The 55,000-nt window shown below is 40.0% G+C and overlaps 1 protein-coding gene and 1 long non-coding RNA gene across 6 annotated transcripts; one reads left to right on the top strand and one right to left on the bottom strand.

The window, feature by feature from the left end:
• The first annotated feature begins 2,694 nt into the window (after positions 1-2,694).
• On the top strand, positions 2,695-53,024 carry LOC124381662 (inactive phospholipase D5). 5 transcript variants are annotated; one of them, XM_046843472.1, is made up of 10 exons: positions 2,695-2,884; positions 33,822-33,958; positions 39,945-40,122; positions 45,003-45,111; positions 45,747-45,874; positions 45,960-46,157; positions 49,736-49,872; positions 50,155-50,323; positions 51,464-51,554; positions 52,151-53,024. In XM_046843472.1, exons 1-10 carry the CDS (start codon positions 2,879-2,881, stop codon positions 52,393-52,395), a joined length of 1,398 nt encoding a protein of 465 aa, XP_046699428.1. In that variant the 5' UTR covers positions 2,695-2,878; the 3' UTR covers positions 52,396-53,024. The 5 variants fall into 5 exon arrangements, with proteins under 5 accessions (XP_046699428.1, XP_046699429.1, XP_046699426.1 ...); XM_046843473.1 differs by lacking the exon at positions 2,695-2,884 and adding an exon at positions 3,002-3,070; XM_046843470.1 differs by lacking the exon at positions 2,695-2,884 and adding an exon at positions 32,900-32,918.
• Positions 19,021-29,669, bottom strand: LOC124381664. Its single transcript, XR_006924911.1, has 4 exons — positions 29,284-29,669; positions 28,482-28,655; positions 21,800-21,894; positions 19,021-19,254 (listed from the first exon to the last, which is right to left on the bottom strand). It is a non-coding gene; the product is annotated as an uncharacterized LOC124381664 (long non-coding RNA).
• Positions 53,025-55,000: the final 1,976 nt, after the last annotated feature.

Here is a 55,000-nt window from a genome sequence, read left to right on the forward strand (position 1 = left end):
GGAATGTTTCTGTTCTCAGTCATGTTTACATCGCTGACTCCCTCTGTCTCATCCACCCTAATCCTATACTTCTTTTTGCCTTCTGCGGCGCTTCGTAAACTGGCCTTTGTCTGTGGTGTGTGAGAGCCTGGAAATGATACACCGGTATACTGCCTCTTTGACTTCTATGTCCCCCAAGGTCACACCTCCTCAAATTGCTGGTATTTCCCACGAGGAATTTTCAACTATCATCAATTCCCACAATTGAGATTTCATCTAATTATATATCAATAAAAACAAATCAAATATCTCTAAATAACAAGATTTGTATGTGCCATTTATAAAGTCAGGTACTGATGCAGGTGAGGTGAGGAGGCCTGGGGTGCAGTCAGCTTCCCAATGCAGCTGAAAAACGTTGCTGTTCCTCTTGAAATACTTCTTCAGTAGAGATTTTCCTTACGATCCAGTTCATCCCAGAGCAGTCTAGATCATCTAGATCTTCTGTTAGAGACAAAAACTTGAAATTCCTTCCACTCATTCACCGTCCAATTTATGTGTGGTTTTGCCTTGCATTCTACACTCACCAGCCACTTTATTAGGTACACCTTACTAGTACTGGGTTGGACCCCCTTTTGCCTTCAGAACTGCCTTAATCCTTCGTGACATAGATGCAACAAGGTACTGGAAACATTCCTCAGAGATTTTGGTCCATAATGACATAATAGAATCACGCAGTTGCTGCAGATTGTCGGCTGCACATCCATTATGCAAATCTCCTGTTCCACCACATCCCAAAGGTGCTTTATTGGATTGAGATCTGGTGACTGTGGAGGCCATTTGAGTACAGTGAACTCATTGTCATGTTCAAGAAACCAGTCTGAGATGATTCACGCTTTATGACATGGCGCGTTATACTGCTGGAAGTAGCCATCAGAAGATGGGTACACTGTGGTCATAAAGGGATGGACATGGTCAGCAACAATACTCAGGTAGGCTGTGACGTTGACACGATGCTCAATTGGTACTAATGGGCCCAAAGTGTGCCAAGAAAATATCCCCCACATTATTACACCACCACCACCAGCCTTATACCGTTGATACAAGGCAGGATGGATCCATGCTTTCATGTTGTTGACGCCAAATTCTGACCCTACCGTCCGAATGTCGCAGCAGAAATCGAGACTCATCAGAACAGGCAACGTTTTTCCAATCTTCTATTGTCCAATTTTGGTGAGCCTGTGTGAATTGTAGCCTCAGTTTTCTTAGCTGTCAGGAGTGGCACCCGGTGTGGTCTTATGCTGCTGTAGCCCAACCGCCTCAAGGTTCGACGTGTTCAGAGATGCTCTTCTGAATACCTCGGTTGTAACGAGTGGTTATTTGAGTTACTGTTGCCTTTCTATCAGCTCGAACCAGTCTGGCCATTCTCCTCTGACCTCTGGCATCAACAAGGCATTTGCGCCCACAGAACTGCCGCTCACTGGATATTTTCTCTTTTTCGGACCATTCTCTGTAAACCCTAGGGATGGTTGTGTGTGAAAATCCCAGTAGATCAGCAGTTTCTGAAATACTCAGACCAGCCCGTCTGGCACCAACAACCATGCCACGTTCAAAGTCACTTAAATCACCTTTCTTCCTCATTCTGACGCTCGGTTTGAACTGCAGCAGATCGTCTTGACCATGTCTACATGCCTAAATGCATTGAGTTGCTGCCATGTGATTGGCTGATTAGAAATTTGCGTTAATGAGCAGTTGGACAGGTGTACCCAATAAAGTGGCCGGTGAGTGTATAAATGTGATGTCATTTTGAATATAGATGTATATTGGTTGTTAATTGGTTCTAGATTTTATTCAGAGGTTCTATGTGAAATGTTTTCGGAAGAAGCTCCGGACTACAAACATTTGGGTGTATTCACGAATTTAAATGACTATATTATGTCTATTGAATTGTTAAAAAAAGCACGTTCTCTCAATACAACACTACCGAGAATACAGATTAACATGGCAGAGGTAGAGCTGCATCTTCCTGGAGACAGAAGAGAAAAATAATTTTTAGTTTTAGTGAATTTTCTTTTCTTTTTGCTCTACAAAGGCGTGTTTGTGAAAGGGGTCATGTGTTAGAAGTCAGAAGGCATTTAAGTAAATTAATGATTTGCTGAGCATCATTGAATCGTATTGCATTGAAATCGTAACAGGGGTGAATTGTATCGTATCGCACCGGGGGCTGATTTACAGAGATGCACATCCTTAGTATATACTGTACCTTGGTCGTAGCTTGCACAGCTAACAGGCACTGCTAAAGCTGATGCTCACGCTTGTACAAAGCCTAGTGCATAATACATAGGAGGAAACTAAACTAAACAATAATATCTCACAATTAAATAACTAGTTAGCATAATGTAGCTATTAAGACCCCTAGTGACGAGGCTAATAAACTGAAACCTACGATCTACATGAATGGTCAGCGAGAGTTTATAGACCATGTGACCATTTGCTTCATTTGTCCATTAGGGATCGTCGACATCTGGATTTCTTTAACTCTGTGTGTGTGTGTGTGTGTGTGTGTGTGTGTGAAGGAGGGGCTACATTCAGGAACATGAATGTTCTATGTTGACACATTGGACTGCCCACAATTGTGGGTGTGTCTTTTGCGAAGAAACTGTAGAGTCTCAGTCCCTCTGGGGTTTATTCTCTAAGAGAGGGAGAGAAGGAGAGAGAGAGAGAGAGAGAGAGAGAGAGAGAGAGAGAGAGAGAGAGGGAAATCATGCCAGGGTGTAGCAGCTCTCCGGTGAAAACTGTACACTCTTTTTTGTTTGCACGTCTTCCTGGGCAGTAAGCAGCAGACAAGCAGACAGCAGAAAGTGTGTGAATAGGGAGCAGAGCCTGACAACAGCGTTACATCATGAAGGTAAGCGTTATGACTGCATGGAGTGAGTGTGTGTGTGTGTGTGTGTGTGTGTGTGTGTGTCACGCAGACGCTGGCTCGTGCTTTTCCTGCTGGATTATATGACCAGTGCAGTTCTTCATATCTTCATATCGTCTCATCAGTGGTTCATTTGTGGGATTGGTCTAATGTACAGATGATCATGTGATGGTGTGTTTGTGATTACACACTCACACACACACACACACACACACATTCAAACATCATTCACTCTGGTACAGTATTCACTAGTCTTTTAGGATCTCTCCTTGTCTTTGGATGAAACTTAGCAGCATCTCTGGATGAACAAAGAGCTCCAATCTAAGCTCAGATCATTCTAATAATAAAATAATAATCATCATATTTATATAATGATAATAATGTTATGATGTAACAATATAATTATAATAATGTAATAATATGGTTATAGGAATGTTATAATGTAATAATAATAATAATATTATTATTATGATGATGTAATAATATAATGATAAATATGATTATAGTAATAAAATTATGAAATAATGTAATTTAGCAATCATTGTGAAAAACCTAAATATCTGATTGGACCTGTTCCAAAAAAGATATAATTCACCATTTATAAAAAAATAATAATAAAATAATAATAATAATAATAATAATAATTAAAAAAAAAAAAAAAATATATATATATATATATATATATATATATATATATATATATATATATATATATATATATATATATATAATTTTTGTACAAGCTGTATTTATATATATTTATAAATTTACATGAATTTCAATGTATTTACAAATAACTTTTTTGCAATTAATGAAATCGATCAGATTTTGCAAAAGTACATTTTATGCCAAATTTGAAGAAAAACAAACTGTATACTGTATTAACATTTTATATTTTTGTTGTAAAACACAAAAACAATAAGATGTGAATGCATTCTGTAAATGAAATATGATCATTAATAAATTAATAAATTATTCTAAATAATAATGAATTAATTGTATTCATTCCTATACATATAGCGTATATTAAAATAAAGGCTAACAAGAAAAATACATGGCTAAAATATATATTTATTTGAATTTATTAAAATACAATTTAAATTAAAAAAAATATCAATATAAATTAGTTACAAATTTAAATTTTCTTGTTTTGTATAAAAATTGTCATTTTTAAAACATAATTTTTTTGTAGTATATGAAATGGTTACATATTATTTATTTAACATTAATTTAACTGTAGAATTTACTAACAGTACATGGAATAATACAGAAATGCTAAATTTGAGTGTTAATTAGCAGTGTAAAGTTTAAAATTTGTTTAATATTGATAAAAATACTGACCTAAAAAGTGCCTGAAACTTGTTAAGTGTGTAGAAATATGTTTTAAATATAAAATTTATTCTTTTTTTAAATTGGAAAAAATTAATTTCAAATGAATTCCTTATAGGTGTTTTTGTGTCGGGTATAAAAATAAAATATATCAAAATAAATAAATTGCAAATGTATTTTTTTATTTTTAATAAAAAACATTTTATATGTATTTTATAACCCATTAAAACATGAACATCTGCACACTGATTTTATATATATATATATTTTTTTTTTTTATTATTATATTTAATTGTCTTCTTATTTAATAGCATTAATTTTATCTACTTTATCTATCGCTTCTTGTAATGCTAGCTATCGTATTTACTAGCAAGCTAACGCTAAGCGCTAACGAGATGTAGCTAGCTATAAGGGTTTTTCATACGATAATCTAGAAATATATCGTGATTCATTTCACTCCGCTTGACAAATCGACAAGCTGAAGGATCCCATGTGATCAAATATGGTTAATCCCGTAGCTCATGTTCCACCAAACATCTGATTGGAGAACGATTTCATACACGGTGTTAGAATCCTCGTTTCTTCACTTAGCGAACGGAGAAAAGTGCAAAGTCCGACATTGTTGTGAATCTGGCGGCTGTGAAGTGCCACTCGTGTCTCATGGAGAGATTCATGAGTCTGCAGAATTGGAAATTCACATGGGGTAGAAGGACAGCGCTGAGGCGCTCAAACTGACAGCCAGGGGCCGGGAGTGGAAGAGGAAAAATGGACAGATCTTCAATGTCACTGACTGCAAGGTCTCCTGGGTAGAGCCACTGTTTTTTTTCTCTTTCTTGCTCATCTGTTTTCTCTCTCTCTCTGGGTTTAACTCGCTGCTGGTTTATTTATGAACATGGACGTACAGGAAGCACAGGACATCCCTCAGGAAGACGAGTACAGGGAATCAGTTGGCTGAACCGTTTTTTAGCCGAGTTAGCTTGATTAGCTCGCGTGCTTACGAGGAAAAATAGCTTTAGTCCCACGTAGACGGCAGAATCAACGAGTTAATGACGTTTCAGACACCAATTTACGTATCTAAATGGACAAAACGAGGTTGCAGACCATGAAATGGGTCACAGAATGATGTCACAGACCTGGACATCTTGTAGGAAATAGAGATGTTCACTCTTTAATGATACTTTGATGAAGTGGCCTCAATCATTTCAGCTCTGCACCATTACCAACAAAAAGCTTGAGGACATCTGACCAAATGATTGGTATTCCACAATTAGTCTCCATTTGTTTTTTATAACAAACTTCACTCTTCTGGGTGTTTCATTAGATTTTGTGGAGATCAGTGAAAGTCAGGTTCTGATGTGGGTGAGGTGAGGAATCCTGGAGTGCTGCCAGCTCTATAGCCAGAGATCTTCCACCAAATTCAACCAATGAAAAGCATATCTTCATGATGCTAGATTTGTAAACAGGTTTGGATCTCAGAGTTCAAGTTCTATATATCTCCACACCTAATGAACACCTTCGGAATAAATCACGTCATTTACATCAGGACCTAACATCCTTGTGGCTGAATGAATCTCCACAAATCTCCACAAAATCTAGTGGAACATCATCCGAGAAGAATGAAGCTTGTGATGAAAGCAAATGGGGGCTCATGGGATTTTCAATGAATCCCAGAGGTGTTTAATGGGCTTGGCACTCTATAGCAGGAGATCTTCCACTCCATCCCATGGAAAGCAGATCTTCATGGAGCTGAATTTGTGGCAGGTTTGGATCTCGTACTTAAAGTGCTTTTGAGCTCTGACCTCAACCCTAATAAATGCCTTTAGGCTGCTTTCAGGGCGACCTTCAAACCTACCAGATTTCATTTGATCATCTGGATTGTGAAGCCTTGTCTCAGATGAAGCCTTTACAAGTCATGTGTAAACCCCGAAAAGTACCTGCAGTGACACGTTGTCTTCTGCAGCCGATCCCATGCGGACGTCGACTCAACTTTCAGCAGCGTCAGCGGTCCCCTCCCCCGGTGCATGTTGGGACAGCTGCTCATCAGCTCATCAGCTTCAGGAATCTGTATTGTGTCGAGTCGAGTTTGCGGACGAGTCTGCATTTTTTTCCACTGTCGCAGTGTGGACAATGAAAACAGAGGCTTTCAAAGACGCATTTTTAGGCTACGTCTACTCGAATCGGGACATATTTTGACAAGCCGTTTCCGTCTTAAAAACACTTTTTGTTTTCCATCGTTTCCCAAAAGTTGCTCATTCCCATTGAAAAGTCGGAAAACGCCCAAATCCCTGTACTGCCCATGAGCAGAGCGTAAGATGCTTCGACCGGTGTCATTTCTGGCTCTCGTATTTTTACTTTCTGCCTCTTTGAAACATCGCAGCAATGACTAAAAGCATGTCATCATTTTCGAAAGCCTCCGTCTTCACAGTCCACACTGTAGACTGAAAAACGGGGTTTTCAAATGTATCCACTTCGAGGAGTGTTTTTTCGAAAGGCTACGTTTTCATTTGACAACGAGAAAAATACGAATTATTAGTGTGGACATGGCCTTAATCGTCGCTGTGGCGGTTCGAAGAGCCGAAGGGGAAATAAACTCCAGGCGGAAACTAAACAGGTCGAAGTCTGTGTTGAGGAGCAAATTCAGGGAAACGACTGAAAATGAAAGTGTGGACGTGGAGCGTTTTTAGACGAGAACTTTCAGGATCTTCCGGGCATGCAACGCTCACGCTACCTGCTCTGGTTCCTGCTCCTGCTCCTGATCCTGATGCTCTTCCTGACCCCTGTTTTGCTCTGCTCTGGTTTTGAACTCTGGACTGGTTTTTGGTTTGTGATTCTGCTCTGCCCTTCATTGTTCTGTTTGCCATCTCTGTGATATTGTGGACTGTTTTTTTGGATTTGGTTCTGTCTTCCCTGCATTGCCCTGCTGCCTGTGTTTAGACCCTGGACTGTGTTTTTGCCTTGTCCCATTGCTCAGTTTGTTTTTTTATTAATGTCTGTTTTCTCCTTGACCCTGTCGCAAACTGCATTGGGGTCCTCACTCACCCAGTCATCCCCGACAGAATAATCTAGCCTTGCATCGTGTCCCGTGAGATCACTGACAAAAAACGGTGTGTCCAGATTAGTGTAGACGTAGCCTCAGTTGTATAATTGAGATAACTGTAAGTCGCTCGAGATGAGAGAGTCTGTCGAATGCAGTAAATGTCAGTAACACGATTGATGCTTCATACGTGGGATTTTGGAGAATGCCCCCATCCGGAGTGACTTACGTTTGTCTCATTTATTCAAGAGAGCAGTTCAGGGTTAAGGACCTCTAGTGGCAGCTTGGTAGTGTTGTCATTTGAACTCGCAACCTTCCCGATCAGAAGTCTAAAATCCCAAAAATAGAAGAAAATGCTAACATGTGCTTCCTCTTAAGCAAATATTTTCATTTCAACCTCCCCTCTTCTGCATACACGAGCCAGCGATTGGCTAATGCCGCTGTGATTGACACGTATGTCATCCCTGAGAGTGGACGCAATTTTGCTGCTTTCCATCTTCCTGTTAGATATGATACAAAGACCACATGAAGGTATGATATATTTTTATTAGGTGTGTTTATCATGAATATCTCAATAAGGACTGAAATGATGTATCTGAGCTTGAGGAACCAAGGAGTTCAAGGCAGAATTTATTGATTTCTTTTGTATCTCATTCTATCTTTTATCATTTCTGCTGTCTAGTGTTAAAACACCCCACTTCACAGCAACGTCTACAGATACGTCTAGCGCATCCCTATATATGATGCATGAAAATCACCTTAATGCCCTGTTCGCACATTCATTCTCTCTAAACCACTGCCAAAGCAGTAATGAACACGTCCTTGAGGTGACGCTCCACCGTTCCCTCACTGTCATATTCGCCCCAGCTTGAGTCAGTCAGATTTACCCGAGCCTGCAGACACACTGACCTGTAACATGTGCTGTCCTGCAGGCTGGAAGACCTTGGGCCACTTAGTGTCGAGATATAAATCCACTGCGAATACCATTTCTGCTGTGCTTATTACAATACGGCAGGAGAACAAGGTTTCATTCGTGGTATAGACATCGGATTGTTCGCTGTTCTAAATAATGTGGACAAAACCAGAATATTTAATGTAGAACCGAGTGAGAAGTGAGGCTGGGGATGATTTCTTTCCTACCCAGACTGTAGATTTGTGCAACACATAATGACAATATTAATAATAATGAATAAATATAATAATAATAATAATAATATTAAAATATTTTTTTTTATATAGGCACTTTAAAGTATGTTTTGGTCATTTACACAAAAAAATTAAAAAATTTTTTTTTGAAAAATAAATTTTTATATATATATAATACAATTTACACTTGAAAAAAAAGAAAATATTAAAGAAATAAAGAAAGAAATCTATAAAAAAATATTGTATTAAAATGATTCAATAAAAAAAATGTAAAATCAAAGAAAAAATTATTTAAGAAAATATACTGTGCATATAAGCGATTAAACTGGTATAAATAAAAATTCCGAATCTGTACTAAATGGAAAATTCTGCATACTTTTCCCCCTTTTATAACGTAAACAAAAAAATATAAAGTAAATAGTTTAAGCAGGGACTGGTGTTGTATTGGTTTGAATGAAAAGTTGTTTGCTCTGGCGTTTATATGGTGAAGCGAGTTATTATGTCACTGTCACCTCGTGTTACACTGCATTCATCATTTGTCCTTTTCGCTGTTGTTGTATTGACAGACCTCCGATATTTCCACACTTCCTGTCAGCCTCCGTAAACTTCTCCATGGCGTTTCTATTCTCAGCGTATAGAAACTCCGTCGCACATCGTGCTCCTGAAAGGTTTCTGCGAGTAATCCCTCAGGATCTGAGGTTCTGGGGTCTGGGAGAGGAGACGTGTTTTAACTCCCAGAGGACCGAGTGGCTTTTCTGGCTGCCTGGCTCTTCTGTCGCTCTAATGGAACTCTGATTGTCTTGAAGATCGATACGAGGCCAGCCTGTAATCAATAACGTGCTTCTTCTGAGACTGACGCTGGGCTTCACTTTCTGCAGGACACGGTTACAAGTTAAACAAAGCCTTCACATCGGTCGAATCTGTGTTTTTATAGTTCGGAGCTTTCGGCGTGTCTCAGTCCGCTATTGTGTGGTGTGTAAATGTCAGCACTCGGGCTTTCCGTTCGAAAAGAAAGTACGTGAGCATATAAATTCAATTCCTGGTTCTCAGAAGAAAAAAAGAGTACAGGGACGTGAGCGTTTTCAGACATTTTAGTGTAGATGAGCAACTTTCGGGAAACGATTGAAAACAAAGTGACACGGAACATTTTTAGATGAAAACGGCGTAATCAAATTGTATAAGTGTATAAGCCCCGCCCTCAGCGTTTCATCCTGTACAGTAGTAACTCAGTCGCGTTAAACATGGTTCTTTGGTGCGTTTGCTTTATTTTCGACCTGGAGCGGTTCCATGTGTGAAATGTTATAATTTCGGACTTCATACACATGCGATGTAATTCTGAGAATTCTGAGAATAAGTGAAGTTGAAAATATCGTCGTGTACACATTGAGAATGAGTGAGAAATCCGTCACGATTCTTCATGCCACTTGCAAAATCAAAATTGCTGATTTAGCTACTTTGCTAAGCTACTGGCATGGTTCGGTTCAGGATATCAATCAAATCAAATTTTATTTGTCACGTACACATTCATACGACATGTAATAAAATTTTTTGTACGACTGTCCAACATGTAAATAGAAACAGAATTTAAAAATAAAAGAAATAAAAAAATACATATATAAAGTACTAGAAGTATAATAATAGGGATGAAAAAATTATATATTCATATAAACTATAAAAAAATATATACTATAATATACTATATATTTTCTGGTTTTTAAGTTTACAGATACAAAATGAGTGAGAAATCCATTAATCATATTTAGTTACTTCTCTGTTACAAAAGGAAGTACGTTAGCGTACAAAATCAAATCCTGGCTCTTTAAAGGTTTTAAGGTGTAATCAAGGGGAAAAAAAGAAAAATGTTTTTTGAGCAGCACTTTTTTGTGCAATGAAGAAAATGCTTGGTGGAGTGTATAAGCCCCGCCCCCTGCACGTCATGCTACAGTAATGACTCAATCGCATTAGAGACGGGTCTTTGGTGTGTTGGCTTCATTTCCACCTGGAGCAGTTCCATTCATGGAATGTCGTTACTTTAAACTGCGTGACTTCATGTGAATTTAGCAAAAATGCTTATACACTCAGATTCAGATCTCTGATTTGTTTATTTTGAACGAGTCTTTGATTTGACAAAAAACGTGTTTCAAGATGGCGCCGCGGATGGCAGCCTCGGCACGACTCTCTCTAGTACTCTCTTTCTTTTTGTTTACTGTCTGTGTGTTTAGTTACCCTACCCTAATAACTTACACTAAAGAAGAATTGCTTAACATCGGGGAGTTCACTCCAGACACTTTTTCAACAATTTTTACAAACCCAGAAAGTTATTTGGAGATCTTAGTTGGAGCTGCAGCCACTCTCTATGGCACATGGAGGAGACACCGGCGGGGGAAGCGCGCCGGCGCGCTAGTGAAGCTGCGACAGAGGATGAACTGCGCTCCCGTCGATTCACCTGGCGAACCTCCGCTCACTGCCGAACAAAATGGACGAACTAACTCTTCTTAACGGAACAAACAAAGATTTTGCATGCTCCGCTGCTCTCTGTTTTACTGAAACTTGGCTCAGTCGCTCAATCCCGGACAGCGGATTACTTCTCTCGGGCTTTCACTTACACCGAGCGGATCGCGTAAAGGAGCTATCGGGCAAAACGAAAGGCGGCGGAATCTGCTTCTACATTAACGAACGTTGGTGTACAGATGTCACAGTGCTGGATAAATACTGCAGCCCAAACTTGGAATCACTGGTAATAAACTGTAAACCGCTTTACTCACGCGGAATTTTCCTCATTCATTCTGACCGAGTTTACATCCCACCTCAGGCCAACGTGAATGATGCACTGCAAAACCTGGCAAACCAAATATCCGGCTTGGAGCAAAAACATCCGGATTCTCTTTTTATTATCCTTGGAGACTTTAACAGAGCAAAACTAACAGTAGAACTTCCAAAATACAGGCAACACATTAACTGTCCGACAAGAGGGAAAAACACACTGGATCATTGCTACACCGTTCTTAAGGACTCGTATCGCTCTGTACCGGGCAGCTTTAGGGAACTCTGATCACTGCTTGGTTCATCTTATTCCAACATACAGGCAGAAACTAAAATCTGTTAAGCCTGTAGTCAAAACAGTGAAGAGATGGACCAGTGAGGCAAAGCAGGAACTACAAGACTGCTTTGAGTGCACTGATTGGAGTGTCTTTGAGGCTGGAACTGACAGCCTGGATGAGCTGACTGACACTGTGACATCCTACATCAGTTTTGTGAAGACATGTGTGCCAACCAAAACCTTCTGCAAGTTCAGTAACAACAAGCCATGGTTCACAGCCAAACTGAAAAACTTCGACATGCCAAGGAAGATGCCTACAGAGGGAGGACAAAGCTCTGTACAAGCAGGCCAGGAACCAACTGACAAAGGAGATCAGAATAGCCAAAAGAAGCTACTCTGAAAAGCTGAAAAGCAGGTTTTCAGCTAACGACCCTGCATCAGTGTGGAAAGGCCTGCAAAATATCACAAACTACAGGAGACCACCCTCCCACTGAAGCAAACAAAGACCTGGCTGACGACCTTAACACCTTCTACTGCAGGTTTGAGGACAATATCTTCACACCTCTCATCCAACCCAGCCCAATGTCTGCCCCCATCACACCTCTGGATTTCTCTCTTACAACTCCTTCCAGCACTCAAGTTGCGCTCACGATTTGTGAAAAGGATGTGTATCGGCTCTTTCAGAGACAGAAGACAAGAAAGGCTCCCGGCCCAGACGGTGTCTCCCCATCCTGTCTCAAAGCATGTGCTGACCAACTGGCTCCTATTTTCACCTCTATCTTCAACAGATCACTGGAGTTGTGTGAGGTCCCCTCCTGCTTTAAACTCTCCACAGTCATCCCAGTCCCCAAGAAACCCTCGATTACTGGACTGAATGACTACAGGCCTGTCGCTCTGACATCTGTCGTCATGAAGACCTTTGAAAAGCTGGTATTGGCCCATCTAAAGAAGGTGACAGAACAGCTGCTGGATCCCCTACAGTTTGCATACCGAGCAAACAGATCGGTGGATGACGCAGTCAACATGGGGCTAAACTACATTCTGCAACACCTTGACTGCCCAGGAACATATGCCCGGATTTTGTTTGTTGACTTTAGTTCGGCTTTCAATACAATAATTCCGGGAATCCTCCACTCAAACTCCTAAACCTTACTATACCCCCTGCCATCTGTCAATGGATCACCAGCTTCCTGACAGGCAGGAAACAACAGGTGAGACTGGGAGGTGTTACCTCCAGTATTCAGACAGTCAGCACTGGTGCTCCTCAGGGGTGTGTCCTTTCCCCACTGCTATTCTCCCTTTATACGAATGACTGCATATCAAGTGACCCATCTGTCAAACTCCTGAAATTTGCAGATGACACCACGCTCATTGGACTAATCCAAGATGGTGACGAGTCTGCATATAAGCAGGAGGTGAAGCAGCTGGTGCTATGGTGCAGTCAGAACAACCTTGAGCTAAACACACTCAAAACTGTGGAGATGATAGTGGACTTTAGGAAACATCCTTCAACACTACTCCCCCTCACAATATCCAACATTCCTGTGTCACCTGTGGAGAACTTCAAGTTTCTGGGCACTACCATTTCCCAAGACCTGAAATGGGAATCAAACATAAACTCAATTCTGAAAAAGGCCCAGCAGAGGATGTACTTTCTAAGGCAATTAAGGAAGTACAGTCTGCCACAGGAGCTGTTGATACAGTTCTACACTGCAGTCATTGAATCTGTCCTGTGCTCATCAATCACCATCTGGTTTGGAGCAGCAACAAAACAGGACAGAAACAGACTGCAGAAAACTGTTAAAACAGCTGAAAAAATCATTGGTGCCCCCCTGCCCACCCTCCAGGACTTGTACCATACAAGAACCAGAAACCGGGCAGGAAAAATCATTAATGACCCTTCACACCCTGGACACAACATCTTTCAGCTCCTCCCTTCTGGCAGGCGCTACAGAACTTTGTTCACTAAGACTGCCAGACACAGGAACAGTTTCTTTCCCCAAGCAATCACCCTCACTAACAACTGACCATAATTAAATTCCATGCTCATATCTATGAGTACCACACAAAACTGTCACTCATCACATTATCTGTATATGTTACACACACTATTGCTTCTATATACTGTACAAAGTTTTATAGTAACCTCTCTCGTCATACTGGCACACAATACTGTCATTTGCACTACCATGCACTCCCACACTTTATGTACATTACTGGTCTGTATCCCTATTTATTACCCACACTGTCTATACTGTCTCATATTGTCTGTATTGTCTTGTATAGTCTGTTTTTGTCTTGTTGTGTCTGTCTTGTCATGTATAGGTTTTTATTTATGTATGTACTTTTGAGAGTAACAAACAGCTGGAACCAAATTCCTTGTGTGTGTCAACACACTTGGCCAATAAACCTGATTCTGATTCTGATTCTGATTCTGAAAAGAGTGCGAGTCGTCTCAAAGAGTGATTCGTTTATTTTCTAATTTACACTAGGCTCATTGATGAATGATCCGTTCATTAAGAACGATTCTTTCATTCGACTCAAGTCGTCTCAAAAAGTGAATCCTTCATTTTCTACTGGATGCGCATCAGCAAAGCGTCCTGAAAGCTCCGTAGGTTATGAACAGGAAACAGAATTGGGTAGTTTACCTCTCGAATCTTCTAGCCATCATTCGTTCTTTTGTCACGTGACTCCCATATTGAAAATGTACATTTTATTTTATTTCTGATCAAAGGAACGAATTAAATGGCTCAAAAAAAGATTTGTTTGTTTTGATTCGAATAAACGTCACCGAAATGATCCGATCTTCCCATCACTTCTGGTGACCATCAGACCTCGCTCTCGGCTCAAACACATACCGCGTAATATTAAAAACACGTGACCTCCAGGATATCATGTGATTTAAAGTGAACAGATTGAGAATGTGTGAGAAATCCTTCGCAACTCGCACTCAGTCAGCATATTTATACTTTGCTAAGCTACTGTCATGTTTTGGCAGTTTCTCACCCCACTAATATACGATGTGTAAATGTCATCACTGCCTTCCTGTTGCAAAAGGAATTACATTAGCGTACAAAATCAAATCCTGGCTCTCTAAAGGTTTTAGGAGTGTTCCAACTTTCTGTCTGGAATCATCCAAATCAATCTGAAATGAATTTGTCTCATTTGTTCCCAGTTGTCTCCCAGGTCCGGATTCGAGATTAGACTGATGAAAAATGTCCATGTGAAAGTAATTCTGAAAAAAATGTGCTGTGGGAAAAGGAATCGTTCTTCTTAGAATAGGAATGTAATCACATGGTGTTTTTCATCAGCGTGAGAGCTAGCGTTGAGAGAAGTGTGACCTCCAGGGTTTGTACATTAATAAGAAAAATAACACAAGCACAGACGGGGTGGGAGGGTTGCAGGGGGGTGAATATTTGACATTTTCACGCTGAAGGTTTTGCCAACAAAGTGCTAATGAATCAAGAACCCTATTAAATAAAAATCACATGGAACATTAATACTGGCTAAGCAATAAATACTGCTTTCATTTTTCTACACTAAAATAGTTTCGAGACTAACGGTGCTAACTGGCTATTCTGACCACTGAAAATCTCTGAAAGACGACGAGAGATCAAAAAGATCTTCAGCTAACTCAACCACGGAAAAAGTTTAAACCGTTCGGCAACTTGTCCATGATGATTGTCAGGGAACGATCCATGTGATCTTACTTCAGCACCCACCCTACTCTTCAGATTTGGCTCCTCCGGCCTCGATCAGGACTGCGCCCACGGCATGAAGATAAAGATCCAGCTTAAAAGGTCGCCGTTTTGCAGAGATCCAGCCCAAATCACAGAAGGTCCTTGACACGCTTCGAAAAGAAGACTTCCAGGACACATTCCAGAATTGGCAGGAATGATGGGAGTGCCGCATTGCTGTGCAAGGGGACTATTTCGAAGGTGATGGTGTGCAAACATAGATATATAAAGTACTTTCTTGTAAACAGAGCGAGTCTCCAAACTACAAATTTATTTTTTGTAGCTAGCCATGGTCTTGTACAAGCTTGCTGTCTGGATTATGTCACAAATTACTTTTCCTGTTAGCCACAGCACATCAGATGATCATGTCACTTGCATTGGCTTCCCCCTCATTACATGACATCGATTGACTGATCACATGGATGCAGCATACACTTTATTTGGAGTGCATGCATAAGCAAGAGGAGCAGCTTCAAGAGAACCAAGGCAGCTCAACAGGTTGGACATACTCCTAAACCAATTATTGGTGAAGCGCCCAATATCAAGCACTGTCTTGAGGAGGTGTATGGGTGTAGGTGCCCCAAACGTGGCTGGCAGAAGAACTTGTACATTCTATGTAGCATTGCTCCCCTTCTGGCCTCACAGAGAGCGATATCACCTATTTTGGCAGACATCCTTATTCAAAGCGACGTACAACTGAGAAGTTAATGGTTAAGTGCCTTGCTCGAGGACCCAGCAGTGCTAGATTGGTGGTTCTGGGATTTTAAATCATGACCTTCTGATGCAAACATCTTAACCACTGAGCTTCCAAGTACAACATTCCAGCTCCAACCACTACCCCCAGCTCCAACCTAGGCATCATTCCCCCGTGTTTTTAGGGCATCTGGCATCTTGACACCACACTACAAGCAGCCAAGGAAACTGCCCCAATCACCCCCTGGAATGGACTCTTGTCAGAAGCCATGCATCAGAAGAGGGCCTCTATCTAACATTTTCTTGCTGGTAAATTATTATAAATGTAGAACTACAACGCTAACAGTATCCACTAGCAGACTATTGCACTATTCTATTGCCACCTAAAATTGAAACCAATAGCTAGGTTTGCTAGCTACCATATACTGTATAGCTTCTTTTTTTTTTTTTACTACATATATAGCTCTATTATTAGCTACATATGCTTGTGAATCCAGAAATGCTTTCATGCTTGCTAGCTCTGGCACATGGAGAGGGTTGGGGTTTAAAATTGAATAATTTATAAACCAGAGAATGAATGAACAGACAGACAGACAGACAGACAGACAGACAGACAGACAGATAGATCTTTATTGTTATTGTGTAGTTTAGCATCTACCAGAAGTGCAAATAGTAGCAATTGTGCAAATTATCTAGCTCTTAGATCTGGGAGTTCATGGGTTCTCAGAAAGAAAAATTTAGTTGCTTAGATTTTAGCCAAAACAGCACTAAAAACAAGAGAGCCAAAGGTTGGACATTTGCTTCAGGTCATTGTATAGTTGTATGGTGAAATGGTAGCCATGTTGGTTTAGGATTCCTTTCACCATTTATCCTGCATGTATGTAATGAAATACCATGTTCTCCAAAGTTTTCTGTAAGGATGTCAAGTCACTGCTGGACTTGAACTCCCACTAGATACCACAGCTTTCAAGCATGGTCGCCTTGAAGTCCAATTCCCAGAACACACACACACTTTCCCCACTCTGACTCTTCCTGATTAGGCACAAGTTTGCCCAATTACACACACTAACGCACACACAGAGTATTTAATAGACCTTCGCTCAGGAAAACAAATCCTGGAAATCTTGACAACCTCTGATGCGTTTACATTTGAACAGCGGTTTAAACTCCTGACCTTCCACTAAAAAGTCAAGTGGCTTAAAAACTTAGCGAACACATCCCATTCTATACGTTGTTTGATACTTTAGTGTTGAACAGTTTCTGTCCCAGGCAATAGTTCTGTTGCGAATCAACTGAAGCATTGCCTGTTTTTGACTGCATTGTGGATTATTATATTGGCTTTGTCTGCCAGACTCTTCTACTACGACGCCATGCTGTTGTAAGAGATGCAGTATGCGATTTAACAATGTCTTGTTTAAATATGCAAGACCTTTCCTGAAGTAGACAGAGTCTGTATGGAAGCATATTTTGCTCTGAAAGCTTTATAGAACTTGTATCATTGATCCTGCCTTTCCAGATCTGAAAGTTGTCCATTCCTTTAGGACTAATGCACATGATCAGAAAAGCAGGCTTTTGAACCGAATTCTGATGATAAGCCAGATAGTCCCTCTCCTCTTCAATCCAGAGGATGTGGTGTCCATGGTTTCCAAAAATAATTTAGATTTGTCTGATCACAGAACCTTAGTCTATTGGAAATAAGCCAGAGGAAGTCCGGAGTCCAGAGAGTTCCTGAGTCCAGAGGAAATGGCCGTGTTTTTGGATCATGTTCACATGTGGCTTCTTCAATGTATGAGGTGTTTCTGAGCTCATGAAGTGATAACCATTACAGAATCATGCCTGTTTTTAGTGTAGTGCTGCCTGAGGACCTGAAGATCAAAGGCATCTGTAGTGTAAGAGAAATAAAACACTCTAGAGTGTGATGGTATTGGACAAACGTTGGTGTAGCAACCTCGTTTTGGTAAAGCTGATACAATGTGATGTCGGTATGTGACCTTTGTGTAAATACTAATCGGATCATCGATTAATCTTCACTTCGCACAGCAGAAGGTGTTTCGTGAAATAAAGTTAAATCAATTAAGCGAAAAACTTGTAATCTTCAACTGGCACGTTCTTCTGCCTTCATCCCAGCTCGGGTTTCTTCTCGGAACATGTCTTACGGAGCACCTGTGCTAAAAGAGTCGAGGGTTCAGCGTCTCCCATCAGCACTTTAGCGCATTAGAGTCATCTCTGATCTCACCGTCACGGCCGATCGGGTTTCACGTGTAACATGTTTATCGATTTGTCTCTCTTCCTCAACCTTCCAACCCTCTCCATGTGTAATAACATGACGTCCCAGATTATGGATGAATGATAAATCGCTTCAGTGGACGCTCAGGACATCTTTTAGCTCTGGCACATGAAAGGGGGGGGGTTGGGGTTGGAAATTGAATAATGTTACTGTTCAGTGCTTTCAGGAGATGACGGCGAGCCGGATCGGAGTGAAGGTTAAACCGGTGACAATGTTCCCGATGCATCACAGAAATCAAAAAAAAAAAACAGAGATTATAGAGATCATACTGCAAGTGTATTTTGTTCTATTTTGAAAGTCGTCTGGTGGTGAAATTAAAATAAAAAAAAAAATAAAGGCTTGAATTAAGAAAAATCGAGCTGTTTTGACCGAGCATGAATTCACTTTCTGGGCTTCTACATCAAAAACCAAACGGTGTGTTGAATTGCTAGTCGTTACGCTACAGCACAACCGATTCCTTGCTCTTTTGACGATAGCGTATCAAACGCCGCTCGTAGAAAGAAGTCTTTATAAAGTCTCATAAAGCATTTGTTCTCTGGCTTTTTTTAAGTGACAACAAAGACTGCCAATCACTCCATTGTTCAAAGATGAATCCTCATAGCCGGCGTTACTTCTGAGACTGAGGAAACACATCGAACCCAGACTGAAGATTCATTTCTTTAATAAACGCCTCAATTTAATAGAAAATAAACAGAACAAATATACAAATTTTGTGTGTTAATGCACAAAAACTCTTACCTTAGTTTGTTGGTACCTTTAATGGGACCATTACCTTTAATTCACATATCAAGTCAAGTACAGTATTAATCAGTGGAGGATTACACAAGGTGGTATCAAAAAACCTTCGAGACTTGCTCTGTTTACAACAAAGTACTTTATTATCTACATTTACACATCACCTTCAAAATAGTCCCCTTGTACGACAGTACAACGCTCCCAGCGTTTTTGCCACTTCTGAGATGTGTCCTGGAAGTCTTCTATTCGAAGCGTGTCAAGCACCTTCTGAGATACGTGCCGGTCTCCACAAGGGTGTCAGAAGGCGACTTTTGTGCTGGAGCTTCATCTTTGGGAACCAAATAGGAGCCAAATCTGGAGAGAAGGGTGGGTGCAGAAGTAAGATTTTTTAACATTTTTGGGGGTTGAGCCTGTTAAAGGTCTTCCTGATCTCTCGTCGTCTTCGAGTAATGTTATACCATCTCTTAAAGCATGGCGGTATGTCAAACGTACATCATGTCAAATGTACTGTGTACTGCACCATTTATTGTTGAAATGATAATAAAAGCCTACTTGAAGTTATGGCAGATTTTCCCAGTCTCATGCAGGATTTCCTTGGTTCCTTGGAAACGCACTCGGTCAGAATAGCACCAGTTACACCATTACTCTCGAAACGTTTTGATTCCACCTCGTACAAACAAGTCACAAACACATTGTGAAGTCTTGCCAATGGCTGACTCTGTACTTATTTTAGTACTTCTGCCTCCTTGCCTTGCTTCTTGTGTAATCTTCATGCTAGGCGGGTTTGACCTCCACATGTTTTGCCTGTGACTCTACCTGACCATATGGACTTGTTGTATCCTAACCTCATCTGTTAACATTTTACAGCTTCCCGAAATATATCTTACCGCAAATACACAGCTACATTTTTCAAACTTTTACAATTTTTACGTATGCTATCACCATCGTAAGATCGAAAAAATCTCAAGTCAAACTATTTAGCTGGATCCCAGGAATGCTTTAGATGAGATGGCAATGTTCTGTTACCGAATAAACAATTCCTGATATTGGAGTTCAATTTAAAGGCAGAGGGCCAAAAGAAAGAAAGAAGAACTCAGTCGTCAACTTAAAGTGCGCCTATAAAATATTCATTATTTGATTAAACTGTATTAATGGGTCAACGAAACTGCATTTAGATTGCAGGCATTTGTTTTTTACTTGAGTTTTGGCTAATCGTATTTTTGTAATATGTGAGTGAAGTTTTCGAGCCTGGAAGTGTGAAGGCTGAGAAGGGCAACACAAATTAACAAATCTGAAAACACAATGACAATTCAGACAAAACAGAATACTAGAATACTTACCGCTCATTGGACAAGACACCCTTCATTCAAGATATACAGGAAGTACAACAGGCATGTTTGAAAGTTAGCATGTTTGTGTAAAAGTGTACAAAAAAAATGTCACTATTGGAACAAAATTGGTTTAAAGTAACTGCCCACATAAAACAAGAAACAAAGTTATAAGATACACAATTTTCCTGTAAATGACAGATGACAAATGAGCAGTCAGTATTTTATTTATAAACTATACCTACCTTTTCCATTTTGTCTGAATTATCATTGTGTTTTTAGATTTGTTATTTTGTTTTGCAATTTTGTTTATTTGTTTTGTTTTGGATTTCTTATTTTGTTTTTCTGATTCTTTATTTTCTTTATTAATTTGTTAATTTGTTTTGGGAATTTGTTATTTTGTTGTTGGATTTGACCATTTGTTTTCAGATTTGATATTTTTTTTTTTATTATTTTTTTTTCATTTGTTTATTGATTTCTTCTTTTGTTTTCGGATTTGGTATTTTGTTTTTTAAATTTGTTAACTTGTTTTTGAGATTTGTTCATTTGTTTTTGTTTTTTGGATTTGTTCATTTGTTTTCGGATTTGGTATTTTGTTAATTGGATTTGGTATTTGGTTTTGCACTTCTCGGCCACTGTATGGAAGCATTCCAGAGATCTGACCTACACTGGGGTCCTCTTGAAAATGGTGGAAACACTGATGAGGTCCACTACAGAATGGAGTTCTGCATGCCAGTTAATGTGATTGGAACAATTTGTAAGATTACTTCCTGTTTGAAATTTGTTGATAGATATAGATATAGATATGAATCAGACCAGACTCAGTGAAAACATTGTCATCGATCCAGAAAACAGCATGTGAGTACACAAAAAACCAAAACCCCACACAAACCTATAATACCTTACATTTTACAAACCTGAATGCACAAACGTGAGGTAGGAATCCACACAATATATTAATATTAATTGCATTTGCCTGACATATTTATCCAAATTGACTTCCCCCTAAGCAATTGAGTATTACCAGTCTTGCTGAATGGCCAAACATACAATTCTGGGAATTCAATTCATATGACTTACAGCACACTAGCCCAATACCCTAACCACTAAGACCACTGATTATAAGCTCCACCCCGACAAACCCAGATTCAGTAAAGAACGTGTTAGCTCTTGCAAAGTAGAAAACAAAGCACTGTGTTTAATGATTTACTTTTTCTTTTAGAACAATTCATGAATTATGAATGTTGTATTGATAAACTCCACCAGAAGCTCTTTTTGTCCCAGGGCAAATCCATTAAAACGTCTTCTTAAGATCTGGATAAATCACAGACTTCAAAGCATCTGATTTGTGTGTATTCTTCCATTTTAAGTTTCCAGACCAATGTGATATGCATGAGCAAGTAAAATATGTACATATATAATATTAATCACACAGCACTTATTCCCAGCAGACGGTGGAAAACCAATCCACTCGCACAGACAGCATCATTTATATCCGTCAAACGGCAAAAAAAAAAAAAAACAGCAGCTTAAAAATATCAGCAAATATATAAATATATATAAAAACTCACAGAGGGCGACATACAGAGGAGATTATTTTTCGTCGTTTTGAAGAGGAGCTGCAGCTCAGCTCAGTATAATCGGCAAAAGTACCAAAGTGAACCTGCTGAAAGTAAAGAAGAACATTTTGGTGCCATGTTAGGAAGCTGATCAACGACAGAAATTTTTTATCTTGATTATTTGTCTATAACATTTTATTGATAAACATTTTATTCCTGTAAAAGGTGTGGAAACACCTGGTCTTCGGTGGATTTTGAGACGCATGCATGTTCCTTTTGTTTCTCTGCAACAAACTGGGTAAAATAGTTAAACAGTAAATGACTAGAAAACAAGTTCTGTGAAGTCCAATTGGGACATTTTTGTCTCTAAAAGACGAACTTTTCGCTTACGTCTAAAAACGCTCCGCGTCCATGCTTTCGTTTTCAATCCCAAAAGTCGCTCTTCCGCACTGAAACATCTGAAAACGCACACATCCGGGTACTGTGCATGAGCAAAACGGAAGACGCTTCAACACGCATTAAGTGGGGTGAAAGGAATCCTGAACCAACATGGCAACCATCCAAACTTCACCATTACATCATGTAATTCTGTCTGGACTGCGGTTCATTGGAACCGACTTCACCATACAACAAGATGATTAGCCGAAGCGTATGTCCAAGTATTTAGAGAGCAAACAGTCATCTGGATTGTTATCAATCTATCTAACTATGGAATGGTCTGCCCAGTCACTGCACCTAAATCCTATTGAACTGCTCTGGGATGAACTGATCATAAAGAAATCTCCAACTAGTGAAGTTGGCAAGTTTTACAAGAGGTAAAACTTGAATGCTGAATGTTCGGCAAAACGAACTCTCCGGATGCTGACGGTGTGTAAAGTTCTTCATGCTAAGGGAGGATTTGTCTTATAAAAATAAGTGGAACATCTGGACCTTTATAGATTTGTTTGGTCAAAGGAAATCTTTCGCATTGCATGAAAGAGTTTGTTGCATATAAACAAAAGGAACATAAATGTGTCTCTCAAACACCATTAAAAACTCTAGATATACACAGTCTTTCTTTCCGCAGCCTCCTTTTTTTTTCTTTCAATCTTTGATTAAATAAAAATAATCCAAAATTTAGACTGTTGGTTAGCAGGTTGGGCTACGGAAGCTGTTTGCTAAACTAGCATGCTAGCGAGCACTGAAATAGGTAGACGAATACATCTATATTTTTGGCTTAAAGCCTTTATTGAAATTGTTGCCATCTTTAGTCCATTTTATGTCCAAGAGTGTCCCCTTTAAAATCAAGAGTGATTAGAGTGAATTTTGCGTTTTTGTTTGTCATCTCAACACAAGGTATTCTTCAGAGATCAGTCTTAGGACCGCATTTTCCACTAGAATCATTGAACACAATTTACAAATTGTACGGAGTGCGGAAACACGAACTAGCTAGCTTTGCTAACGTACGTAACCTACATAGCGGGCTATTTCTTTTTGTAGCTTGCAGGAGGACGTTTGTGTTTTTATGTTGCATATTGGTGTTTATTCATACGTTGTGCACTTTTTTAATGAGATTATTGGTTAATGGTTCGCGACACATCTAATCAGAACACCAGTCCTGGTGCTCATTTAGGTGTGGTATATATGTTTTAGCTCGGGTTGCTTTTCACGGATGCCCTCATGAGCATCTCACTCATTACTATACGATTTCTATTCTCCATACAAGAAAGGCTTTGAGTAATACACTGAAATCGGCAGTAATTACAGACGCTGGGGGCTTTCACTTTTGTTTCTCTGAAGCATTACGACACCTACACTTCCAGCTCGATGTTCTTCCCGCTAACATTGAGCTTCTTTTAGATAATTAATTTACGAGCTTTGTTCTTTCTCCACCTGATTATTTAATTTCGTCATGTGATTCCCTGGCGGTATGGCGATGAAGCAGGTGTTGAGCGGAGCCCACATCTGCAGGGAGTTGTTGCGAGGTCAAAAGCAGCATGTAGGAACGCTTTTGGAAAATTTGAAATGAGTGCAGGGTCTTGACCCTGTGATTGATGAGCTCACATAAACCATATGGTTTGGGATCATTGCTCCTGCATTGAGCGGGTAATTGGAGGAACTGGTGCACCAGAGCTCGGGTGCAGGTTTATAGGCAGTCTGGAGCAACCATACAAAGCAACACCCACAACACACAGCATCTGTTTTCTGTCATGTTGCTTTACTGTAATGCGATGCGTGATCACACAGCCTCCCCAGGCTTCGCTCCTCCTGGAGTAATGACTTCGTTCTCTGTCTGTAGAACAATATTTAAATCGTAATCACATGCCTTGCCTAGAGCCAAGAATTTTCTAAATTGAAGTGGAGTTAAGAACATTATCATTGTTCATTTGATGTCACATTTCGCAGTTTCATTGTACAAATCGTATCTGACAGCACTGTATTATGCAGTGGCCTGTTTGTTTTCTTGTTCTCTGGGACTATAAGATAAAATTAGTCCAGAAAGCATTAAATGTGCAAATTACTATTATTTTCTCATTAAATTAAGGGCTGTATTATAGCTGCATATAGACTTTTTGAACAGCCCAGTCCCCATTAGCTCTTATAATAAGCGCCACTCTTCTGGGAAGATGTTCCCCTAGATTTTTTGAAGAGTTGTGTTTCCATGCTACCACCTCTAAGGACATCTATACCAATCAGACACACTTTACGAACGCCGGTCCTTCTATTGTTGCCAAAACAGTCCTGACCCATCAATCATTAACCGCATTAACATTTTGAGCAATTTGAGCGACAGGAGCCCGTCTGTTGGATCGGACCACAAGGATCAGCCTTCACTCCCCACGTACATCAGTAACCCTCGGCCACCCATGACCCTGTCACCGGTTCACTACTGTTCCTTCCTTGGAGGACTTTTGCTAGATACTGACCACTGCAGACCGGTAACAACCCACAAGAGCACAGTTTTGGAGATGTTCTGACCCAGTCGTCTAGACGTCACAATTTGGAAAACTCGCTCAAATCCTTCCTGCTTCTAACACATCAAATTTAAGGACAAAATGTTCACTTGCTGCCTAATAAATCCCACCCACTAACAGATGCCATGATGAAGAGACAATAATATTTTATAATGTTATGTCAATGTTATGCCTGGTCAGAATATGAAGACCTTTGTAATTGTGTGCCAAAAACATAAAAAAATTATTTACTGTCAAGCATGATATAAATAACTACAACTATGGTACATGAATACAAATATAGTGAGCACTGAAATAGGTAGACGAATACATCTGTATTTTTGGCTTAAAGCCTTCATTGAAACTGTTGCCATCTTTGCCGTCGTCATTTAGTCCATTTTATATCCAAGAGTGTCCCCTTTAAAATTGGGAGTGATTAGAGTGAATTTTGCATTTTTGTTTCTCATCTCAACACAAGGTATTCCTCAGGGATCAGTCTTAGGACTGCATTTTCCACTAGAATCCTTGAAATGAATACATTACAGGTAAGATGATTGGTAAAAGTCTTAACCTAATTCTTTATTGAACTGAGAGCCCCCAACAGTGGAATGATTTAATCCTGGGGGGAACTTCATCAAACTAAATTCTGCAAGCAGTCTAATCTGTCAGTAAATTCCTCTACAAAACCCCAAAGACGGAAGTGTTTAAAGGATCTGTTTTGAGAGACAACAAGAGCCGGGGAAGTGGTCGGTTGCTGGTTAAGGCATTGGACTTTGGATCTAAAGGCTGTGAGTTCAAATCCCAGTCACACCAAGTAGCCACTCCTGGGCCCCTGAGCAAAGCCCTTAATCCTATAGCTAATCAGTTGTATGAATAAGTTAAATGTAAGTCGCTCTTGATAAGATCCTTCTAGCAAAATGATATCTATATAAATGTAAGAGCATTTTAGATGCAAGATCAGGACAAGATTAAAACAGAACATGTTCCTTAGGGAAAGTGATGTTTTATTCAGGGAATGCAGAAGACACCGGAGGTGAGGGATCAAACAAAACCCACCAATTTCTGGTCCTTGGCAAAATTGATCCGAGACGAAATCCATTCTAAAAGCGCCAAAGAGTCAAGTGGTCTCACAGTAATCTTATTCAATAGCGGGTTTGTAATGAAATCAGAGTGTCCTCTTAAGAGCATGACATCATAAAGAGGGCAAAATCACATAATCTGGCATTTCATTTGTTTTTTTAAATGATGTCCTTTTTTTTCCTTCTTTTATTTATGTTTTCTGTATCAAATTAGATGGTCTTGGACAGTCTCTGAGAATATGTAAAAACAAATAATAAACATAGTTTCTTTCTAGCCCAGTAAGTAGTTTAATTAATTGTTATTTGTGTAGCATTTTTAACAATGAACATTAGCCAGTGGTGGCCATGTTGAGGGAAAACCTCCCTGCGACGGTATGAGGAAGCAACCTTGAGAGAAACCAGACTCAAAAAAGAAGGGATGCCCAACACATCTGGCTGAAAAATGTAGAGTTGCATCATTGTTAAGGTTATCGACTGTTCCCTGATGGACACTTAAGTGTAAAACTGTTCATGGCGATTGCAACCCTTAGCCATTGTAGCAGTTTATATCAGTTTATACTGTTCATATTAACTACAGCGCAAATCCATGTTCAAGGTTCTTGAGTTTAACAGTAACTTCTACAGTAACCTCCTGGGTCTTTAGGCTGTTTATGTGGAACCATCCTGTGCTGGTTGGTTCCACAAGAAAGCACCATTCAAAGTAAACACCATTTCATCAGACAGGGCTTGAAAGAACAAAGGGATAAGAGGATAAGATTAGAATAAGATAAGAAAGAACTTTATTAATCCCAAAGGAAATTATTTTGCCAAAGACTGCTTTCATAATACAAGGGGAAAAAATTAAATTCCAATTTCATCATGGTGGCTGTTAGTGGGTCGATATATTTATTGTGCTGCAAGTGAATATTTTGTCCTCAAAGTTGATGTTAGAAGCAGGAATAATGGGCGAGTGTAAAAATTTGAGGGAGTTTGACAAATTGTGACGTCTAGACGTCTGGGTCAGAGCATCTCTAAAACTGCAGCTCTTGTGGACTGTTCCTGGTCTGCAGTGGTCAGTATCTATCAAAAGTGCTCCAAGGAGGGAACAGTGGTGAACCGGCGACAGGGCGAATGCTGGCCCGTGTGGTCTGAACCAACAAATGAGCTCCTTTAGCTTTTAGCTGTCAATGAACGAAGGGTCAGGACTGTTTTGGCAGCAAAACTGGGAACACAATATTAGCAGGTGGTCACAATGTTATGCCTGATCGGTGTATACTTGAAAAAGTAATTAAATATTCTATAAATTCAAATGTATTCAAAAATGCAAAAAAGGTGCTAGGGAACTCAGAACATATTGCACATAATATGATAATGAACCTGGTATTGAATGACACTGGTATGAAAGACCTCCTGTGGCATTCTGTAATTGTAGTCTAAGCATCCTACTGTCTAAAGAAAATTCTTTTGCCAGGGTAACTGCTAATGATCTAGGAGAAATGCAGTTAAAGGCTGATGAGAAATCTACAAATAAAATGGTTTTGGTTTGTCTAAATGCGTATACGGCCGACGCAATATGGTTAAAATTGCGTCCTTAGTTCCACTAGAGGATTGGTATGCAAATTACGAAGGATTTATATGATGCTGTGTGTACTTTTTTATTAATTCTCAAAACACTTCACAAGTGATTTAAGCGCTATTGGTCGGGCATAATTTAAACCTAAAGGTCTAAAAATGTTCTAAAAATATAGTTTCTGGTTGTTTTTGCCCCTTTGGACGACCCTTTCACTTGACTTGATCTCAACCCCTCAACAGTCCGACCTGATCTTGGACATGACAGTAGTCTCTCCCGCCCATTTAATAATAACGATTATTTTCTTTTAGAATATTGCCTGATTCTAGATTGCTATATCTATATCAATTCATACATCCATTTTCTATAGTTCTTATCCTACACAGGGTAACAGGGAGGCTGGAGCGTATGCCAGGGGACCCAAGGTACCATGGCATGGCACAATCGCCCAAGCTTACGCAACTATTCAGAGGCTGTGAACAAATGTGTCGTTCGAAGTAGCATAGGTGGTACATCTTTGAGCTGGGAAGAGTAAACTGAGTATACACAGAGGAAACCACTAAATCACAGGGAGAACAAACAATCTTCATGTACACAGGGAAAAGGCGTGATTTAAAACCCCAACACTAACTTCCAACATTATTTTATATTTATTAGTTTTTCTTGCGTACTTTCCCAAACGTTTAGAGACAAAGTTGGAGACACACAATTGTATAGAACATCTTTGGAAGTGGTAGTATGAATTTTTCCTTCACTTGAACTAGGAGACCCAAACCCTCAACCTGCTTTCCATGGGTTGAAGTGGAAGATCCCTCTGACCTCAAAACCTATTGGTTGAATGTGAATTCTGACTGCATCCCAGGCCTCCTCACTTCACCTACATCAGTACCTGACTGGTGGAACATCTTCCCAGAAGGGTGGAAGTTATTGTAATAGTAAATGGGGACTCAGTTATTCATCTTAATTTATGATTATTGTTTGTTTCAGTACCAGGAGTGATGCTAAACTGGTAGCTATGGGTTTCCCTCGGTTGTTAGCAACACTAGCAGCCAAAGAAGCTACTTCTGTCATCAAACACCAAATGTCTTGTTGGATCAAGTATATTGTGATGTAAATTTTATTTTAGACCTTACCTCGTGTTAGTAATAACTGTTTGCTTTGATGGTCTCTGCTGCACTGTGGGCTCTGCAGTCTGACAGGATAAGGCTGTGTTTGGAAGTTGCGAGGTATTGATTCTGGCTCTGTGCCGTAATCAGGGCTGGCAGCAGCTCATCTTTGGGAAGGATTGTCTCCTGGGCACGATTGGTCTGAGTAAACAATAAACTGTTCATTTTGCAGCATTTTACACCTCCTTACATACTGTAACACACACACACACACACACTCATAGCCACCAGGTCGTCCACCAGCTCTCACACAACCTGCAGAGTTTAGACAAAGCAATGCAACACTCGTTCCTGTATACCTATTTCCCGTACCCCATTTCCTTTGCACTATTTAGTGGGAAAAAGGAAACATTCATTCATAAAATTACACACAGGTGTATGATCCTTTCCACTCAATTCAACTCAACTGGCGCTCAACCCCTGCAATCACTTTTTAAAAAATAGTAAGTGAATGTACCATAACACTGTGTGATTCACGATTCTGATTGGTCAGAAGGTGTTGATTAGTTTTCTATAACAGCAGCAATTAATTTGCAGGTTTCTAACACAGCATCTCTTCTATTGTGACTTTTACAAGTAGACGTACCACATGTAAAAGTATGCATAAAATTATAGATTGTTTTTTACGTTTATGGAAAGAGTCTACATTGTCAGAACTACTAGTAACAGTCAGAAGGAAGAAGCTTTTTTCTCCTTTTTCTCCAATCAAATTGTTATAATCTGGAAAATAATGTTTTGTGAATATGTAGATCACCATGCCAGGACTTACCTTGCTCAACGTCTGATCACATGACCAACCGTATCTCATCAACGGCTCGACAATGTGATGCTTTCCATGTCGATTCCAAAGCGATCGCATATCCTTTGATCACCTCAATGGTTCTGTGGGAAGTAGTCATTAAACCGTACTTGCAATGTGCTGAGACGTTTCGTTTTCATCAGTGGATTTTTTCCCCTCGCGGCATCCAGCTGTTGTGCTTCATTATAAGCTTCGGAAAAAAAATGGCTTTGAAAACATGATTTGCCGACAGTGCGATAATGTGCCCCCCTTCCGTGCATGGACACGTTTAATGTGTTGAAATACTTGAACACATCAGCAAATTCTTTTTGAGCCACATTTTGTCGGTGTGCAGCTCAGTACAAGAAAAGTTGTTTTTAAAAAGAAAGGCAGTGTTTTTTTATTTGGCTACACACACAAGACCCTCTCAGAATGGTCCCGCCCAGATTTTGGGTTGTGACACACCAGTTAAGAAACACTGGTGTAGAGTTCCATGTATAATATCGTATGTATAATATGGATTTTATTGTTGGATTTTTGGATATTTGTATTATTTTCAACATTGAAGTCAACCAAACTATAAAAGAACAATGGAATTATGTATTAAAAAAATTGTGTTTAATAACTCAGAATATGTTTAATATTTTAGCTTGTCCAAAGTAGCTCCATTTAGCTTTGATGCAAGCTTTCCAAACTCCCAACCTTCTCTAATCAGATTTATGAGGTAGTCACCTGGTATGTAGTTTAGTTCACAGTTGTGCCTTTGTCAGGATTTTATTTGTGACATTTCTTGCCGTCTTCATGTGCTTTAGACCATAAATTGTCTTGTGCAGAGGGAAGAGTGTGTACAAAGTCAATAGCACTATCACTGCTACTACAACTACTGTACAAATCCATATTTTGCAAGAAACACTCATTAAAGTAAAGAGAAAAGAGTCATCATTACTTTAAAAAGTGAAAATCTTAAAAAGTTTAAATGCCTAAATACAGTCTCTAAAACCATCTGATGCTATTACTAAACAGGCTCTCATGAGGGCTGTCCCAGGAAAGGAAAACCAAGAGCTACCTCTGCTGCAGAGGATAAGTTAACCAGACACAGAGTTCAAGTGCCAGACATATTTCAACATTCATTCTTCAGAGTACGCTGTATGAGTCAGGCCTTCATGATTGAAATGTGCCAAAGAAACCATTACTTCAGAAGAAAAACAAGCAGAAGAAACAAGAAGAAACTTGCTTGGGACAAGAAACACACAAAATGGATATTGGATCAGTGGAAAACTGTAATTTGGTCTGATGAGTCCAAATTTGAGAATTTCGGCTCTAACCATTGTGTCTTTCTAGAGGGTGAAGCACGGTTCCTAAATGTGTGGTTCCCACTGTGAAGCATGGAGGTGGAGGTGTGGTGGGGTGGAGGTGCGTTGCAGGTGACACTGTTGGTGATTTTGAAAAATTGAGAGTGCATTTAACCAGCATGATTACCACAGTGACAGGCTATCCCATTTGTTTTGCACTTCGCGGGACCATCATTTGTTTTGCAACAAGACAAGAAAACACTTCTGTTTTATGTAAGAGCTATTTGTCGAAGAAGCAGGGTTACTTTGAAGAATTGAAAATATAAACCATATTCTGGTTTATTTAACACATTTTACAACATTATTCTATACTTCTTCTGGTATCATTTCATTGTCTTTAAAAAGGACAATGAGACAAAGCACAAAATAACATGAAACCTGAACCTGAGCAAGAATTAGTGACAAATAAATACAACAAACCTGAGACCATGGTGAGAAGCTAACCATAAATATGAAGCAGGCGCAGACATGGTACATGAAACAGTAAGACGCATTGGTTGATGGGAAACACAGTTCTGTGGCATACACCTGGACAGACGGACGGATAAATAGATAAATATATAGATGTAAAATAGCCATTATTCATAAAAATGCACATACAGAGGGGTCCAGAAGTCTTTATATATATGGTTTTATAAGGTCTCGGAGATTCAGTCTCAGAAAAAATAAAAAATCAGAAGCATTTTTTTCTGGAGTCCGTTGTGCAAACGCATGACTCTGCTAAACCCTGGCAAATGAATTTTTGAAAGATTTTTCCATGGTTAATATGAACACAGAGGAGTGCACTGTGCCGCTGATGTGAATGATTTATTATGCTTCCTTTATTAAATCTTTAGAGTAGAAAGTCCACATTTGGAATCAATCGCATCTCTGCTTATTAAATTGTAGTCTGTCAGCTCTGGTATGATGAATATCCACGAACATTTATTTGCCCATTCGTTCATTTTCACTAACTGGCTGATTTAGAGAATTGCAGGGAATGCTGGGAGTGGTTACACTTGACCAGCTGAACAAAAACTTCTAGTCCTTCTTTTCTTCTTCTTTCGGCTGCTTCCATTAGGAATCGCCACCGCAGATCATCTGTCTCCATACTACTCTGTCCTCTACATCTGCCTCTTTCAAATTAACTATCTGCATGTCTTCCTTCACCACATCCATAATCCTCCTCCTTGACCTTTCTATTTTCCTCCTCCCTGGTGGCTCCATTCTCAGCATTCTTCTTTCTATATACCTCATGTCCCTCCTCTGCCCATGTCCAAACCACCTCAATCACACCCCCCTCACCTTGTCCCCAAAACGTCCTACATGCTCTGTCCCTCTAATAAACTAATTTCTAATCCTGTCCATCCTCGTCACTCCCAATTAAAATCTGAACATCTTCAGTTCTGTGACCTCCAGCTCCACTTTCTGTCTTTTACTCAATGCCACTGTCTCTAAACCATACAACATCGCAGGTCTCGCCACAGTCCTATAAACTTTACTTAAAAAATCACTATTCTCCACCCACTCCACCCTGCCTGCACTCTTTTCTTCACTTCTCTAACACACTCTCCATTACTTTGCACTGTTGACCCCAGGTACTTGAACTCCTCCACCTTCTTCACCTCTTCTCCCTGCAACCGCACCCCTCCACTGCCCTCCCTCTCATTCACACACATGTACTTTGTCTTACTCCTACTGACTTTTATTCCTCTTCTCTCCAGCGTGTACCTCCACCTCTCCAGGCTCTTCTCCACCTGCTCCCTTCTCTCACTACAAATCACAATTTCATTTGCAAACATTATAGTTAATGGAGACTCCTGTCTGACCTCGTTCGTCAACCTGTCCATCACCACTGCAAACAGGAAAGGGCTCAGAGCCAATCCTTGATGCAGCCCCACCTCCACCTTGAACCAGTCTGTTGTTCCACCCTCACATACTTCCCTGCCACATGCTTCTCCTCATGCAATACCACAACTCCTCTCTTGGCACCCCGTCTTACGCGTTCTCTAAATCCAAACACACAATGCAACTTCTTCTGACTTCCTCAAGCAAATATTGTGTCCGTGGTGCTCTTCCTCTTATCTCAGCCTGGCTTCCACTACTCTTTCCTGTAACTTCATGGTGTAACTAATCAACTTTATTATGCACATCTCCCTTATTCTTAAAGATCTTAACGATACCAGGACACTGCTTCTCCATTTCTCATCTATCCTCTCACCTTCCAGAATCTTGTTAAACTATTTTGTTAAAAACTCCACTGCATCTCTCCTAAACATCTACATGCTTCTAGCGGTATGTCATCTGGTCCAACCGACTTTCCACTTTTCATCCCTTTAATATCTGCTCTCACTTTCTCCTTTTCCTCCTTACTAATCCTATCCACGTCGTTGGTAACTCGAACCTCGACCGATTCGGTATGGAATTCTGATTTTTTATTTGCAATATTTGATTTGGCACATATTTTTACGCTGGATGCCCTTCATAATACCAGCATTAAGAGTGCACTGGCTTGTGCAACCCTAATGGCTGGGTTAGCCAGCTGAACAACAACTAGCATAGCTAATAGCAGGAAACATGGAGTCCCAGAATGCAATGCGGCTAAACAAACCAGTTGTGATTTAGTTAGCGGTGTGTGAGAGAATGAGCTAGCAATGGTATTAGCATGAAAAGCAGCTGAAACAAAACTAATTCTCATGTTTTATATGTATTATTATGTACATAATATGGACAAAAGTACTGAGACACCTGACTTTTACAGCCATATGTATTTCCTCCCCAAACTGTTCCCACAAAGTTGGATTGGATGTATTTAATGTGGTAGCATGACAGTAGCATAAAGATATGCTTTACATAGGAGGACTTTGAATGGCCTGCTCTGACCTAAACTCTTGTGAACAACTTTGAGTTGAATTTGAACACCACCCCAGGCCTCCTTACCTCACCCTACATCAATGTGACTGTACTAACACCCTTGTGGCTGAAGAAGCACAAACCTCCACCAACATACTCCAAAATCTAGTGAAGCATCATTAAAAAGCTCAAACTAACCATCAGGTTTCCACAAACCTTTGGCCATAAAGTGATGTTTATGTGAAACAGAGCTAAAATTGCTGTTCTTGATGTATTTACAGTCTCAGTTGGGCTGTGCACTAAAATAATCTAAATCAATGTGTGTGTTTTCTGGTTGTTTTTCAGTCTCAGCAGAAATGCATCGTGATCTTTGCTCTGGTGTGCTGCTTCGCCGTCTTGGTGGCGCTGATATTTTCAGCCGTGGACGTGTTAGGAGAAGACGACGACATCCTCAACGACGATAATTGCAGCGATATCTGCCAGTAAGCACTATACAATTAATTAGTTTCGTATCACAGACTAAATATTTCACAGCAAAATTTTGATCACGTACAGTTTAGGATCAATAGAAATACGAAAGTGGATGTGAGTACACTCAGTATACATTTACATGTATGGCATTTGGTACACACCCCCTAATCCAAAACAACTTCATCAATAAATACATTCTGATGCTGGTCCCTTATTACACAGATGAAGAATACCACCAGTCGAAACACTCTGTTGGGAGAGAAACTAGTTAAAAAGAGGTAGCCAGAACAGAGAAGAGTTTGAAAGCATGTCTTCCTTGTACCCTGAGAGTTAGTGGGACCTTTCGAGCAGGGTTTTTGAAACAAACAGTATGTGTGTGGTGCAGTTAGGGGTGGGATTAGTGCTGTGATTTAGTGTGCTGTTTTGCAGTCAAGTATCAGTGTTTTAAATCTGACGAGGGCAGCTACAGGAAGCCATGACGTCCTTTACGGTTCGCATAATCACATGCAGTTCAAATGATTGTATATCATTCACACGATCGCATATACTGTTCACGTAATGACATGTACAGTTCACAAGATCACAGCTCAAAGGAGCACATACTGTTCACATAATCACAAACCGAGTTTACTGGGGACTTAATGATCTTATGATAAGTTGACCACTAACTTTTTTTTTTGCCTGTATATTGCTTTTGTTATTAAAAGACACATCTCAATGTATTTTGTTTAATAGAAAGGCAGCGTACACTAGGGTTACATCACATGACATCGGATCTTTTTTCTGATTAACGAGCATGATATCGGCACGATATCCGTGCTGTGATAAACCCTCGATGTGAGAGATCGGGTGTACCTCTCTTATAGCTGACCTCGATCTCGTCCTTGGAGTTGTCCTGGTTCTTATCACACTCTCCTCCGGAGCTCACACCTCATACAGCTTGTTATCGAGTACATTTTCCAGCCGTTGCAATCCCCCCCTCTCCCTCTCTCCTCCCCCGCCACTTCTTCTTCCTGTGAGCACCCCGGCCTCCGTTTCCTTTCTAATAAGTGTACGAAATGTAATTTGGAGCTCCAAATTGATTCGGCTCCGGTCCAAGTGGGAGGCACAGACTAGCTCAGTGTGCTCATTTGTGGTCGTCTCTCTTTCGAAAGCTTTCGAAAGTGGGTTTTGTTTTTATGTAACAGTATGAGTCAATGTGGCTCAGAAATATTCATCTTTACAGCACACACACACACACACACACAGGCTCGGATTTCATTCTTTTCCCAAACACAGTGACTGTGAGAGTGTGTGTGAGAGAACAAGAAAGACATGTGAAAGATAGAGGGTTTGGTGAAGGAATGGCTGTTTGTAGCTTCTCTTACTATACCTCCTTATTATCCTTAGTGGGAAGTAGTAGCTCAGTGGTTAAGGCTCTGGGTTACTGATCGAAAGATCGGTGGTTCAAGCCCCAAGTATCGCCAAACTGCCAATCTTTAGCCCTTAAGCAAAGCCAGTAACCCTCTAATGAAATAATGATAATGTACCATACAGTGCCTGCTAAAAGATTTGAGAGACATGCTCCTTTTTTTTCTAAGCAGAATATTATGTAAATCGAAATGCACACAGGTGGAGAGAAACAGTCAAAAATCAGACGATGAACAAACAGAGTTTCAAAGAAGCGAACGCTAAATTGAAAACCAGAAACAAGCTCAGAACTTTAACGTCCAACTCGTAAATCAGAACAGCTCAGTAGTTCTTTGAAACAGGTCACATTGTCAACAAATTCAATTAGTCGCTGGGAGACACTGAGAATGGGAGTGTGTGTATCCTGTGGATCGCAATGTGAGGCCATGTCACTAATATGTTTATCTTTAAAGAAGAAAAATGTTGTTTTTTGAAAACGTTCTCCAAAGTTGATCCATTTGATAATGGTGTTTTTACGTCGCAGTGTGGACTGTGACGCAGTTGTGTAGCGTCTTACAATTTGCAACATGTGAAGTACGGGGACGTGAGCATTTTCAAACTTTTTGGTGTGCATGAGTAACTATAGGGGAAAGATTGAAAATGAAAGTGTAGGCACGGAGCGTTTTTCAACAAAAAAAAACGCTGTTTTCAATTGTGACCTGGTCATGTAATGATATGAAGATTGACTTTGACCACACAAATCTATAAATGCCCAGATGTTTCATATGATTTGCGTTGAAGAATACTCCATTAGCAGGAAGAACAGCTGTACACACTCTCGGCATCAATGTCAGTTCAGGATTCTTTTCACACCACTGGAATAAGTCTCTATTATTCTCTGCTCCAAAACAACTCCAAACCATTAAGCTTCCACATCCATGTTTGACTGTGGTGGTGAGGCAGTCTGCATACATCTTCTCTCCTGTTCTCTGTCTTACAAAAGTTCTTCTGCCTTCTGTTAGAGACAAAAATGTCCAAATTGGACTTCACAGAACTTTTTTTCTACTCATTCACCGTGTTTTTGTGTTTTTTTGCCTAGATAGGTTGCATAAACACAAAGAGAACATACATGTGTCTCAAAAACTATAAAGTCATTTCCACATTTTTGACAGGAGCTGTAAGACTCTGGGTTACTGATCAGAAGGTTGTGGGTTCAAGCCCTGGTAATGCCAAGCTGCCACTTTTGGGGACCTTGAGCAAGGGACACTGTATCATGACTGACCCTGTGCCCAGATTCCTACATTGTTGTTAAAAAATTTCCTGTGGGATCAAAAAGTATTCCAAAGTCAGCTTCTTCTCGCAACCGCGATGTTGATGATTTTTCTACCAGCACAATGCCCTCCTTCTGAGGTGCTTGTCTTAATACCTCAGCTGCATGCTCTGAGGTAAGTTTTCAGGGCTGTAAATGTAATCGTGTGGGTTCGAATGTCATTGATGGGGGTTGATATCGATTCAGAGCCTTTTAATGGCATGGGGTGTGTAAGGTAATATTAACCAGTCTCAGTCATTTTTGAAAAAGAATTCAAGACTCTTTCAATGTTTGTTTACACCATTTCGGGAGATGACGGAGGACGTGGAAATCGAGATGAAGTCTCGGCTTGTGCATGTGTAATTGTATTAATTGCAGTTTGAGGGGGTAATTAGTTGCGAAATCCGATTTGGACTTAATGTTGTATTTAATGTTGCGGGAAAACTAACTCTGGGCCATTTTTCAGCTCGACTCGTTTCTGCCCCAGCAGAATTCATGGGGAGGTTTTATAGGCACAGCATAATGTGTTCGAAAATATGGAGCGAGGAAAATCCTCTATAATGTGCTCCAGAGAAAAGGAGCTGAGTTATGTTTTGAGGAATTTGAGGAGAAGGTGAGGTTTAGAACACTTTAATGCCATAAAATAATTCAAAATGAACTTCCTTGAACAACAAATGTAACTAGCGTTTTGTTGTTTACTGAATACAAATGCAATTGTGTCACTGTATTATCATATCATCTTGAAGGAACTGTTCGGATGAATGTCAAATTATTGGATTTTTCTTTATTATTTAAAGACTAACGTGTCATTTGATAGAACTGTATGGACATTCTTTAAGTCAGGTACTGATTTTTGTTGAGGTGAGGAGGCCTGTGGTGATGTTCCAATTCATCCTTTACAGCTCTTTACACCCTTATGCATGGACTTGCTTTGTCTAGGAACCTCGTCCGAACAATGAAGGAAGACGAGACGTCACAGGAATATCTGGAAATTTACAGGAGTGGAAGATTATTCGATCCTGACTGTATGATTAATTCGAGCTACGAATCGCGGTTTGATATTTTTACGGTTGTTCTGGTGCTGTCTCGCAGCTCTCAATTAAAATTAATGTCATATCACAGATGGGGCTCGGAAGTAATCAATAGCACACAGAAACGAAAAATAATGACCTGCTGCATTCGCTGTGTAAACACTCATTCTGTTTTCCTGGTGCCGTGCCACTTCTGCAGTGCGCTTACTCCGTCCAGGAGTGGAGGTGAAGATCGATGTCTGAACGTGCGTTGCTTTGTGGGTCTGAGGAATTAAGGTGAAAAAAAGTATTTTTGCGTGGAGGTTTTCTATCTTATTTGTATGTTGTATGTATTTTATGTATTTAGGTACCCCGATCAGGAATAACATTATGACTCGTTAAGTGAAGAACACTGATGATCTCTTCATCATGGCACCTGTTAGTGGGTGGATTTATTTATTAGGCAGCAAGTGAAACTTTTGTCCTCAAAGTTGATGTTAGAAGCAGGAAAAATGGGCGAGCGTAAGGATTTAAGCGAGCGTAAGGATTTAACAAATTGTGACGGCTAGATGACTCGGTCAGAGCATCTCTAAAACTGCAGCTCTTGTGGGCTGTTCCTAGTCTGCAGTGGTCAGTGTCTATCAAAAGTGCTCCAAGGAAGGAACGGTGGTGAACCCGCAACAGGCTCGTGATGCACATGGGGAGCGAAGGCTGGTCTGTGTGGTCCGATCCAACAGACGAGCTCCTGTAACTCAAACTGCTGAAGAAGATCATTTTGTTAATAGAACACGCTGTTTTTATGCCTGGTCGCTGTATGTACTTAATAAAAGCTAATTAGCATCTGTAGTCCCAGGCCAGATGTTAATATGCACATTAAAATAGTTTAATAAAAATGCATTGGGACTCACAAAGTTGGAGGGACACATCTGTATAGGGCATCTATGGATGCCCTTACTTGAACTAAGGGATCCAAACCTGTACCTGGTAGATCTTGAGTGACCTTCTATAGAGCTTTGACCTCAACCCTATTGAACACCTTTCCCCCTTATGAACCCCTTGACCTGAACTCCACAAGACCTCTGAAGGTGTGTTATGGTATCTGGCACCAGGGCGTTAGCAGCAGATCAAGTCAAGAGTCAAGAAGCTTTTATTGTCATTTCAAGCAGATCCAATAAGTCTTTTAAGCTTTAGGTGGAGCCTCTATGAATCATTTTGCTTGTCCAGGATCTAGATGTGATATCTTGGGAATTTGGAGGTTAAGTCAACACCCTGTCAAGTTCCTGAAATTGATGTTGAACAGTGTCTTGAAGTGTGAATAAGCAGGGAGCATTATCGTTTTGATAAAGACCATTAGAAACTATTGTTAGCATGAAGGTGTGTAACTTGGTCTGCAATCATGATTAGGTAGGTGGTACATGTCTAAGTTACATCCACATGACTGTCAGGAGTCAGGTGTCAGGTACAATCCGATTAAACAATGGTTTATATTGGAACTTTTCAATTATGTTTGAATAGTCTATAGTCCCAATTTCCAAAACTCTTTTTCAGAATGAATGTTGACTGCCTACCACACAGACTCTGGAGAATTCAACCTGCACAGTGCAACAAATTGTGCCAATGAAAACTTTGATCAAATAGATTGAGGAGGATTTGTAGAATCAGCATTTCAATCTTGATGAGGCCAGAAACCTAACTAGCCAAGGCTCTAAAACACCAGCTAACTGACCCCATTATCATTAGATATGCAAAATCCATTAGCAACCACTGCAGCATATTGGTTTCGGGGGCAACCCTGCTCAAACGGACTTGACTTGGGATGGATGCTCAAATTGATTAGCCAATTTATGGATTAATAAAAGCAGCTAGTTTTGCTAAACAGTGATATTTTTAATGAAACGTCCAGTCCATTTCTTCTGCTTTTTTATGTTTATTTGACAGTGGCGGATGTACCTGAAGTAACAATAGTTACCCCTTGTTCTGTTCATATCCATTTCAACATGTTCATATCTGGATTTTCCACAGTTTCTGCACTGCTTAATAAATGTAATGTTATTAGAAAAGCTAGACAAGTTCTTCACACTGTATAGATGTGTCTAGACATGGCCTTAGTTTTAGGCTTCCGGACATGGATTTTCAATGCTAGTCTAAGGTGAACTTTTAGTAATTTGGTCCAGTTTACTTTCCTTTTCATGGCATCATGTTTGGATAGCAGTATCTGAAGAATTCTTTCTGAAATTTCGCAGTCACTGGTGTTGTGTTTACGCTGCTCTCGGTGCCTCCTGTGTACAGGGTGGTGCTTGTGGAAAATATCCCAGAAGACATCTCTATTTCTCACGAGGGTACAACCTCCTTGACTGCGGGACTTCACAGCCTTCTGGACCTGGCTCAGAAATCGGTCGAGATCGTGTCACCATGGTGGGATCTGAACTCCACCGAGCAGGACTCTCGATTTCCACAAGCCAAGCAGGTTGGTTTACAATTTACGTTTATCATTTTAACATATAATGATTGGTGATTATATATCAAACTGCTGCAAAAAAAATTTGAAACACAGAATTTAAACCCTTTATCTAAACAAAGCAATGCGGCAGCACTTTAGTCTTTTAGTCAGTTCTGCTATTACCTTTTCATCAGAATTTTTTTATCAGAATTTATTTATTTGTATTTTTTTGGGGATTTGCAAAGCATAAAATTGTTCGTAATTTTTTTATTTACAAATATTAACATATGTGAACATCAACAGTTTACATTTTGAAAACAATTTTAACAATTTTGGTTTAGATAAAACAAAAATATCATCAAATTTATTCACATTCTTAATTAAATAAAATTAAACAAATGGAAAGCGTTTATTTAATAGTTTACATTTTCTAGTCCCCATTTGAGTACTATGATATGTTCTACTTAACTGTTAACTTAATTTCTTTCACCCCTTATTCATTCAGTCCATCCATATTTATGAATCCATATTGCTAAACTGTCGTAAAAAAAAATTGGCGAGGCAGGAAGTGGTGGCGTTTTTTTTAAACGCACTACAAATCGTATCTCCTGTACGGAGTGAGTAGCCACAGTGACACTGCGCTAACTCTAGTTTCTTTTTCATACCCCTGGCATTGTTGCGTATGTTATCAAGTTTAATAATAATAATTAAAATTAAAAACTGACCCTGCATTTAAAGTTAGAGACTTAACAAACTTGTGGTCTGCCACTTAATACGTTCCTAAAGGGAACCCAAATTGTAACTATGTTCCGCAAGTAAAAAGGATTGCATTTGGTACACGTGTGAACTGAACCAAAAACCCTGTTCCGAAACGGTCCGGTACAAATACGTGTACAGTTACACCACTAATGTCTAACCTTTGTCATGACCTCAAAGGAAAATATTTGTAAAATAATGAAAATCTGATCCTTAGCCATAAAAATGCACCATTTTTAGCATCTTCTAGTATTTTCAGAAGGTCTCACAGCTGAAACTTCTCGCAGGAATAATAAACACACAGCACAAATTGGGGGTCCTCAGCAGGGCCGGCAGGCAAAACAACATCCTCCGAGCTCCATAAAAGCTCTATAAATGGCTGTATGGCATTGAACCATACTTTGCTCTCCCAAAGTCTGTTCTTTCTCTGCAGGATGGCTTTCTGAATAGTAAAAAAAAATTCTGCTGCATACTTTGTTTTGTCCTGTAATACGGATATTACAGGACAATATCTATCTATCTATCTATCTATCTATCTATCTATCTATCTATCTATCTATCTATCTATCTATCTATCTATCTATCTATCTATCTATCTATCTATCTATCTATCTATCTATCTATCTATCTATCTGGTGAATTTCCAGAAGCTTCCAATGGGAACTGGGGAATTCTGGAAATATTCTAAGTTAAAAAGTTACCAGAAATTTATGGGAATTTGTGTGCATTTACAGAAACGTATGTCAATTGATAGGAATTCATTAGAAATATGGGGAAATATATATAAACAGAAATAGAAACATTTTGTTTGGTCATCAGCTGACAAACGAATACACTAATTGCTAAAATAAACTAACTAACACGCAGCACAGGGGAAGTTTTGAACATTAATGTATGTAATATTCATGAAATAAACGTCAAAAATTGCCAAGATGGATCTTTTTTGACATTGTGTAGGGGGCGTGGCCTCAGTGTCACTGAAATTGCATTTTTATGTTTTAACCCGAGATATTTTAAACTCCTAAACTACATTTAAGTTCTCTGTTATTGGCCAACCTGCAATTTTGTACATTTTCTAGTTTATTCCAAATAATTTCAATGGAAACTTTTCAGTTTTGAAAATTCCTTGAATTTTGCAACCCATGTGCTGATAAACCTTCTCTCCCTTCTCTTGAGGATCAGATGTTTCCCACAGAAGAAGCAATGAAGTAGTATTCCAGTCCGAATCGCGTCTCTCCCGATGACGAGCCCGTTTGCCGCGCTCATTAGAGAACAGAGCTGTAATGGATCCCCCTGTAGTTGTCTTGGCAGGCTGGAAAATTGCTAATCGCTCGAGCCGCGGAAGCAAAAAAGTTTCCTCGCAGCTTCGTTCCTGAATGCCGAATTTAGCTTCGGTGCCGAGATCTAATTTTGGGGAGCGGCGGTGATTTATCACTGTCATGCGATGCGTGGGAAAGTGTCTGAGCTTTAAAAACACAAACTGCTCATTATTTTCAGAGCTTCATTACACACAGTGCTAAATTAAAACTGAAACAACAGAAGGGTGTTTCTTCCAGGACAGATGAGTCACAGAAAAGCTGAGTGCGGTAAATCATACAAGGTTTATGTTATAAAAAAGCTGATTACTTGGTATGCTGCGTTACATTGCTCGGAAAACGTGAGGGGGACAAATCGTACTTGTTTTCGTAAATGATATATCGGGGGTCAGGAGCATGTCTCCCGTCTCCCCCATCTCCCCCCATCTCCTCCTCTATTGGAATCATCTTTTTGGGGATGTGGGTAACTCAGTGGGGCTTTTTGTGTGTGGGGGGGCAACTTACATTTATCCCATTTATAAAGAACCTAGCAGCTATGGAATTAAGGGCCTTGCTCAGGGGGCCCGTAGTAGAGGCAGCTTGTTGTGCCTGGGATTTACCCTCATGACCTCCGGATCTAAAGTTAAACCAATGCCTTAACTAATAAGGTACCACCTCCCTAGCTCAAAGGTTGTAGGTTTTGCCAACTTTGGACCCCTGAGCAAGGCCCTCAACCCTTCTTGCTCTGGGTCCACTACATCATGGTTGGAAAAAGGTCAGGGTTCTTCTCTCTTCTTACCAGAAATCCTATTTCTTCCTATTGGATTTGGATTTGTCAAATGTTTAGATTTTATGCTAACATCGTGTTTGGCGTCTCGTGTTTTGTTAATTAGCTCATCCTCCTTGTAGCTTAATTGCATTCTGGGACAGGTTTGATCATTCCGTGTTTGAATGAAATTTGGAGTGCGCCAATCTTATAAAAGAAACCAGAAAGAAAGTCTGGGATTCTCCTTTCCCAGCCAGGAACAAGAACAGCACCTGATTTACAATGAAAGAATTATGAAGCTATTCCTTCAGAAGATGAAAAATAACAAAACAAGAACCAAACGTTTCCTAACTATTGGGACGAGTAAACCTGACAAAACCTGACAAACACAATTGTCACATCACTTCCTGTCTAACCAGGAGAAATATGGCGTCCACCTCTCCATTGCTTTCATGAATGATAAGTAAATATAAGATATTTGACCTATATATAAGTTCAGAAAAGGTGCCTTGCTAGCAATGCAGATGTTAGCAATGTGATGTTAACCGCTAACTTTTTCTAGCGATAAGGAGGAGACAGCACTGACCACCAAATTAGCTTCATAATCACTAAATACATGATCACTAGATACCATGATCGAATGATAATCGGAAATGATCGAGTTATAATCTGAAATAATCAGATAATATTCTGAAATGATATGATGAAATGCTAATCTGAAATGCTCGGATACTAATTTGGAATGATCGGATGATGATTTGAAATAATCAGATGCTAATCTGAAAGTAATTGGATGCTAATCTATAATGATCAAATGCTAATCTGGAATGATTGGATGCTAATATTAGATGCTAGGTTTTAGATATTAAAAAAGAAGCAATGCGCAATGCTATTTCTTTTTTCTACTGACCTTTTTTTTGGTGATAAACAAGTGAAACATATCAATCCTCTAGCGAATCTTCTTTGCTAGGTCAGGAATTGTGGGTACATGATTTATACTTGATAATATTTCACTTTTCTGTTTATTACCTGCCCCTCAATCCCCAGTGCCTCGTTTTGCTTCTGTAAAAGCCCTGACCGTCTGTACTGTAGAGAAAGAGTACACAGATTTCTCATTTCCCTCAGGAAACATAGACGTAACCTCCGCTTCTCACTGCACGAACACGAGATCGGGTCATTCCTAGTCTAGTGAATGAACACAAAGCGGATGCACTGAAATTGTCATGCAGTTGAGTGCAAAAGTTTGTGCAACCCATACAAAGTGGGCATTGCAGTAAGACCTAAGGGTTCAAAAGTCTCTTGGATCATTACTAAGATAAATTCTTGTATTATTAAATGTGTGTTATCCAGGAAGTACAGCGCATGCAGTTTGATTATGTGCAGAGGAGGAACATGGGGTAGACGAGGTAGTGTCAAAATGTTTCGAGACTAGTTTTGTAACACACCAAAAGATGGCAGCACTGGGCTGCACGCACAGTCACAGGGAGCACTGACCTCCATTAGTCAAATGACATCGTCCTGTGTACATTAAGAGCTGCTTCTCATACGAGAGTTTCTCGCCTGAAACAACGTGATCTCACTTCCGCCCCCACCCTACTCGCCAGATTTTGCTCCTGCGGATTTTACCTTCGTCCCTAACACGAAGATATAGCTCAAAGGTCGCCGTTTTGTCACTGTTGCTTTGAAAAGAAGAACACTGCACTGAGACTGTCTGTCTGTATGTCTATAGGCAACAGATGCTTCATGCTAGAAAATAAGTATCTATTTGTATCAGAATTTTTATGAGGACATTTGCAACTTGGCAGGTTCCATAAACACATATTTATATTTTGTTTCGCATTGTCACTTTAATCCACCTCAAATCTGCTGGTGTATAAGCTATCTATCTATCTATCTATCTATCTATCTATCTATCTATCTATCTATCTATCTATCTATCTATCTATCTATGTTTGAAAGATACAAAAATGTTATTAATAAATGTTAAATAAGCCACAATAAAACTAAAGCACATTGACTCGGTTCTACAGTATGACACAGTTCCAGACCTTTACTTTTCACTCATCCTCTGTTTCTCACGTTCTCGTCAGCAGGGTCGACTGTTACTCCATCGGCTTCTGGGTCTGAAAGCTCAGCATGTTCAGCTGAAGATAGCCAGCAGCACGGCGTCTCCAGAGCTCGATCTGCTCTCTCACTACGGTCAGGACATTTTCACAATATTGTTTTCACAAACTTGGTTTTTACCTTTTCTTTATACTGTATATACACTTATATGGACAAAGGTTTCTGACACCTGACCATATGATTGGTATGTGGTTCTTATTGAACATCTCATTACACATGTAGTTCTCATTTGCCCTTTTAATAACCTTCACTCTTCTGGGAAGATGTTCTACTAGATTTTTGAGTGTGCTCGTGGAGATGTCAGCAGGAGATCTTCCACTCCAAATAGTGGAAAGCAGTTCTTCATGGAGCTCTTTTTTGTGCACTTTTTTGTCAATCTAATTTTATTTAATCTAATAATTCAAATAAGGGGCGAATTTCATGCTAGCCCATCCAAAGACAAATGTACAATTGTAGGCCTCCAACTTTATGCTAGAAGAACCACATATGGGTGGAAAAGTCAGGTGTCCTGTATAAGGTGTATTCTGTATAAGCTTTGTGGACTTTGTCCACTTTGTGCATTAGCATTATTGAATGCACAGAAAGTGCAACAGAAAAGCCAAACTAGCAAAAACGCATAATTGCAAATTGAATTTGTTAGCCAGGCTAGTTAGTTTGCTACGTGGAGATATCTCCATATATCAATCTAGCATGTATCTCACTTGATTTAGGTGCTGATGTGCGATACCTGAACATGACGGCCCTCACCAAAGGCCTCCTTCATTCCTCCTTCTGGGTGGTGGACAGGAAACACGTGTACATCGGCAGCGCTGCAATGGACTGGAGATCTCTGTCTACGGTGACAGCAATTCTGTAGAAAAAAAAAACGCGATTTATTCTATTAGTGCTTGTAATTTTGAACCTGTTCTCTCTGTGTGCGGCAGCTGAAGGAGCTCGGCATCGTCGTTTATGAGTGCAGATGTTTGGCTGTAGACCTGCACAGGATCTTTAACCTTTACTGGCAGCTGGAGTACAAGGAGTTCGTCCCCACAATATGGAGCAAGAGGCTGAGCGCCCTCTACAGCAAGGAGGAACATTTCTCTTTTCACCTCAACGGCTCCTTGGCCAGAGCCTACTTCTCGGTGAGGGCTGTAGATTTCATGTTTCATGACAGACAGACAGACAGACAGACCCAACTCACCAGGCATAACATTGACATTATAACATTATGAGCACATTATAGTGGGTGGATATATTTATTAGGCTGCAAATAAACATGTTGTCCTTAAAGTTGACATGTTAGAAGCAGGAAAAATGGACAAGCGTGAGGATTTGAGAGACATTTCCAAATTTTATGTCTAGACGACTGGGTCAGTGCATCTCCCAAACTGCAGCTCTTGTGGGATGTTCCCGGTCTGCAGTGGTCAGTATCTAACAAAAGTGGTCCGGTTTTTACGCTGGATGCCCTTCCTAACGCAACCCTCCCCATTCATCCGGGCTTTCAAGGCCAAATATCTCACTTTTTATTGATCCACATTTTGTAAAATTCCTTTTTATTAGTGAATAAAAACTTAAATTGCACAAAGCAAGTCACCAATCGCGCGCTCTGTTTTGAACTTATGATAGACGCTTGGTGATATTACCTTAATCACCACCGTACAGCTCAGTGTCAGTTCAACAGCAAGCAGAACAATCAGTGTTTGACTCATTAATATCATTCGGTTAATAGATCGGTGTGTTAAGAGTCTCTGCACATAAAACTGAGTTGATTAAGCAAAGATTCTTGTGACAAAAATTATAAGAAGAATGTAATAGTGGTAATACAACAATCAGCTACAACATTAAAACCACAGTGAGATGAAATGTGATTATAATGAATTATCTCGTTTCAATGGCACCGATCATATATTATATACTCGGCACTTGACAAAACGTTCAAGATGTTGAATTTGCCTCAAAACTCAGTCCCCAAATTCCCAAACTCAGTCTGATCAAGTAACTGTAACAAGAGTCCAATTTACAGTGCAGCTTAGAGGACTTAAAAGTCTTGGTGCCAGACACCGCAGCACACCTGGGATCTTCAGAATATTGGGAAGTCCAGGCCTTAGACAACTCATTTGTTTAAGTGGCACAAGGTACTTGATACTTGTGTACATTTGAAGGGGGCACTTTTACTTGAGTCATATTTTACCTTGTATATCTCTACTATAACTAAATGACATGGTTTGTGTCCTTCATCCACCACTGGTAGGTAGGGTAGGGTAGGTTAGGGTAGTGTAGGGTAGGGTAGGTTAGGTAGGTGGGTAGGTAGGTAGGTAGGGTGGGTAGGTGGGTATGTGGGTAAGGGAAGGGTGGTGTGGGTGGGTGGGTGGGGTGAGCAGGTGGGTATGTGGGTGGGGTGGGAAGGTGGGAAGGTGGGTAGGTGGGTATGTGGGTGGGTGGGGTAGAGTGGGGTGGGAGGTGGGTGGGTGGGGTGGGTAGGTAAGGGTAGGGTGGGTGGGTGGGTGGGTAGGTAAGGGTGGGGTGGGTAGGTAGGTAGGTAAGGGTGGGTGGGGTAGATGGGTGGGTGGGGTGGAGTGGGGTGGGAAGGTGGGTGGGTGGGTAGGGTGGGGTGGGTAGGTAAGGGTGGGTGGGTGGGTGGGGTGAGTGGGGTGGGAAGGTGGGTGGGTGGGTGGGTGGGTAGGTAAGGGTGGGTGGGTGGGTGGGGTGAGTGGGGTGGGAGGTGGGTGGGTGGGTGGGTGGGTGGGTAGGTGGGTGGGTGGGTGGGTGGGTGGGGTGGGTGGGTGGGTGGGTGGGGTGGGCAGGTGGGTATGTGGGTGGGTGGGGTGGGAGGTGGGTGGGTGGGTGGGTAAGGTGGGTGGGTGGGTGGGTGGGTGGGTGGTGGGGTGGGTGGGGTGAGCAGGTGGGTATGTGGGTGGGTGGGGGTGAGTGGGGTGGGTGGGTGGGTGGGGTGGGTAGGTGGGTGGGTAGGTAGGTAAGGGTAGGGTAGGTAGGTAGGGGTAGGGTAGGTAAGTAGGTAGGTAGGTAAGGGTAGGAAGGTAAATAAATTTACAATACGGTTTTGGTGCAAATATTTCTATATTCTAAATGTTCTGGATAGATGGAGTCTAAGCAGTTTGTGACTAGGATGTGAGAAGGACGTAATGAAGATGTGTGCTCTATGTATGCATCCACTGTGTTGAAGGTGCTCAATGGCAGGTAGTGGAGTGCCACACAATGTGTTTTTATTCATGAATTTTTATTATGATGCTTTTAATAATGCAGCTGTAAAATTCTCGAGGGAAAGATCAACTTTCTTAAGCCTTTTTTCAAAAGTATAGACTTTGTTGCAGCTTCCCAAGCTGAAGTGTTCTGGTGCCAGGACAGATCGTGAGAGATGCGGACTCCCAGGAACTCCCAGGAGCTGGAGACCCTCTCTCTTCATTCCACTGATGTTTCATTGTTCCAGAACCATTGATGTAGACAGGAGACTGTTTCTATACAGCATAGACACTAAATGTCCCAGTAGCTTTGTAACTAATAACTAAAGTAAGTCCTAGTAACTAAAAAACTGTGTATTGTGGCCAGTGTGTGTTGACATTAACATTAATGGCATTTGGCCAACCTGTCACTGTTCAGCTGTAATTCTCTCTGGATAAAGGTGTCTGCCAAATGCCATAAATGCAAATGTATAAATAATAAATGTCTATTAAATATTTTTACGATTGATGTATTTGTAGAAGGCCATATGCACTGATCAACAAAACACGAAGAAGGTGAAGATTTGGTCTGAAATAAATCTTGCTGCTTTCTGATCGATGGCTTCTTATAAATTGCCAGAAAAAGAGCTGCGAGTGATATGATGTACTGTCCCGAAGAGCTTGCAGGCTGTAATCAATCTCAAGTTTGCAGCTACTCTGCCCCTGAGCAAGGACTCTCTTCAGAGAGATCTATTTGGACACTGAGAACTTCTCCATCTCTTCCAAAAAAAAAAACCGAATGACAAACTTTTTTATTTTCAGAAAGTCTATAGAACTTTCTTCTAGTCATTTAATGTCCAATTCCTGTGCGTTTTTTCATTTTACAGTTGTTCCAATTAAACAAAAGCCATGAAATATTAAGTGTTTTAGTGTTTTGTTTCTGATCTTGCAATCCAGTTCATCCCAGAGCAGTTCAGTAGGATTAAGGTGCACTGACTGGGCAGGACATTTAATAAATAGATAGATAACACTTCAGACGACTGAAGTCGGTTCCAACGAGGCGCAGTCCAGACGGAATTGCATGAAGTAATGGTGAAGTATAAAATGATAGCCATGTTGGATCCTGATTCCTTTCCATTTAATTGGAATAAGTTTCCAAAACGTATCCCTGCTCCAGAACAACCCCAAACCATTACACTTCCATCTCCATGTTTGAATGTGGGGGTGAGGAAGTCCGCTAGGATCTTCCCTCTTGGTCTCCATCTGACACGAGTTCTTCTGTTAAAGACAAATTTGGACTCCAATCATTCATTGTCCAATTCTTGTTTGCCTCGCCTTTTTTTTTTTTTTTTTTTTCAGAGAAATAAAACAACCGTAACGATGTATCAACGCGAAAGGGAGGATTTTTTCTGTGTAAATAAATATACATATATTTGTTTGATGTTGTTTAAAAAACAATGTTTTTTTTGTTTTGTTTTTGCATAGAAACAATAAAGACAAAGTGCCTTGTTTATTGGAACAATGTTCTTGTTTTGTGCCAGAGCTCCCCGAATATCTTCCGTCCCAAAGACAGGACCACGGACACCGAAGCCATTTTCCGGGTCATCCAGGACGCCAAGCGCTTCATCTGCATCTCCATGACAGATTATCTGCCTCTCCTGAGCAGCACTTCACACACGTGAGTCCTGATCCCATTCCGTTTATATAGGGAGATAAATATATATAAATAGGAATAAGGATGCTAACCGAGAACTGATAAACTTCAGGACAAGCGATATCATTATTAATACATCGTGTTAATGACGAATTAGAAGCTGCTGTTTGGCATTTTCCATCCCTTAATAATGTCATCAGGTTGACACGTTTATCAGTGTGGGCTCACGTAACAAAACCAGTGACACCAGTAATGCATTTTTTCCACCTCGTTTTCTTCAAGTCCCTTTCTTCTGTTTCACCGCAGTAAGTACTGGTCGCGTATCGACGGCATGCTGCGCGAGGCTCTGGTCCTGAAAAACCTCCAAATCCGTCTGCTGATCAGCTGCCGAGAGCAAACGCACCCACTCACCTTCAACTTCCTGTGGTCCTTACAGAACCTGTGCATTCAGATCTCCAACTGCTCCATGGAGGCCGTGTGTATAAACTCCTACACATTTCACTTTTTCACAAGTTTTATAGACAAAAGTCTGATTTGTGAACATCCAGTTCCACATGTAGTCTGAATTTACTCTCATTATCTCCACTGTTCTGGGAAGATTTCAGGCAGATTTGTGTTCATTCAGCTACAAGGGTTTTAGTAAAACCAGGTTCTTTCTTTCTTTCTTTCTTTCTTTCTTTCTTTCTTTCTTTCTTTCTCACTTTCTCTCTTTCTTTCTTTCTTTCTTTCTTTCTTTCTTTCTTTCTTTCTTTCCTTCTTTCTTTCCCACTTTCTCTTTCTTTCTTTCTTTCTTTCTTTCTTTCTTTCTTTCTTTCTTAAAGATACTTCTTTCTTTCTTTCTTTCTTTCTTTCTTTCTTTCTTTCTTTCTTTCTTTCTTTCGTGTCAATCAAAACATAAAATGGTTTGAATTTGCAAAAGGAATAATTTATCCTAACATTAAATGCTATTCTGACATCTAGTGGACTTTACCTGTAAGTGCTAGTTTTCCTATTTATTTTCCGTTTTTAAATAAAATGGGGTATATTACTGCAGTTGAAGTGTTTAATAGGATTCAATCACTATTTCTACAATGTTCCACTAGATTTTGTGTAGATTTGTGGAGGTTCATTCAGATACAAGGGTGTTTGTAAAGTCAAGAACTGATGTAGGTGAGGTGAGGAGGCCTGGGGTGCAGTTCCAGTTCAAATTCCTAAAGGTGTTCAATAGTGTCAATCACTTTCTTTCTTTCTTTCTTTCTTTCTTTCTTTCTTTCTTTCTTTCTTTCTTTCTTTCTCTCTTTCTTTCTTTCTTTCTTTCTTTCTTTCTTTCTTTCTTTCTCTCTTTCTTTCTTTCTTTCTTTCTTTCTTTCTTTCTTTCTTTCTTTCTTTCTTTCTCTCTTTCTTTCTTTCTTTCTTTCTTTCTTTCTTTCTTTCTTTCTCTCTTTCTTTCTTTCTTTCTTTCTTTCTTTCTCTCTTTCTTTCTTTCTTCTTTCTTTCTTTCTTTCTTTGAAGTGAAGGAAAAGTTTATTTGAACTTTCTTTGAAGTGAAAGGAAAATGTCCTGCTCAGTTTGGAGAAAAAACACGAAATATGTTTGTTCATGTAGTGTATATTGATGGTGTTTATGGTCTGTGCAGAGGTTCTTCAGTCCTCGTGTGCGAGACGACGGCTCTCCTCAAGACGTTCACCATCACAGATACGTGGTGACCGATAACTCTGTGTATATAGGTAATTCTTCTAAAACCTCGAATCTTCATTTCATTTCTGACAATCTAGTAGATTGCAGGGCCGGGGCTGGGCCGAGGTGGGCCGGGGCTGGGCCCGGGTGGGCCGGGGTGGGCCAGGGAAATATTATAATAATTAATATTAATATTTGATTATTTTTATTTTTTATTATTACTATATTATTATTAATAAAAATGATATTATTAATAATATATATATTGGAAATATTTTTACTTTTGAGGCAAAAATCCATTTCAAGCATCATTATTACATCTTTTTTTTTCTTTTTTTTCCCAGATACATATGAGAATGTAAAACTAATAAATTCTTTTAATTTTGCCTAAATAACATTAAAATTAACTAATTACTAAAAAAATAAAAAATAAAATAAATAAATAAATAATTAAATAAGTATTAAAAACACACATATATATATATATAATTTTTATTTACATTTTTTATTTTTTATTTTTTTATTTTTTTTTATTATTTTAATACCCGGGTTCCTGAAAGTGATTCTAAATTGTGATTGATGAATCCAGTCTCAGGTGTATTTTTGTGTGTGTGTGTGTGTGTGTGTGTGTGTGTGTGTTTGTCAGGGAATCTGGACTGGGTGGGGAACGAGTTTGTGTATAACGCAGGAGCCGGCCTGGTGGTCAGTGAGCCGGGGAGAAGCTCCACACTGTCCGGGAGACTGAGAGCGGTGTTTGATAGAGACTGGCGCTCGCCGTACGCTAAACCGCTGCAACCCAACAAGATTCCCACCTGCAGCTGGAGCACCGCTGGGGTCAAAGGTCACACGGGTCACACGGAGGACACAGCGGGTCCGAACGCCTCTCTGTAAGATAAGGGCAGGAGGCACCGACCATAGACTTCTGTACAGTATTTATTATTTATTCTTAATATATTCTCGAATATTTTATTATCATTATTATTTATGATTCATCCCGCACACGTTTTGTAATGAACATGACACGTTTTTTTCACGCCTCCTTTTGAAACCTGCCTCGTTTTATATTTTATATTTGATATTTTTTACCTTTAAATTCGTCGCGGCGCAAACCAGCAGGGGGAGCACCTGAGAATGTACGGTCGCCATGACGACGAGAAGACCTCATAAATCCCTTTGTGTAGAAACAGTAACAACGGAAATTGTTTACTTATTCTTTCGTTTATTTCTTCCTCTGTTTATTTTCTATGACGCTTTAAACAAGCCTGGACGCCGTCCCCAATCAGCAGCATGTCTGTTTGTCTGTTCGTTTGTTTGTTTGTTTGTTTATTTGTTTGTTTGTTTATCTGTGCCTTTCTTTCTTCATTATTTACCAGCTGTTTATAGTTTTTACTTCTTTACTAATCGTTTTATTTGTTTTTGGTTCCAAACTTCATTCAGTTATGTATCTTTTTTTCTTTCCTTCTTTTTTTCTTTCTTTCTTTCTTTCTTGATTTATTTTCAGCTCATTTCTTTTACTTAATTTTTTTTCCACCTATATTTCTTTCTTTCTTTCTTTCTTTCTTTCTTTCTTTCTTTCTTTCTTTCTTTCTTTCTTTCTTCCTTTCTTTATACTTTTTAATGTTAATTGATTTGTCTATTTTTTATAAAAAAAAACATATACAATAATTATTTAAAATAAGCAATTAAATATTAAAATAATTCTTTGTTTAATACCCATCTGACTGTTTGTCTATTAATATTTGTTTGACTTTTTTGTTTATTCGTTTATTTTTTTCACTGTCATTTCTATCATATACTCATTCGTTATGGATTTATTGGTCGATATTTTCTCGTTTGTGGATTTTTGTTTGTTCATTTATGTTTGTGTTTGTTTGTTCGGCTGGTTGGTTGTGTATGAATTCTTTTGCGTACTTGTTTGTTTCTCTGTTTAGCCTTGATCCCTGCGTCATTTGCATAGCCACGCCCCTTTCCCTGATGCATCACTGTACTGTACCTCACTCGTACGTGAGCTGGGATTTTTACTGCAGACGTCTGAAAGACGAGACGCTCCTCAGCGTCCGAACGTAGCACACGCCGCAGCTCGGTTTACACAACCGACACGTTTCAGATGTTTTCAGATCCGCCTTCAGCCACGTGATTATTGTTATTGCTTTTACGACACGTTTCTATGTTAGAACCGGGACAGAGGCCGTATATTTTTCTATCCATGACGTCGTTCTTCATCACAACCACTTTGCCATATTTGATTTTTAAACAGAAATTTGAAGTTTTTTTACACCAACACTAAAACTCAAACTGTACAGTGTTTAAAAGCGTGTCTGCAGCACAAACCAAAGCCTGGAGGCGAGTGCTGTGATTGACGTCTTTATCCTGAATGTATCTTATTTAAAGCATGAAGCGAAATACGCTGTTGTGCGTGCACTTACGGAGGTGCCAATACTTTTGCCTCACACTGCTATCCAGCCTTGTTCTTTCAGTGAATTCCAGGTGCTTCTGGAGACGGAAAACAAAACGTGAACCTTTATGAGGTAAAACTGCTTCATTTCCCAAATGATTGAAATTGTTCTGAATATTTGCGACCTTTTTTCGCTCGGATTCTGGCGTATGTGAGAAGTCGACAAAAACGTCTAAAACACACGTGCAGTCGACTATATTTTGTAACATACAGCACCTGAGAGAGGAGGAAATGCAGAGTCTTTTATGGTTTTTGAGAAACACGTGCATGTTCCTTTTGTTTCTATGCAACATGCCCCACTTTTTTTCTATATTTAACGCATGAAGAACAGCTGTACACAACATCTGGACAGTCCGTGTCTCCAAACGTTCAGCTGCGATTCTTTGCCGTGCCTCTGGTAAAAACCTGCCAAAAATATTCTTCACTAGAACTTTCCTTTCATCCAGTTCATCCCAGAGCAGCTCAATGGGATTCAGGTGCAGTGACTGGGCAGGTCGTTCCACAGATAAATTCACTCCAACCCACAAAAAACGCTTCCAGAACTCGGACGTACGCTTCATCGTCTTGTCCAGATGCAAGTGCGTGGTGGTGGAGTATGAAATGGTTGCCAAGTTGGTTCCTTTCACCCCATTAGAATAAGTCTCCAGTCTTCTCAAACCAAAAAAAAACCAGTTCTACATACAAATGTCCCATTCGGACCCCCAAGAACGTTCTTCCACTAGTTCACTGTCAACATCTGGTTTTGCATTTGACCTACACAAAAGGAACATGTGTCTCAAAAAACAGAAAAGAGGAAATCCCTGAGACTTCTTCATGAGGAAGAAACCTTGTGAGGAACCGACCCCTGTCCTCAACACCGAATGTCCGTTACGGTACGTCACGGTTCCATCGTTGTTGAGGTTCTCAACTGTTCTCTGATGGACACGAATGCAAAACTATTCCTAGCATGTGCAGCTCCATGAGAGGAACAAAGCGCCGACGCTGGAGACTCCTTCCTAACATCTCTTTACGAACATGACACCAGACACGAGAGTCTGTGAC

Source organism: Silurus meridionalis, chromosome 28, assembly GCF_014805685.1.
Source record: "Silurus meridionalis isolate SWU-2019-XX chromosome 28, ASM1480568v1, whole genome shotgun sequence".
Lineage (NCBI taxonomy): Eukaryota > Metazoa > Chordata > Actinopteri > Siluriformes > Siluridae > Silurus > Silurus meridionalis.

Coding starts and splice junctions, on each gene's coding strand:
- LOC124381662 (XM_046843470.1), top strand. Junction 33,959..39,944: donor AATTGCAGCGATATCTGCCA/GTAAGCACTATA, acceptor TCCTGTGTACAG/GGTGGTGCTTGTGGAAAATA. Junction 49,873..50,154: donor CTGAGCAGCACTTCACACAC/GTGAGTCCTGAT, acceptor GTTTCACCGCAG/TAAGTACTGGTCGCGTATCG.